The sequence below is a fragment of the Phaseolus vulgaris genome, chromosome 10, assembly GCF_051622355.1.
Source record: "Phaseolus vulgaris cultivar YP4 chromosome 10, ASM5162235v1, whole genome shotgun sequence".
NCBI classification, from domain to species: domain Eukaryota; kingdom Viridiplantae; phylum Streptophyta; class Magnoliopsida; order Fabales; family Fabaceae; genus Phaseolus; species Phaseolus vulgaris.
Window position 1 is genome coordinate 13,943,812 of NC_143507.1, and position 72,089 is coordinate 14,015,900.

Here is a 72,089-nt window from a genome sequence, read left to right on the forward strand (position 1 = left end):
TATAGAAAGTTTGAAAGTGAAGAAGAAAGATAATGAAACAGTGTAGTGGCGCGAGAATTTTTAGAGTTTCGAATGTTACGAGAAGCGCAAACGACACAAGATAATGACCATCGATGAGTCCACGTGTCAGTTGATGGGGGGGAGGGTTGGTGAAGTGTCAAATCAGTTACCAACGTGGGCATTGGCGCGCGAAGCCACGTAGATCGTCGGGGTTTAACTTATCCTTCTCGCCAGAAGAATCGCAGCCCGCATATCAGTCGAGTCATCAAGGGCGATGACATAATCGAGAACTGCGTATAATCGCCGATCGTGCAGGGGGCGGTCTGACGTCGTTACAAGCAGCACATCGCCAACTATACCAATAAGCTCGGGATAAGCTCGGGGCAAAAACGGGGAGAAAGCTCAAACAAGCAGGCATCCCTCACAAAAACGAAGGCCGAGCAGAGCCATGAGTGAAGTAATCAGGAGTAAGGTATTTAAGAAATGAGGAAACAAGCAAATGCTATCTAAGGAATTCACGCCAAGCATAACGAAGGGGATATCGGGAGTAACGCGCGCGGCATTGCAAAAAACGTAAGCATGCAAATATAAGTCGAACAACATTCAACGTAATGAAAAACGTAAAGCCAGCGTTAGGGTTACAGACGGAGTTTATAACAGGTGCAAGATGAAAATATAATCCTACACACATCCTAATGTCTGCACAGGAAGCAAGAACATATCACTCATCAGTGGCCCCTAGAGTTTGAGCAATACGACGAAGAAGCCCTGTCTCCGAACCTCAAAGCCTGAGTCAGCAGTGCTCTCTGATGATCGTTTATCTTCGAACCTACGTAAAAAAAGAAAAAAGGAGTAAAATACAGTAAGAGACAGACATGAAACAAAGTACTTCCGAGCAAAATCGTGCAAAAATCCAGCAACAACAGAAAGAAGGAGGATCATAAGGAAAGCCTCACACGCATATGTATTTCCCCAAAAGCTCGGCGTTATACTCTAAACTTATCAAGGCAGCCGCATCAAGACCTCCAGCACCCGCCAGGATCTTGCAAGCCTCCTGATCCCTTGGGGACAGCTTCTTGAGAGGCTTAGCTTTCAAGGCTCGGGCGTCCTTTGTCCAATACAAAGGAAAGCCGTCTAGAGCAGAAGGCACAAGGCTGGAACAACACACCTTGAAGAATCTACCTTTCCACTCTCTGAAGGTTTGCTGGAAAGGGGTCAAAAGAATCCTGCCAGGAATGTTACTAAGAGTTACCCATAGGTTATTTCTCTGCCTCTTCACCTCGAAGAAGTGAAGGAAAATATCTACGGAGGGTGCACATCCAAGAAAGCCAAACAAGATGTCAAAGGCCTTCACGAAGGCCCAACTGTTAGGATACAGTTGGGCTGGGGCAGTGTTCATCTCTGTTAACAGCTCCCTCTCGAACCTGGAAAAGGGAAGGCGTACACCGACGCACTTAAAGACTACTTGGTAAAAATAGAAAAAGGGGACCCCATTATTGGATCGTTCATCCCCGCACACCGGCTCCCCTAGGGAACAAGGGAGCACGACGATGTCATCATCATGCCTCTTTGCGAAGGCACGACGATTATAGGAACACTCTTCCCCCACATGTTCCCTCAGGGCCCTAGTAGAAAGTAAGCAGGAATACTCGTCGAGGATTTCACTCGAAGCCCAGGGGTAAAGATCTTTATGAGCCGCTCTGGAAGAAGCAGGGTTGGCAGGCATTTTAGTACGTGCTATCTGTGAAGGAGCTAAAGACCAAAGAGGAAGGGCTCAGCAGTAGGGTAGAGGAAGAAGAAGGCAAAGAAAGAACACAGGGGAAGGTCTTGAGAAGAAGGCAAAGAAAGAACACAGGGGAAGTTCTTGAGAAAAAGATGAATAGTGCAAGAAAGATACAAAAGAGGTAAAGACAGTGAGTTAAGGTACGGGGTTTTAAAAGATCCGAGCGCTACAATTAAAGCAATAAAGGGCGTTAAAGCAAACGTCCTACGACTGGGCCACGTGTCACGAAGTTAAGGTGCGAGCTGAAGTGTCACTTTTCTCGCTCAGAGAATATCACATCGTCAGAGTCCTTGAGGGTACGCTGCGCCGGCGACGCAGAGAATGTCACGTCAATCGGTCAGGAGGCGACACATCATCAGAACGCCGCGGGGACAGCAGGGGCGAGGCCTTAGTCTTTTTGCTAAAAACAAGTTATCAGCTCAAGACTTGGGGGCTTGTGTACCGACCAGGTCATCAGGTGTGATGACGTGGACAAAAGAAAGGTAGGTGGTCAAGAAGTCAACATAATCGGTTATCGCCGAGATATGTGACTGCCAAGACGAGTCATCGCCCAAGAGAAGGACATCGCCCGAATAGTCAACCCGCGTGACAGAAGCATTTCGCAGAGAAGAGGACCCACACGATGGAATAACCCTAAGTTGGGTGGCGGCGTTGTGGGACCCTCCACACAAAATAAACGATCAAGTCAAAGGGGCACGTGACAATGCCCACGTGCTCATTAAAGATCTCCAAGGAAGGCTGCATGCATGACACGTGATTAATTAGGGCACTCAAATAGTATGATGGCGCGAGAAATACAGTACCATGTTAGAGCCCAAATGGCAGCAAGGTTATTCACTGCACTCCAGATAAGGGAAGTCCATGGGCCAGATACGCTAAGATCCTAAGTATAGCGGCGCAAGGACCTTCTCCAAGGAACCCTAGATAATAGCAGCAACACAAAGGTAAACCCTAGTTTTCACCTATATAAAGGGCACAGAGAACCCTAGTAAGGTACTCTTTCACAGTTTTACAAGCTTTAACCTAGTTCTCATAAAGTTACTCAGAACACTAGACCCTAGTTGTTCTTGACGGCGCACCCAGCTGTGAGCACAAGGCAATTAGGGCAACACAGTTTAGCCACACAGTTCCAGTCATTGAGATAATCATACAGTTTTCAGTCACTGGTGTTTTTCGCTAGCTGACTTGATCGTCGGAGTGCAAACGGCCGCGAGGGCGCCCCTTTGTTCTTCTTTTTCAGGTACTCATATACAAGACAGAACGAAGGTGCTCTAGCTCGTGAGGACAAGCCACTCATAAAGACGACCCAGGTCAACCGACCGGAACAGTAATGATTATAATAAAAGCTAAACTTAATTAATTAATATATATATATATATATATATATTAGTGGTTAATTAAAATTAGAGTTTTACTCCTTATTGATATTTGGTCTTAACTTTTATTATATAAATTATTAATATAGCAATGGTACCTTGAGATCTCATAAATTTTATACAATTACACTCTCAATATTATTATTTTAATAAATTTTTATATAATTTAATTAAAAATTTACTTTTTATTATATATATTTATTTTTAAATCCATCACACATTTGTATACAATTCCAAAAATTTTAAAAGCATCATTTTCCTAATCTAAAACTATAATTTGAAATAGAAAATATCAAGCATTACTTTTGGATAAGTTTATCCATTACCATTTTTAAGAGAGAAAATAAATAAATAACTTATACATAATATATAATGATGCTCTAATATAGTTTTTCTAAAAATAAATTAGTATGAGCATAAATTAATTTTAACTTATATAAAGAATATTATTTTGTTTTTTCTTCTTAATTTTTTTACGCATGTATTTTAATAAGTTTGTCTAAACATACCTTTATATTGCACCTAAATTTTGTCTTATATCCTAAATCAATTCGGGAAGAAAACATGTCACAAATGAAATATTTGATTTTAAAATATTCCAAAAGAGTTTTTTTGTCTACCGTGATATAACAAAGAACTTATTTATTCTTAAATAAGGTATTATTGATTTTACTTTGGCAATTTGTAAAAATGGTAACAAAATGATATTTGTTTAATTAATATCTTTTTCAGCAGTCATTAGTTATAGTTTGACGTAACTGTTGAAGAATAAATAAAACTAAAAATATTATTATTATTATTATTATTATTATTATTATTATTATTATTATTATTATTTAAGTTATATATATAAACAATTTTAAATTCTTTAACAACGTTCTTTTTAATAAATTTTCTAAAAAAAATTGTCATTTTTAACACTACAATACCTAACTAAGAAGCTGGGAAACAACAATTTTCGCTTCCCCGGTAACTAAAAGTGTAAAAATTCCTTCTTGTTAATTATTTTATTATAACTTGATCAAATTCATATGTCTGATAGTTTTTCTTTATTTTTACTGAAGAAAAAAGCCATTTATGATCAATGTAAACAGCATGTTCACTGAGAAACAATTTGTGTTAATTGGTTTCAACACATATCAAATCCATTTCACAAAGAAATGCCAAATCCGTCTGGCCTAAATAACATGTAATTTGTGTTCCATTATGTTATTGTTAGAGTGCTAATAGTCAAGTCAAAGGAGATGGAGTGATAAAAGTGATGCCTTATACACAGTGCTTTTCTGATTTTCCCATCACAAAGCACATACTTTCTTTACATGTTCATCCATAAAGTGTGATATATAAGTGCTAAATGAGGTACTCATAGCCCCTATTAGTACAAAATTAAGGTACTCCTAGTCCATTGATCCTGGATTAAGAACAATTCCCATGTAAACTGGCCCAATTACTTTTGCATTACAATAGAACTATAAAACCATTTCCACACATTTGTTTTCTTGGGTTGGTTTTTTTGTGTGAACCCTTTTGTGTCTCAAACTTGTTTCAAGTATCACTCTTTCACTCAATTCCTTTATCATTCTTTTAGTTTGGTATGCTAGAAAGTGTGCATAGACATTTTCCTTATGCTTTTTCCTTTCTTGGTTTTTTATTTTTATTTTTATCTGATCGAGTAGTGGATTGAATAGTGTTGCATGATCTGAACTGGTGCTTGATAGTGCTTGTAAACATTTCTCTGGTGTTTGTTGGCATAAGGGTTGGATGGGAGAATGATTGGGATAGGATTATGTTCATTACATTTGTGTCAAGTTTCTATCATGCTCCCTCATATTACTGCTATGGTAATCGTTGAGGACCAGTGTGATGCCAGCACTTTTTAGTCCAATGTTCAATTCCATTGTCTTTACTCTGTTCATCCTTTTTACTGATATTTGTGAAGTTGCCTTCTTGTTAATGAAAATGAAAGAAACTATATTTATTTGAACGTTTAATCGCTTGAAGCTTTTAGTTCATTTGATATTGCCAACATAATAATTATTTACATTTCTTGACGGTCTGAATTTCGCCATTGATTGTTAATGAAATAGGGCTTGTCCTCTTGTTCCAGGATGAACACAGGAGGAAGAACACAAACTTTTAGAATCAGTGGGGCTATGCCTTTTTCTCCCAATTTTGTGGTCAAATCTGTAGGAGGCAGAAATTTGGAGAAGTATCAGCTTGGTGGGGTCATATTCGGTTGCAAGAACAGCACAATGAAAGAATGCCAATCAAAACTACTCTTTGGTTAGTCTTTAACTCTTTTGCATTTGATTGCTTTTATTGTAGCATTAGTAAGATTCTGATGCCGTTAGTGTGAGTCTAAAGAGGAATGAATCAATGAAATTTTATAATAAAAAATTGACTGTGTTTTAAAATGCAACACCGAAATACTTTACTTGATCTATATTTTTCTATATGCTCTAAATTAGCATGAAGAAAAATGTTATAATACACTTTTGAAATTCATTATCTTTTATTGGTTGAGTTTTATCAATATTTACCAAAAATGTTGCAGCTTTGAATAAATTTCAACTAACATAGACCCAGTATCAATTAGGAGTGTTTTAACAGTTGCTTGCATCCTCTTAGGATGAATAGTATGATAAAATTATGAAATAACTAATTTTGAAGGTGGAGTTATGTGATCATTAACTCAGTAGTATGTGTTTGTTTTAACAGGCTTACCAGCTAACCACTTTTCCTTTGTGAAGAACATTGATCCTGGCCTGCCTATTTTTCTATTCAACTATAGTGACAGGAAGCTCCATGGAATTTTTGAGGCATCTAGCAAGGGCAAAATGTACATTGACCCTTACGCATGGATTGATGATAATTCAGAATTGGATAGAACACAATATCCTGCACAGGTATACCACTTGCTCATCTACCTGCCAAACTCTAATTCTCATGGTTCATGATAGTAGTGGTCATGTATTCATGTCATGATTCATCCAAAGGGCCTTACATTTTCTGCTATTAATGATTTAAGGTGAAAGTTCGCGTCCGGCTTCAGTGCCAGCCACTGTCTGAAGATAAATTTGCAGCAGTAATTGCAGGCAACTACTACACTCATAACCATTTCTGGTTTGAATTAGACCATAGACAAGCAAACAAACTTTCCTCATTACTAGCTTCTTTAGCATTTGCCTCTGGTTGTAATTTGAAGACGAAAACTGTGTTTCCATCTTTTCCATTTGGAAAACCTGATTCAGAGACACAACATTTTACAAGCTCATGTAAGAGAACATATTCCACTGAAGTTACTTCCTCTTTAGATGGAGACATCAGGTCATTGGATACTCAAGCAGTAGTGAAGGAGGTGAATGAGAATGACCTGAACCTTGTATATGAGAAACTAAAGGAAATTGCTCTTGGTCATTGTAGTCAAGCCTTCTCTATGTCAGACAATGTGAATGACACTCCTGATGAGAATGATGCATGCACAGTGGAAAATGATGAGAATGAGAATGACACTCCTGATGAGAATGATGTGTGCACTGTGGAAAAAGAATATCTTGGGGTGCCAGAAGATCAAGAGAAGGAAGAAGATTCAAGTACTCCAGTTGAGCATAAATACTCCATTGACAAGGTGATTAAGACTGATGAATGAAAATATGTTTAAGCCTTCAATATTACTTTTCTAATATTTGTTTTAGTTAAATTTTACACATTTATAGTATTTACATTTAACAGTACATGTTCCTTTGTCAAGGACCAAAGACAATTAATTTTCTTAATCATAACATGCATAAGTCATTATTCAATGCTATAAGCTATGCAACTAACCTTCATGCATTTGTAGTTGATACGAGAAGTTGAAGAACTCATGACTTTCAAGCAAATACAAATACAGAGCAACTGTTACCTCGAAGAAAAGCTGGTACTCCTCTATTTATCATCATTAATGTCAGTTAAATTTGATCATATCTTACAGTACTCATCTCTTTCATATTGTGTTGCTTGCATGTATAAAGATGTAAATGGTTGTAAATATTTAACTTCTTAATTTATCAAATTTATTTGAATTCATTTTAAGTAATTATCACCACATAGAACTTAAAACTTCTGCCTTTGTCTGAAATTCTAAAATATGCAGAACTGTGCTGGTTTTGCTTCTTATTAGTTCTTACTAAATATAACTCACTCTATTGATTCCGATCTTTCATTTTCGTTCAGCCACTTTTTCATAAAACTTTGGTTTCAGTTCTTAAATGGGGCACACTTTTTTGTCTCAGAATTAGTTCAGTGGATATTGTATATCCAAACCCCACTTTTTATTCCTGTGAATGTTTGGTCCGATGAAGAATCAAAACTAAGGACAGTATTAAATTGAAATATCTAGACAGCAACTTAAAACCATGAACATAATCATCATTTGGAATAATACTTGGTACCTTTAATTGTACCAATTTTCTTTGTTTTTCTGATATTTAAGTCTTTTATGCTTATTTTGTTTACATCATTCCAGAGGGGGGCAGAATTGAAAATTCAGCATCTAATGGATCGTTGTAAAATCTTAGAATCAGCATCTAATCTTATTCAGACACAAGTTGAGAAGACAGTTATTGAATCACATGATGAGCGACATGTAGACCCTAAAGAGACATTATTTGTAAAAGTGCTTTTTGATGGAGAATCATGCTTATCAAGTATTGATTTGTATTGGTCTTTTCAGCTTGTGAACAAGTCTCTCTATCCTATGAACTCAACTTCAACAAACTGTGAGCTTCATATGTTTTTGGTGGTGAAAATGATCATGCTTTGTATTATTATATTGGAATGACATCTTTCTAAGTTTTTCATTTTATCTTGTTCATGACATAAAACTTCTGTTAATTTGTTTTGTCATAGATGGATCATATAATCCAACTTTCAACAAGTGGACATTGTGTCCCTCTTTAAATCCGAATAAGGGAAGCTTAACAGTAGTTTCTCTAACTAAACAAATACGTTCTGTTGCTGATGGTGTTTATGGCATTAACAGCTTTGTAGTTATTGAAGTGCTTGATTTAGAAATTGGAAGGTGGGTCTCTGCTAGTTCAAAGCTACACAAGGTAAAATATGATAGTATGATAGTTTATAGGTGTTATACCATCATCTGTTTATGAAAAAATAAATAGCAAATGCTCTAGATGTTTCAAACATGATTCATACATAACATCTTTTAACTTTTCAACTGAATCTATATATTCTTTTAGGTGTTCAATGTATAAACAATTACTATTTCAATAATTATTTTTAGTTGATGTACTTAATTAACCTTTTTTTTTCTTAATGCATGTATTTGTCACTTTTAGAACATGTATTTTGTAATTATTATTTAGTTGATGTACTTAATTGACCTTATTTTGTCACTTAACATGTATACAATGTTGAGTTTCTTCCATAATAGTTGATTATATATAACTAAATATTATTTTTAAAAACATATGCTAACTCAAGTTATTGTTTAATTGACAAATAGTACTTTTATACTCACAGATATTTGCTATTGCTGGTGTGGGAGTCAACACTCTTCTTCTTTGTAATAGTGAAATTGAGTATCTCAAGTAAGATTTTATTGCTAAGTTTGGTTTGTTTTACTTTTTATACTATTTATTATTTCTGGAATATAAATGAAATTAATTACTTTGATATTGATTAAAAATAGTATATAATTTTATTTAATGATTTTTAAAAAAAAATACTTAATGATTCTTAATTATATTTATGGAAAATAATATTTAAATTTAAATATAATTTTTTTAAAAAAATAGTATTAAATAAAATTGAAATTTACTTGCATTTAAGCTTTTATTTTTTATATTTGAGTAATATATTAGGGGACTTGGCATGACTAATGTTGTATTTTCTAATCCATTTTTTTTCATATTTATAAATAAGATTCTCTCATGAATTAAAACAAAATGTTAGCTAGTAAGTATTTTCCTTATTGAAAACCATGTTTTCTATTTAGTTAATATTCTATGAAAATAACTAATTATTAATGATAGTTAAAACTACTTGTATAAATAGTTGAAATATACAAAAAGAATTGAAAATTTATATAACCCATATTATACCAACCTCGTGTTTATAAATTATGTGTAGGACGCACCTAGGTTCTTTGTATTTTATTTGAAAACTTATTTTAGGTTTAAGGTGTATTTAACCTGAATTGTTAGAAAATACTTCTCTCTAACAGCATTTTTGTCATACACTTCTTAACTTATATATCATATAAAACTAACTTACATAATCCAAATTAGGTTTGATGTTGATCTGGTTGATGAGAGCAAAATAAGAATGATTTCAAGTATTAGTGTATTTCATCCTTCTCTTTTCCTGACTAGTGGAGGAAGTAACAAGAGATCGGTGATATGGTTAGTAACTATGTATAAAATAAGAACATTTTAGTTTAATTAATTATTCATTTGACCAATCTGTGTCATTACACATATCAAATTAAGCATAACCTAGTATGGAAATAAGTCAATAACTCAATATATTTATTTGATACAGACAAATGGATGCCAAATTAATGTTTGTATATCTATTGTTACTAATATTATGTTATTATATATATTTGTCTAAGCTTTAGTATTTTAAATAAATATTATGGTACTAAAATTAATTAAGTTGTATATAGATTTTTAATACTCATTAATATATCAATCAATATTAATATTTGTATATTATTTGTGTTGATTCATATTATTTTTACTAATTATAAAATAAAACATGGTTATATAATTTAAATATCATTTTTAAACTTAAACCATATAAATAATATTTATTTTAAATAATATTTAATAATTTAAGAAGTGAAGATAATATTTTGAAATCAACATTATATTTTAAAACGTTGTTAACATAAATTTTGTAGTTCATATAGATTTTGTTTAATTTGATTATTTAAGTGTTATTTTGGTTTCTATTTGTTTTTCTTACTAACTTGATTAATTTAGTATATATGAAATATTATGAGAAATGTCAAATCAATTTATACTGTTAAAAAACTCATAATATTAATTTAGTATAATTTATCTAATAATCAAATATTTAAATCTTTAAAGAGTAGTTGGTGGCCTATGTATCACTTTTTACACTTAAAAATCGTTAATTATAAGTAATAGAAGAGAATAATTTTTTTAAATATAATCTTATCTATTGACACAATCAACTTTAATGTGAATTATATGATGGAATAGACTTAGAAAATATAATAAGTGAAACTATAATTAGATAAAAATAAATGAAATTTTTATAATAGAATAAATAATTTGAAACTACTTGGTGAAAAAAAAAAATAGCTAATGAAATTATATACAAATTGTTTGAATACTTAAAAAAAGTCAGCAATTACTAAAAAAAAAAAAAAATTAATGCGAGTTTATTTGTACATTACTAAGGGTTAAAACCTCCATTAAGTCATTTACATAGAATTGCAGTTTCTCCCACTAAATCATCCTTAGTAAACGTGTTCCTCACGGTTTTTTTAAATCTCATAAAAAATCTTTCAAAACTTCTGATAAATATCATAGGATTAAGAACCTCCATAAAATTTCATGAGTTTCAAAACCCCCATAAAATATCATGGGTTTTAGAACCTCCCTAAAAGACCATGGATGATATTGTTCTTCACACCAGCAAATTAATGTGCACACCATTGAATAGCCTTTTGAACCACAACAAATTATATCTTTTTTTAATTATTTATTCATTAAAATTAATTAATCTTATTTCTTTATGGAGGTTTAAAAAAGCCTATACTATTTTGTTGAGGTTCCACAATAAACCTTTGTAATTTAATGAAGGTTATAAACACTTCTATTATTTTGCTAAGGTTTTAGAATGAATCTTTGAAATTTAATGAAGGTTAAAAAAAAATCTTTATTATTTTGTTGAGATTTTAGAATAAATTTTTGAAACTTAACATAGGTTAAAAAAAATATGTTAATTAAATTATTTTTTAGATTACATTAACCTCTTTTAAATAACTTATGTTAAAACCCTTTTTTCTTTTACTCAAATATATTTAAAAATTAAATATAAATTTTATATTGATAAGAAATAAGTAGAAAGTATATTTAAAAAAAATACATTATTTAAAAATTAAATACAAATTTTATATCAACAACCCATTATAGATTTAAAAATAAATTATAAACTTGTATACTTTTATTACTTATGAAAAATCACGTATATAATAGACATCATTAAAAATAAGTCAATTATTATGACGAGCATCATTCCCTACAAGAAAAAAAGGTTTTAATAGAGGTTATTTAGTGGAGGTTAATATAACCTTAGGAATTGATTTAATTAATGGAGGTTTTTTCTAAAACCTCAACAAAATAACGGAGGTTTTTTAACCTTAGCTAAATTCCAAAGGTTTATTCTAAAACCTCAGTAAAATAATGAAGGTTTTTTTAACCTTCGTTAATTTTCAAAGGTTTATTTTAAAACCTCCACAAAATAACGAAGGTTTTTTTAACCTTTGTTAATTTACAAAGGTTTATTTTAAAACCTCCATAAAATAACAAAGATTTTTTTAACCTTCGTTAATTTTCAAAGGTTTATTTTAAAACCTTCGTTAAATTCTAAATATTTATTCTAAAATCTCATCAAAATAATAGAGTTTTTAAATTTTTTTTAAGTGTCAAAAATTTATTGTAAAACATCAATAAAATATATTTTCTCAATTCTTAATAAATAGATATAATTAAATTTTTTAGTGAGTTTAGCCTAAACTGGTATACATATTTAAATATGCTTTGAACTTAGGTCTTAGAGGTTGATTCATTAATTGAAGTTAGAAGGCACTTCATTAATTGAAATTATTATTCAATTCTTAAAGATTGTTTTTATGAATTTCAATAAGTAAAAATAAGTTGTGTGTGAAGTGACATTAACTTATCACATATATACATCATCATAATTTATTTTTTGGTTACATTTGCAGTATCAAATTTTGAAGAATCATACATTGGAAACTATTCATTATAATAATATTAATAATAATATTAATAATAATATTAATAATAATATTTATAATAATATTAATAATAATATTTATAATAATATTAATAATAATATTAATAATAATATTATTAATAATATTAATAATAATATTTATAATAATATTATTAATAATATTATTAATAATATTAATAATAATATTAATAATAATATTTATATTAATATTAATAATAATATTTATAATAATATTAATAATAATATTTATAATAATATTTATAATAATATTAATAATAATATTTATAATAATATTAATAATAATATTTATAATAATATTTATAATAATATTTATACTAATATTAATAATAATATTAATAATAATATTTATAATAATATTAATAATAATAATAGTAATAATATGAATAATATTAATAAATATTAATAATATGAATAATATTAATAATATGAATAATATTAATAATATGAATATAATATTAATTATAATAATAATATTAATAATAATGTTAATATAATATTAATATAATATTAATATAATATTAATATAATATTAATATAATATTAATATAATATTAATATAATATTAATATAATATTAATATAATATTAATATAATATTAATATAATATTAATATAATATTAATATAATATTAATATAATATTAATATAATATTAATATAATATTAATATAATATTAATATAATATTAATATAATATTAATATAATATTAATATAATATTAATATAATATTAATATAATATTAATATAATATTAATATAATATTAATATAATATTAATATAATATTAATATAATATTAATATAATATTAATATAATATTAATATAATATTAATATAATATTAATATAATATTAATATAATATTAATATAATATTAATATAATATTAATATAATATTAATATAATATTAATATAATATTAATATAATATTAATATAATATTAATATAATATTAATATAATATTAATATGTATAAATTATGTTAATAATAATAAGTAAAATAAAAATGATAATATGACCAAAAAACTTCTCTGGTCTAGTGGTTAACTCTTCCTTGGTTATTCGAAGGACTTGGGTTCAAATCTTGGTTGATGTGCTTTCTTTGCAATATTAATTGTGGGGTGCTTGGGTTTTTTTTTTACGGAGGTTGTGAAACCTATGGTATTTAATGGAGGTTATGAAAGCCTTTTCCTGGGGTTTAAAAAAACCCTGGGGAACGAGGGAAACCGCAACCCAGGGTAAACCACTTAATGGAAGTTTTAACCTTTGGTAATGTAAAAATAAACCCTCGTTAAAACCATTTTTTCTTGTACTAATTGTCGTTGATAAGTTACAAATTAATGACTATTGTAAACAAATTATTATAAATTAAGAACAAAAATATCACTTTTAATGACAGTTGTTAGATGGAACCATCATTAAAAGCGGTTAAGGGAGAGTTTTAACGATTATTTAAAACTCTTCATTATTACCTTTTTTAGGGAAGTTTTACGGTGGTTACTGCGATATGTGTATTTAATTTGAAGTTTATATCGACAATTTTTGTTCAACCGTCATCACTTTTTAGGTTTTTTTTTTTACATAGTCAGCTATATATTGCTATTTTCACATCTTATATATGTTCAAAAATTTTAGACAATGTTAGCATGTGTTGTAAGGAATTTTTGTGGTACACACCAGGGAGGGTGTGGGGGACGTTGTTCGCGGTTGGACGGTTGATGGGTCGTAGTTGGGCATTGTTCGTAGTTGGACTTCATTCGCAAAAGGGGAGGGGGTGGGCGGTTTCCTGTCACGGTTGGGCGCCATTCATAGTCACAGTAGGGTAGGAGTCGCGCGTGGTAGGCGATTTGCATCGCATGATCTGTGGCATTTTGATCTTGCGCAAATTGAATTTGTAGTGAGACAGTAAGAAGAAACAAAAAATTGTATTTCATATTTCTTTAGTTCTAAAGATTCTAATGTTTTAAACTTTTTAATCATTTTTCAATATCTTTGTTGTTGTTTTACAATTATCTTATTAGATTTTGTGGATTTGAAAGGGTTGAAATTGGAATATCTTAGTAATACTCATTTTTTAATAGTTAAACTTCTCATTTCCTGGTCACATTTATAGGTCCTAAGAAATAGTCCCTAGACGTGTCACAAACCAATGTAAATGAGAAAATTTTCAAGTGATGTCTAGTGTGAAAAAGGAAAATTTTTCAAATTAAAGGCAACATTTTTAATGACGATTCTTTTGGACTATCGTCGTTATTTCCCTCCCGACTACTTTTAACGACAATACATATTTTAATAGTCTCATTTGGCCAATTTCTAATGAGGCTTTTTTTACCATCGTTGTTATTCAATTACCGGAATGTCACCACATTTTTTTACGACGATTTTGTGTTAAATGTTGTTGTTTATGGTCATCGTTTACTAGTATTACTTTCATTTTTAGTTTTGAAATAACTCTTTAAATTTTTAAATGTCATGAAGAAATATAAATTAAGTTTATATAAGTCACAAGAACTATTTTTTTTAACTAATTAAGTTATTTAGGATTTGAATATTAATGATATGACTTTTGCTATAGAATAAAACCCCTTTAAATATTTTTTATGAAAAAGGGATTAAAAATCATGATTTCAAATTGTGAAAATGGTTAATGTTCTTGTCGATTGACTCTCTCGCAGGTTGACTCTGGTGACAAACTCTAGCTCCGTCTGTCTCTTATGGAATCTGTTTTATCTCTTGTTGCTCTTAAACGTGACTCCATTGAAACAGAGGGAACATTACCTGTTGATTACACTCTGACGATTAAGTCAGTAAGGGCTTACTAGAATTTAAGAAGTATCCAGTTTCAGTCTAAAAAACAACGTACTTTTACTTGGGGTCTCAAGCCCTTTTTATAGCTTATCTCTTGTAACAACTTTCTTTCATGAGAATCTAGTCTCAACTGAAAGCATACTCAACAGGAAATATTTTGTTTATGGGCGCCTTCTCTTTAGGTGTTGCAACATAAAGGAATTTATCTCTAAGGAGAGCATAAAATAATAACACAACAACCACCTGGCAGCAGGGCACCAACTTATGTGCCAACATCAGGGGAATATTCTGCTTACGTGGACACCCTACTCATGGTGCAATGTTATCTTTTGTCACGCATGCAACTTAACCACTATGTGCCTTGGAACACACGTACTTAAGTTAAAAGAAACATTTACTTGACCTAGGCACCACATGTACTATACGTACCCCTAAGTTCAAAATTACCCTTTACTAGTAGCCTTATACTAACGTATAGAAAGGTTATCTTAATTATGCCACAATGGGTTTACCAACCAAACTGATCCCAATCACATGGCCCACTTCGCTGGCCCAACAGCCGAGCTGACCTACCTATACCATGCACCGAGACCCGACCACCGAGCACAGAGCCCTAAGTACTCTGTCAAGTACACAAACCCTTTAGGCTCGATCTGAGTTTTCCTAAGCACACAATACAAACATACAAACCATGAAAACTTCTCCCCCTATTTGTCTTCACAAATAGACTCAAAGGAGAAACAAAAACAACACTTAAAATAGAGTTTGTGAGTCAAGAATTCCTAACTCATTTATGAGAAAGAAGAACATGTCCTTTTGCAAAGGTTTAGTGAAAAAATATGCCAGTTGTCTTTTGATTGCAATGAACTTCACCTCACAGTCTCCATTACTCACATGATCTCTTATGAAATGGTGTTGAATCTCAATATGTTTTGTCCTAAAGTGCTGAACTTGATTTTTTGTGAGATTGATGGCACTTATGTTGTCACACATTAGGGGTACTTTGCTGACTTTTAACCCAAAGTCTTCAAGTTGTTGTTTAATCCACAAAATTTGAGCACAACAACTTCTTGCAGCAATGTATTATGTTTCAATAGTGGACTTGCTTCTTGTTATGCTAAGAGATAAGGTTGGAGTCAAGTAGATGACAAATTCCACTTGTGCTTTTCCTGTCCAGTTTGCATCCTGCAAAATCTGAATCAAAGTATCCAACTAAATGTACGGGAGAATGAGAGGGATACCATAACCCAACAGTGGATGTGCCTTTTAGATACTTCAGAATTCTTTTGGCAGCTTTAAGGTGTGATTCTTTCGGATTGGATTGGAATCTAACACAGAGGCATACTGCAAACATAATATCTGATCTGATGGCTGTAAGGTAGAGCAAAGAGCCAATCAAACCCCTATATTTGGATTGATATACTGCAATTCCAGTTGCATCAACATCCATGTAACAGCTTGTGGGCATTGGTGTAGTTGTCTCTTTACACTGCTCCATTTCAAACTTTTTGAGAATTTCCTTGCAATACTTGGATTGACTTAGAAAGATTCCATCCTTTGATTGTTGAAACTGTAGTCCCAAGAAGAAGGACAACTCTCCCATCATTGAAATTTCAGAGGTTGGGCTCGACTACCTTCCTTGGGCTTAGTTTGCCCTGGATATGTGTTGTTGTGCTTCACAGATACTGCTTCCTTTATGCTGATGTGAGCGACAACTCGACGTCGTATTTCAGCAAACGTCACTGCTGGATTCCTAATTAGTGAGTCACTGAATGGCCCTGCCATGACTCCCTATCCGAAGGCGTTGACCATCAGGGGCTCGTCATAGGTCTGGAGCTTCACTGTGAACGCCCCAAACTTGTTCAAATAATTTTTTAGAGACTCACCTTGCCTCGACTTCACATTGAAGAGATCAAATGACACCGGTGGTTGGGCTTTATTCACAATGAATTGTTCCCTGAAAAACTCGGAAAACTGGTCGAAGGAGGTGATGTGGTCGTCAAAAAGGCCAATAAACCATTGCAGAGTTGTACCTGTTATGTACCCATGAAAATTTTGCAATGGATGGCATATATTCCTCTGATAAGTGCCAATGTGTAGTTTTTATGATTGATAAAATTGAACACTTTGGAACTTAATTATTGCTTAATGTAAGAAAATTACCCTAATCTGAGAATTATTGAATCTGATTATATATTTTAAACCAAGAAACAAATGAAGAAATTTAATCTCAATTTTGGTGTAAATTGCAGATGAATATGAAGCATTGAAAGAATTATTCAAGCTGACATTGAAAGAAAGAAAGTAAAAACTTAATTGGATCACAAGAAGATTTAGCTCAAGCTAAAACTGTCCAGAGTTGATTAAAGGTGCAGTACAATTCTAGCCCAGGCTAGAATTGCTAGCTCAAGCTAAAACTGTCCAGAGTTGATTAAATGTGCAGTACAATTCTAGCCCAGGCTAGAATCGCTAGCTCAAGCTAAAAATGCACCGAAAGATCTAGCTTAAGCTAAAACAGGCTAGCTTGAGCTAAAGTTGATTATATAAATTTTGAAACACAACTCAAAACCAGCGGTGGAAAAAGATTGGGTTTTTATAGAGAGAGAGATTAGTCAGAGAAAGAGAAGAAACCTCTGTTCTTAGGAGAAGAACTTGCTCAGATCAGCCCTTCTTATGTAATCCAGATCAAGAATGAAGATTGAAGGAGTTGTCATGAGTGGCTAAGTGCTTTCTAACTTGGGATTGAATGTAATTTACCTTGATCAAATGTATTCTTGGTGATGTATATATAATATTCTCTTTTCTACTTGTTCTTGGTATTTTCGTTTTATGCTTATTGCTTGATTATGTATGATCAATAAAGTCTTGATTTTGATCCTTAAATTTAACTGGAAAGTACCTTTAAGGATCTGAAATAGACGAAAATACTTGATAACTTGTAATGCTAGGAATAGATTCCAGGTTATTGATTGCATTATAATTCTGTTCCTAAAGCAGGATAATTTGTTAAATATCTGAGGAATCAGTGTTTGAGAAATTATCTTATGAATTTCATCTGTGAGGAATCAAGGTGAATGACTTTAAATTAAGCATCAGGAATAAGTAGTTTTGATTATTATATATTGTATTATTCAAAATACAAATGATTGAGATAGACGCAATTCAATCTCAAGTATCTTTCTCTATATTTGATAAGTTAGTTTTGGTTTTGGTTGAATCAAACCCTAACTCTTCGAGTTATTTGTGAAATCTTTAATTTGGTTATGAACAAAGTCTCAAAATTATTTTCTATACTTAATGAGTTTTATAACAGATTATCTTAATTAGAATTGTTCTCTGTGGGTTCGACATTCGTACTTTAAAGAGTACTATATTACAGTTGATTCGGTACAATTGCCGAGAGAAATATCAACATCCTCCCAAAATAATCATATTGGCATTGAACGCCGTAAGATGGCTTTCAGGGTCCTCTACTCCCGTTAAAATGATCTTAGGTGTTATGTAGCTCACCGGCACGAGAGCATCCATGATCGCCTGTGTGAATGGCTTGGGACGAGCTCTTGGTTGTGCACTCGGGCCTCGCTCCACTATAGAGTGTTGATCCAGTTGTTGTAAATTCTTGCGCAATTCCTCGTTGGCCTTGTGCAGTTCCTCATTGTTTGCTCGTGAAGCATCCATCTCCACCATCAACTGATCTTGTCTGAGTAGTTGCTCAGCTCAAGCTTCCGCAATGAGCTTTTCTTGTTCAACTTTAGCTTCGGCCATGCCTCCGCCACTACTTCTGCCATTAGCCTTTCGTGCTCGGCTCTGGCTTCTCGATGGATCCGCTCCTGCTCTTACTTGTACTGCTCATTGGCCTCTTGGAGAGCTTTCACGGTATTCATAAGTTTTTGTAGGGTTGGGGCATCGTTCCCTTCAGATCCCAATGGACCTTGCATCGTGTTCCTCATTACGTCAGAAAATTCAAACACAAATGTTGATGGGATTAGGTTTTATCGGGACCCATGGTGGGCGCCAAATGTTCTTGCCTGTTGACTCTAGCGAAAAGCTCTAGCTCCGTTTGTCTCTTCTGAAATCTGTTTTATCTCTTGTTGCTCTTGAATGTGGCTCCGTTGAAACAGAGGGGGCCCTACCTGTTGATTACACTTTGACGATCAAGTTAGCAAGGACTTACTAGAATTTAAGAAGTATCCAGTTTCAGTCTTAGAAATAACGTACCTTTACCTAGGGTCTCAAGTTCCTTTTATAGCTTATCTCTTGTAACAACTTTCTCTCATGAGAATCTAGTCTCAACTGAAAGCATACTCAATAGGAAAATATTTTGTTTAGGGGTGCCTTCTCTCAAGGTGATGCAACAGAAAGGAATCTTATCTCTAAGGAGAGAATAAAATAATTACATAACAACAACCTGCCAACAAGGCACCAACTTATGCGCCAACATCAGGGGAATATTCTGCTTACGTGGGCACCCTACTCATGGTGCAACGTTATCTTTTATCACGAATGCAACTTAATCGCTATGTGCCTTAGAACACACATACTTAAGTTAAAAGAAACATTTACTTGACATAGGCACCACATGTACTATACGTACCACTAGGTTAGTAGCCTTAAAATAATGTATAAAAAGGTTATCTTAATTATGCCACAACGAGTTTATCAACCAAACTGAGCCCAATCACATGGCTCACTTCGCTGGCCCAACAACTGAGCTGACCTGCCTATACCATGCACCGAGACCCTACCATCGAGCAATGTGCCCTGAGCGCTCTGTCCAGTACAATTAACTTTATATATACATGTAGATTCTTATTTTTACTATTTCTCTCCCTTTTACTATGTTTGTTTCAAACGTTGCCATAAATGTTCTCTCATAATCATGTATTCTCATAAGTGGAAATTGATTCTAATTTATTAAATATTTATTATTTTAAAAACTTATTGACTTGTTTCCCGCTCAAACATTGGGTTAGTTTTATTTTCTTAGTTTGACACTAGTTACACTTTTCTTAGTCAACATCTATTATTTTCACCAAATAGTATCACAGGGGTTAATCACAACAAGTTCACTATCTCAAGTTCCTTGAGATCAGAACTCTCTCACGGTTTTGTTTTTTAAAGATGTCTCAGAGGATTAAAGAAGAAATATATATTTAAATTATTATCGATCTTAATTCTTAAACGATGTGAGACTATTAAATGTATCGAAATATTTATAATAATTTTTTTATCAAGTGAAAGATGAAAATATGAATGATGTCTAAATGATTCTTCAAAGAATTTTAGTGATATTTTGGTTCCTAAAGTTTTTGGTTTGTTCTAACAAGTTATTCTTCCTGTTAATAACTTTTTTTAAGTCATGTCCATATCATCAATTCAAATATCACGTTGACACATTTTTATCACTCTTAGTTGACATGCGTTTTCATCTAGGTTAAAATCACCCAAAACTTAAAATGGTTGAAGTTATTATTTTCGTCCCTACGCACTCACATTTTCTTTGAATATTTTTTAAATTACATAAACTAATCACTTCATAAATATTTATTATTTAAATTTAATTTATATTTATTTTTAATAAAATACAACAAATATATATTAGTAATTTATTATATAATATAATTATTTTTATATATTTTTAAATTACATCAATCATTTTTATTACTAACTTTTTATTAAATCCACTTAATCTAAACAATTTCACTTTATAGTCTCTTTTTCCTTTCTTTCCTTTTCATTCCTTTTCTAATATAATCAAAGCATTAGTGAATGATTTGTGCATTTGTACTATCCATTTATTAATGGAAATTTGGCTTTATTGACGATTTGTGTAAGTTGAACATTTGAATTTTTATTTATTTATATTTTTTAAGGACAAATAAATTCAATTTTTTTGTCATTTTTAATTAAATAAAATAAAAGTGACTAGCCATTAAGTGAGAAAGTAAATAAGGTTTAACATAATTACTAAGAAAAGAAGTAACTTATTAACGATAAAGGTTTTAAAAAACTAAGCATCATTGCAATCTTCTTAATTACATAACACTCATATCCTTCAAGAAGGTGAATGCTATTTCACTCATTTTACTTTTCTTTATCATGTTTTAGGGCATTAGTTTTTAATATATTTCAAATTAAATTTAAAAACATTTAGTTTATGAATCTTTTATGATTTAATGAAAAAAATATTTTGTAATCAGCTAAGGTAATTAGTTTCTTAGAATTCATTGAAAATTTATAAAAAAAAATTAAGAAATCCAATAAAATTTATATATGCTGGTAATTTTCTTTAAAAAAAAGTTATCATATGATCTTAGTAGTTCTATAACCAGTTTCTTAAGCTATGCATGTTTGAATCTTATAAATATATATATAAGTAAAAAAATCCATAAAATATGATTTACTAAATTTCTGAACCAATATTAATATTCAACACCAGATTTTGTCCGGCTAATTAAAATTTACACTAACCAAAATTTGTGAAAGAAAATAAAAAAAAAATTTAAATAAAAATAAGACAAAAATAAAAAAGTAAAAAAAATTATAAAATGATAAAAACGGTCAAAAAGAAATAAAAAGAGAAGAGAAAGAAAAAAAAATCTTCTTAATTAAAAATATTTTGCTTTTTGGACCACCAAATTTCCTTTCTTCTCACCCCTATTTCTTCACTTTCCCTTTTAACCTCAACCTACCTTCAGTATTTTCCCTCTCATACCCCCATTCTTACTGAGTGCACCTCTTTACCAACCTTCACTGTTTTCCTACCCACTTTAACTTAGGGCATCCAAGCCCATATTAATTTTTCCTCTTCACCCGCATTATCACTTTTCGCACCCCTAACCTTTTGTCTCTCATCCTTTTTTCTTCACACACGCCACTCCCACACAGTATATTCTTTTTGTTTCTTTTCTCATCCTCCCACTACTCTCCTACAAAAGGCTGCGTACACACCGAAGGCACCCACATCTGACACACGGTTTTTCCCTCCTCCCACTCACCCGCGGCATAACTAAACCACTCACTCACTTTTCGCACGTAAATATCACACGTTCACCCACTTTTATTTTTATAGACTATTGCAGTGCACCTTTATAAATTCCATTAGCCTCACACATCAAATCAAATGGTAGGTTTTTCTACACCTAATACTAAAACTATGATTATCATTTTTTTCCCTTTTTCATAATTGATAGTACCTTTAAAAGAGTATAAGTGGATAGTGTAACCTTACAAACTTAAAAGATAAAACATCATATACACTTCTCTTAAATGACGTGTCGGTGTCAGATACTCATATCCGATACCGACACTCGTATGACACTTGTAAGACACGTATCCGTGAAGTGTCCAATTCAAAAAGTATTTGTTGGATTTCTGACAATTCTAGTACGGTTCTAACATAATTTTAAAAAGAAAAAATACATTAATTTTCTAAAAACTCAAACTTATTGTATAAATTTTTATTATGATTATAAAAATAAGAAACAAATCCTTTTAAACCAGTCATGAAAAACATTTTTCTGCTCTAAAAAATAATATGGAACATACTTGTGCCCATAAATTTTATTGACAATTTATATAATTCATAATTATATAATATATATATTCGTGTCCCCGTGTCCTATATTTTAGATATTACACATATCTTTGTGTCCGTGCCCGTGTCGTATCAGTGTCCGTATCAGTATCTGTGCTACATAACATAACAGTAAACATTAATAAAAGGAAAACACAACATGACAGAACAATAAAATGTCTTTGCACCTATCCTACTACAAAGTCCTTCATCCAATTAGGTTGTATGATGGGTCTTGTGCTAATGTTGGGTCAGGGTGTAACAATACTCTCCACTCTGAAAGACACTTTGTCCTCAAAGTGGAATATTGGATTCAATTGTGCCTTTGGGACTTGTTGGGTTGTGGGCATGTTTGGTGTGGTTGAATTCGTGGAAAAAGGGGTTATATAAGGTAATTGAGCTGTAGGTGTGTGAGTGGGTTAGAGTTGGGCGGCTTGAGTATTAGGTTTAGTTGGTGGGGTGACGTTGGAGGAAAATGGGGATGTATTGTTTATTTGGGTTGCATGGATGATATTGGGCTAATTATTAGGTTTAAGTGTAGGAGTGTAACCAGTCATGGGTCATAGGAGTATTATGGTTAATTAGGAGGTGGGGTGACATTTTGGGAAAGGGGGTATATTGTTTACGTGGGCTGCAAAGGTGATAATAGACTGGTTATTAGGTTTAAGGGTGGGAGGAGTCGTTGGAGTATTAAGGTTGGGTGGGGGAGACATCGTTTGAGAGTAAGGTTTTGGTGGGGGATGTGCCATTTTGGAATTAGGGTTAGGTGTGAGTGGAGTTTTCTGAAACACGACTTCGCTGGGCTCGAGGTCTTGGGAGTTGCCACACTCTAAGCGCGGATTACGTGGTGTGGTTGTATTGCATTCAAATAGTTAGGTGTTTGGTGTTGGGTTGAGTTATGTGTTTTGCAAAGAGAGGGAGTGTGTTGTTTTTGAGGATAGGAGTTCAGAGACATTGCGAGACCCTTTGAATGGAGGAAGGAGTGAGACGTGTAAGACAGAGTGAACCAGAACATCGACGATAGTTGGAGCTAGTACGCAACGACACTGATATGGCAGAGGACTTGGTATGGTCCGAAAAAACGCAGACCCAACTTTTGGTTCGAACGATGCTCCATGAAGTGTTGCCAGTAGGGTTGGAGGCACACCCAGACCTAATCGCCAGAGTTGAATTTGCGGTCATCGCGGTGGTGGTTCGCTTGGTCACACATGTGTTAGTGTGTCCATCGTAAGTTTTCCTTGAGTTCGCGAAGGATGATGGTGTGATGTGACAGTATATCGGGGATGGTTGCGTCTACATGTGGGTCCCAGCCGACCATACAAAGTGTGGAACAGGGAGGTCCCTATCGCCGAATGGTGGGTGGTATTGTGCCATAGTTATGCCAATGAAGATATTGATACCACTTACGAGGTTGGATTCTCACAAAACACCTCAGGTAAACTTTGAATCCTCGGTTAAGCACTTCCACTTGGCCATCCGTTTGTAGATGATATGGTGAACTGAATTTTAATGTATTGTCTTATGCTGTGAACAATTGTCTCCAAAAAGTACTGACGAACAAGGGGTCTCTGTCAGATACAATTTTGTGATTTCCATACATTTCGGGAAGGTGACAAATTAATCTTCGAGACTTACAGTGAGAAGGCCCTTACCGATATGAGGGTTTTGTTACTGCTGTGAATAGTTTCTTTTTTGTCAATTTATTTTGGCAAAATGTTTTTTTTTGGGAAACAAGGACAATGGTACTTTTCCTTTTTATTTAATTTAACAATATTGTGCTTAATAGTATCTATTCATCATTCATTCATTATGCATACTCATCATTCTTTTTACAATCTGATTTTTTTCAATATGTTGGCATAATTTTAAATGTGCTAAACGTTTAGTACGAGCCAGTACATAGAACAAAAAATAAAATGTATGTAAAATAATAATTTATAAATTTTATCTCATATATTGTTGTGTTCATTTTACGATTACACATTCCATATGCATGCTTTTTTAAATTTTGTTTACATTCACTTTTTATTTTAGATTCAGTTTTTTTTCCTTAGATGTTGGGTCTTTTATTTTATTTAAGCTTATTGTCAATTATACGTAGTTTTATTTCATTCATTATTTATTTGCATTATAAGAATACACACGGAGTTAAATTTTATTTGCATGATTCCAATATATACTTTTAAATATGTTGTTAACACTTTATCCAATATGTACACAATATTTTGCATTTAGTTATAATTATTACTCATGTGTTACCACAATATGACGTGTTAAACCCTATAATCCTATTTCGGTCAAGAAACGTACATTCATATTATCTATTATGTATACTAAATTGTTATTTTCCATTCTTTTGTTGCACGTTGTTCTTTTATAAGTAAATGCATTCCGAGAACAACAGGAATGTAACTCAACATATTGCACTACAGTCCCTCAATGCAAAGAACTTTATTAATACCTCTCTACATCTAATAATATATTTTTGGCAGAGTTTTACTATGTAATTGTTCTACAACTGTTTGGTTTTGTTTTTGTGTAATTGTTTGTACTTTACTTAATTTTTTTCATTTCATTGTTTATTTATGTATTTCCTTCTATTTTTTTTAATTATAGAGAGACCAATGACCAAAATAGTGTTATTCAAGATTGTTTCATTTAGTAACGAATGAAGTTATAATGGAGGCTAAAAGCATTCTTTCCTACTTTAGAAAAAAGGTAAGCAAAGGTAGCATTTTTTAATTATGTTGCTTACTTTTGATCTTGAATCTTCTTCGTTGTTCAAGTCTCATATTTTGAAGCCAAGATTTGCTTTCAAGATAACTCTAATTGTGTTAAAAAAAGGTTACAAATCTGTAAAGTTACAGACGTCGTGTGTAATCATTGTCAGCTTTGAAACCCTATGTTGTAGGTTCTTCGCTTTCACATTGCTAAAAGCGTGTTAATAAATTGTTGCCAACTTTTCGGCAATCCAAAAACAAGAAACTTACTATATTTGAAGCCACTCACATATGAAACGGTTTTTTTTATTGATAATAGAAAACTTATGAACAACAAAGATTACATATATTGCACTCGAAGTCGAGGAGGGTAAATGTAGGGTATTTTCAATGAAAAAGTTTCAAATTTTTTATCTTCCCAAAATTGTATGTCAAGTTTCCATTGTTGACCTAATTTGGTTTAACATTTTAATTATCCTGTTATGTTATTTTTTCACGTTTTTTCTTGAGAGTAATTGCTTCGATTATTTAGTAACTATTTTGTGTATTTTATGTGAAATTGGAAAATATGTTGTGACTACAAAAGAGTATTAAATTCAACGGAGACGAATACAAAGTTGACTTTGAACGTTGCCCAAAATATGCTAGAACAAAACAAAAAATACTTATGTCAACACTAACACATGGTTCTGATTCCATTAGCATTATTTTCTAGACGCTTATGCCTGTCAAACAATATTTTCTAGGTTTTAAAATTTCAACTTTGTTCAAAATGTGTTAAAATCCTTCAAAAGTGCTTTCATGAATCTCAAAGCGATCAAGTATACCATTTTGGTTAAAACATACTCTGCATACTAATCACCTGCACTGTGAAAAATATTTTAAATTTGAGACTCTGAAATTGTGGATGTTTCTTTATTTATTTTCATTGTCAAAATATTAAATATTAAATATTGTAGTATTTATATGTTGATAGATGTGAGCTAATTCCTTAGTTTTGTGTTTCTGTTTGGTGTTTGTTAGTGTCTGGTATTTGTTACTTTTTGGTATTTTGTGTTCTTTTGTGGTTGTATTCACATTTTGCTTCCCCATACAAACAATATGTCTACATTGCAAGTTCATAAACAAATACATTCTTTTAACAATGTTAGTCCTACAAAAGAGAACTGGAGAATTGTTGTTAGAGTTATACATTTGTGGTTTGTTACTAATCTTGCTAAATCCGAAATTCCGTTTTCAATAGAGTTGACTTTGTAAGACAAATAGGTAATATTATATTCATTGGCACTACTTTGTTCGGTTACATTTTTTTTTTTTTTGTACTTGACTCATCCTTACATGTTTATGTTTTGTACTTTAATCATGGTTTCCTTTGTATTCTCTTCCAGGGAGTCAGAATACATGGATCAATCAGGAGGACCTTGATCTATAAATTTCAAAGTGAGATTGTTGATGGCAGTGTGTATTCTTTCCAATCATTCATTGTTGCATCAAATGGTGGCTCTTACAGAACACACCACCCTTATAAAATCAATTTTCAGTTTGGAACAAAGATAACTTCAGTTGATGCTTAACTGGTACCAAAATGTAGTCCAAAATACATACCTCTTTCTGTCATTTATGCTTCTGGTTTTGAAATTGATTACTTACTAAGTATGTCCAAAATTTAAGTTAACATTCACATTCAACTAACTACATTTATATAATTATTTCATTCATTATTATGATTTTTGCTTTCAAGTAGATATTATAGGAGTGGTCACAGGAGTTAGAACTGAAAAAGAGTTGCAAAAGGATGGAAGGAAGACAAAACTAAATATCATCTGCTTAGAGTGTGATGGGTAATTCTTCTATTTACTTTTAAATTTTAATACTACGAATTGGTTTTAAATACTGTGTAATGAATATGTATTTTGTAAATAGGTTTCGTACTGAATGCACCCTTTTTGGAAACTACGTGGATGAGTTAAATGCATTTCTCTCATCTGGTGGAGTACAAAATGTTGTTGTAAGTATTGAATTTGCAAAAGTGAAAGTTTTTCAAAGTATACAAAGTAAATTATTGATATTTTATATTGATTTCTCAATGTAAACAATGTCATTATTTCGGCTTCATTGTTAATATTATGTTTTTATTCTTTTGTATATTTAGAAAATGTTTATGTCCAGAATTGCATTGATTATACCAAGGTAAAATATAATCTGAATACTGAAGTCGCACTTGCTCTGAAAAAAGGTTGTCTCTTCACCCACATGATATTTATAAATGTAAAACATGGTGTTATTTAATATTTTAGATAAAACTTATACCTATATTCGTATTGTATATGATGTGTTCAAGTAGTGATTCACAATCTCTAGGACTCAGCCAACTTTTTGAATCTTCTAAACACAATTTAAAGGATGACTACCTTCAGGTCACTCCTAGGAACACGTTACAAGGCCTTAAGGACAGCAAAGAGGTAATACTATGAAGAGTATTGTCATATATTTTATATAGACGTAGGGATATCTTTGTTAATAGATAACAATTGTTACAGGTAAACACCTATATAGTTTTGGGTACTATCAAGCACGTTGATGATTATGATGACTGGTGGTACATTGTCTGCGTGTGTAATAAGGTAGTCCACCCAGACTCAAAGATAATGTTTTTGTGAAAAATGTAACACACATGTAATGAAGGTTTCCCTTAGGTAGTACTTATTTTTTTAAAAATTAGCTTTGTTTGTAGTATTGTTGTTGTAAGATATGAATTCTAATGTAAAAATCTAAATTATCTTTATGTATTTCAGGTATAAGATTAAACTTCGTGTCATTGATGAACAAATTCAAACACCTTTATTCTTTTCGACAGGGAAGCAAACTCGCTGCTCAACAAGTCATGTGCTAAAATTTTTGAAAGTCATGATAAGGTCAAGTGTGGAACAAAATAATATTTATAACTACTTTAGAATAGATATTCACAAATTATTTACTTTAATTTAATTATTTATTCAGACCAACAATCTTCCAATCTTTTCAATGATGATACTTGTGTGAAAATTATAGAGGTAAATGACCTTTGACGACAAAGTAGTTTATTCTAACTTATTTAGGATGTAAAATAATTTTTTTTTGTCTAACAGGATTTGTAACAAAGTTTTCCACTTAATGTACCAATTTTGGATCACAAACTAGTGATCTTGGGAATGATAGTTTAACTATGACACCACTTGAAAGAGAATCACTACCCATGTTGCAGCTAGAAGAGGATAATCTTCCTTTGAAAATTTTCAAAAGAAATATTAAGATAAAAAAGGAAGTATTATCTGATTTTGTTTATTCTATTTAGATACTTTGTTTATTTTGTAATATCTAAGGACCAGTGAACTCTATTGCAGGAAGTCATCAGGGTTGTGTAATTTTGATTATAATTATTGATTGTTTATGTTTTTTCGTAGGTCATTTGCCAAATGCGTTCAGTAATGGGTAATAATGAAGTTGTTATTGTAGACCCAGACACGAATAGTTATTTTTTTTTGTGCAGTATAAGGATGACATTTCTACATGTGGAAAATATTTGTTTCATTTTTTTGGTCTTTTCATTATCTGACAACTTTTGTAATGTGTTGGCATAATTCATATGTTATAATACTAAATGTGATGAGAATCAAATAAAGGAGGCTTTTATTAATGGAGGAAGAGGACATCCACCCTCACATTTGAAGTTCTTCCTTCTAGTCTTCTCAAAATTAAAAGAAGACATAAAATAAAGATGAGGCCCAAGCCCAAAGCCCAAGCCCAAGCCCAAGAAGGCCAAAGCCCAAACAGCCCAAGTCCATCCCATGAGGGGCAAGGCCAAGCTTTGAAATACTCTTGTATAGTTTTAGGATGTGTGGTTATTAAATAAAGGTGTGTGAAAATGTAAAATAAAGTCACATTGTCCATGTGACTTAGGAGAGTGGTGTAGGTGTAGTTTTTGGGAGGTGTCATAGTAGAAAAAGGTCACACCTCCCATGTGACTTGTTTTTGGTGGGAATTTCAAATGAGTTTATTTGAAATTTCCCACCTATTTTTCAGCACCTTAGGCTATAAATAGAGGTGCTTCCTTTGTAAAATTCAGATTGGAATTAATCTAAGAAAACTCTTGATGTGATTCCAATAGCCACATAGAACAAGATTCTTGACATTTTTAGGAATCACCTTGAGCTGGAAAATATAGAGGCACTTTTCTTAGAGTTGGATCATGGTTCTAAGTCAAGAACTCACCAATAACAAGTACCAAATCCCAAACTCATTTGGATGAACCAAATATTGTCAAATTGAATCAAAAAAGGAATTTAAAAAGAAAAGACCGAACAGAATTAAACCAAAATCAATTGTACTGAACAGAATTAAGAAACAAAACAGAATATAGGTGCTGGAAATTGGAAGAACCGAAACTAAAAACAACTCAAAACAAAAGGCAACATAAACAATTGAAGAAGAAGAAAGTAAGGAGAAGAGAATGCTCATGAAGATGGAAGAATGGTTGGATGATCACGCCACTAGAAGTATGGATGCTCCTAGATGAGTGTGCAAGCCGCCACTTGAGGAAACCATGGTCCTTCAAGATAAGACTAGAGTAGAAGGCTCAAAAGCTCTCCAAATGCTCACTCCAATTTTGAGTATAGTTTCTTTAGATAAATTCAAATCTGAATTTTACAAGGAAGGCACCTCTATTTATAGCCTAAGGTGCTGAAAAATGAAAGCTAAAACAATTCAAAATTCCCTCCAAATCAAACTAGAACCGGCGCCTATTTGCAAAGCAAGGAAGGTGCGATCCTTTCCTTCACTTTGGCACCCCCTATTCTACTCCTACACCTATCTACTAATACACCCCCCTAAAGCTCCTAACTAAAGCCTAAAAGATGCTATAACAAAAGAGGTTTCTAAAGTTTCCCTCTAAGCACCTTCAACTAAAGAAACTACAAAAAGAGAAAATAAATGTCCTCTAGCTCCCAAAGCTTTGAACATGCTTCTTGTAATCCTTTGAGGTGGACTTTGACCTCCATGGGCGTCCTCCATTTGTACCTCCACCTCTTCTTGAGCTTGATGAGTGGCCTCTATGTTCTCTTGAGCTTGATCTCCATCAACTCTACTCAAATTTTGAGTGACCTTTGGAGAGCTTTTAGAGCCTTCTTCTCTAGTCTTATCTTGATGGATCAATGGAGTCCTCAAGTGGCGGCATCACTCTTATCTAGGAGCATTCCACACTTCTAGTGGCGAGATCATCCAACATTCTTCCATCTTCATGAGCACTCTCTTCTCCTTCCTTTCTTCTCTTTCTATTGTTTTTCTTAGCTTGTGTTCTTGAGTTTTGGTTTGGTGTTCTTGCTGTTTTTTATGAGTTTTGGTTCGGCAGTTTTATATTTCAGTCCATTCATCTTGTTCATTTGCTTTTCTTACTCTTTTGTTCGGTTCAATTTGACTAAAATTGGTTCATCCAAATGAGTTTGGGATTTGGTACTAGTTTTTGGTGAGTTCTTGTCTTAGAACAAATGATCCAACTCTAAGAAAAGTGCCTCTATAATGTCCAACTCAAGGTGATTCCTAAGAATGTCAAGAATCATTCTCCATATGGCTAGTGGAATCACATCAAAATGATTTGCCAGATAATAAAACAATATTCATTGTTATGCACTTGAATAATAATTAAATATTTACTATTATGTTTTTCAAATCACTTTTATTTTACTAATTTTATTTATAGGGAATGTAGGAAATATCTAAACTTAGGCATCAATAGGTACTATCAATGTATTGCACTAATTTGTAGCTTAGAGAATATAAATAATATTAGTAGTTGTATCTTTTCATGCCTTATTTATTCTACATTTAATATAATTTGTGCTATATTTAATGTAATGTAATTAAAGTGTAATGTAATTTAGTCTTTTGTTAGTTTTTTTTTTTCTGAATGTTTTAGTTTTAGATTTTGCAATTTTTTTACGTAAAGTTTTTAATTTATGTAAAATATATGTAGGACCAAATATTTCAATCATGTACAGTGTACCAAATATTATATTGTTATATTGTTGTATTGTTCAAACGTAACTTGGGTAATTAATTTTGGTAATGCTACTTGCAGTTGTAACTTAGGTAATAACCATTAAGAGCACAATCCAATAAACACATACAATTATAAATTCAGAATAAAAAAAAAATTTGAATAGGACATATGTATAGGTTGAAATGATAGAGACTATGATGAGTCTTAGAAATCGTAGAGTGTAAAATAAAGAGATCTATTGGATAAAAAAAGTCACTGAAGTAATGCACCGCCTCCTATGTGAGACAAAAAGGCATCTATTCAGAGAAAACTTTAGGTAGTGTTTTAAAGATGAGCATACAAAAAAAAAATAATGTTTCATTTCGGTGTGTTGCATGTTGTACAATCATACTATGATACAATATAGCAGATTCATTCTTGTACTGGACCAGAGTGCTTAGAGCTCTGCACTCGATGGTCGGACCTCAACACCTGCCATAGACAGGTCAGCTCGGCTCTTGGGCCAAGTTGGCGGGCCATGTGATTGGGCCCCAAATGTATATATTAGTCCCTTTTCATATAACCCTTCATGCATGAGGCCTAGGTGGCTAACGAGGGGTAGTTATGGACCTAGGGGTGCGTTTAATGTACATAGGGTCTAGTTCAAGTAAAACATTTTCTTTTAAACCTAAGCCCATGTGTGTTAGGGCACATAAAGGTTAGGTTGCATGTATGCAGGAGAGAAGTGTAGCGCCACGTGGAGGGTGCCTACGTAAACAGACTGGACCCCTAATACTGGTACATGAGTTGGTAACCTGGTGGTTATTCTGTTATTATTTTATGCACTCCCTAAAGGAAAGATTTCATTCTGTTGCAGCACCGTGAGGGTGTGCCCTTGAATAGAATATTTTCCAGTTGAGTATGCTTTCAGTTGAGATTAGATTCTCGTGATAGAAAGTTGTTGCAAGAGGTAAGCTATAAAAGGGGCTTGAGACCCCATGTAAACATACGTTGTTTCTAAGACTGAAACTTGTTACTTCTTGTTTCTTATAAGCCCTCTACTGACTTGATCGTCGGAGTGCAATCAATAGGTAGGGCCCTCTCTGTCTCAACAGAGCCACGTTCCAACGTAACAAAAGGGAAGAGTAGATTCCAACGGAGTCAGAGCTTGTCTTCAGAGTCAACCGGCGACTAGGTGAACCGACAAAAACATTTGGCGCCCATGGGGCCCGATAAAACCAGGTCCCACCCGCAGTTGTGCTCAAGCTTTTAGGCGTGATGAGAAATACGAGGCAAGGTCTGGCAGGACCAGAAGGAAGTGACAACCCCACCATACAATAGCTCATGGAGACCAATTGCGCCCTTCAAGAGACAGTGACGGCATCCAGGGCTGACAAAGAGAGGCTCATGGCAGAGGTTCGAGCTGAACATGTACTTAGGCAAGACCAATTCAGGGCAGAGCTAGATGTGTCACGAGCAAGCAATGAGGAGCTACGCAAAGCCAACAAGGAATTGCGTAGGGACCTACAACGGCTGAGAGAGTGCTCCATAGGAGAGCGAGGCCCAACCATTCACGCAAGGGCTCGGAGGCAAGGAGAACCTTTGAAGAAGACCCGGAGGCCCATCTCACAGCATCTAACACTCAGATGATGATCTCGGGAGGAACGGATGCCATGCATTGCAAGATGTTCATGGGCACGTTCACAGGCATAACGCTACAGTGGTTCATTGGCCTCCCAGATGGTCACATCACCTCTTCCGATTAGTTTTCTGCATTGTTCAAGGAACAGTTCATTGTCAACCGAGCACAACCGCCTATCCCTTTCGACCTTTTCAGGGTGAAACAGAGGCAAGGAGAACCTTTGAAGGATTTCTTGAATAGGTTTGGGGTGTTCGTGGCAAAACTCCAAACCCAGGACGAGGCTTTGATGGTCCATGCCTTCGGGCATGGGATCATGTCAGGGCCATTCAGTGACTCATTGAACAGGAACCGGGCAAGGACCTTCAGAGAGATCTGGCGACGAGTTGTTGCCCACATCGTCATGGAAGAAGCTATAACAATAAAGCGCGGGAACACGTACACAGGGCAGGCCAAAACCAAAGAAGGCGATCGAGCCCAACCAATGAGAGTGCATGAAGTTGTGACCGAGAAGAGGTCAGACATCGGGCGAGCACCTTATGCGCCAAGAAAAAACCAGTTTAGGTCGAAGGCGAAGAGAGGTGATGACGGTAGAGGCGTGAGAGCTTGATCAACCGACCGAGCCCGACCTTTACCAGGCTAACTTGAGAGACGTAGTCCCACATGAGGACGATCCGGTCGTGATCTCGGTCGTCACTGTGGGAAGAAGAGTACAAAGTGTAAGAATATATGGCCATAAACAAGAGGGGGGTGAATTGTTTATAAGAGATTTTCGAAAACTTTTGAAGGTTTAATGAAATTTTGTGTAGAAATCCAGAAGAGGAATCAAGTTAGCCAAGAACACAAACTATTTTAAAGCAAAACACAGAAAAATAATCAGTTGTTTCTTCGAATCAATCGGTTGTTTATACCAGTTAAAACTTAAACAACTTAAAAACAGAATTTAAAGGAGTTCAGAGAAAGAGAAATGCACACAAACAGTTTATATTGGTTCACTTTTACAACAAGAGCTACATCCAGTTCCTAGAAACTACTAAGTAATCCACTAAGCAATCAAACCTGATTACAAAACACCACACACCAAAGTAGTGACCTTGAACCCCTAAAATAACACACTACCTTTGACAAACCACACCAAGAGTATGGATCTTGAACACCTCAAAAACACACAACACTCCTTGGCAATACAACAACAAAAATACAGAAGATTGAGAAAGGATTACACCTGATCAAAGTACAATCTGAAAAGAATACAATTGCAATCCTATTCCACTCTCACTTGAAAAACCAAAGCTTGATGTGAATCTTGAAAACTTGAGATCAAATATGTCAAACTGAATTTCTCAAAACTATTTCTTACTCTTTAGAAACATATAACAAACTATTTATATTTTCTAAAGATTGGTCAAAACATTTAATGAAGCAGCGTATTCAGTTAGAAATCATTTAAAACAGATTCACCATTTAAAACAAAATCATGTTAGGATTTTCAAAGAAACAACCGGTTGAAACTACAAAACAATCGATTGATTTAGTTTGACAGTTAAGTCAACCAAGTCAAAGAACTTTCAACCTTTTTCAAAACATCTAAGAACAAAACAACTGGTTGATTCGACAAAACAACAGGTTGTTTTTCATTTAGTTTGAAAAACATTTAATTTCAAAAAGGTTTTAATTCACATCAATTTTAGATTCAACAAAAGAGTGGATCACACTTTAATCTACCTAGATCTCACCCACACACAACAACAACACCAATCTTTCATCAAGCACCTTGGATTTGGATTCTTCAAATCTCTTGATCACTCTTGATCAAAATCTCCCCCCATTTGATGAAGACAAATCTCTGGTTGCTTGTGTTAGTCTTGTTTGAATATGAAACAACACCTGCAAAACAGAAACAATGCAATCCAGAGCATCTCTAATAGCATCTTATAGTTACACATCAACTAGTTTTCTACATAATCACAAGAATAGAAAACCAACCACAAACTATGCCAAAACACACCAAATCAAACATCATATGCAACATAAACTTAAATCAGAGTTATAGTAGGTTATAACAGTTTTAAGACAACACATAAACCATAGTCTCCCCCTATTTGTCTTCACAAATAGAATTAGGAAGAGATAAAAACAGAATAGTTAAAAAATAAAGCAATACTAGCATAGAATTTTAACAAAACTTGGCTTCAATCTTCTTTCCCATACTGCAGCTTAAAAAGTTGGTTTTGAACAACTTCAATCTATTCATCAAGGGTTTGAAAACGTGTATCCATGCTTTGAAATCTTTTGTCAAAGTTATGAAATTTTGTAGCACAAAGATCATGAAGATTCATTTGATTTTGAGCAAAGTTGTCCAACCTATGGACCATGAATCTCTCAAAAGGAGACATAAGAGAATTCTATTTCCTTGATTTCCAGCACTTGTTCCAGCACCAATGTCAGCAACAGGTTGATCTTCATTTTGAGTATCAACATCAACACCTTCAGCAACTTCTTCATCTTCTTCATCATGTTCACCATCCTTGCTTACCCATCTTCTAGCAATCTTGGTAAAACCGATCTTGCTTAGTGAACCATTGTTCACTTCATGTGTTGATTTCACCAATTCAGATGTTTCTTCCTCAAGACCTACTTCAAAATAGTTTAAGAATTTAGAAATCAAGATAACATAAGGATAATGATAGTCACTTAACCTCATATATTTCTGCATGTGTTCCTTGATGATATGTATTCAATTGATCTTGACTTTGCTCATAATGCAATATATGTAGACAAGATCTTCCTGAGTGAGAACAGAATGATTGCTCGCTCTTGGTGTTAGAATCCAAGTTACAATGAGAGCCAACAACCTTTCATTCAAGTTCAACCCTCCAACAGAACAAGTTCTTACTTGTGCTTGAGGATTCTTCGAACAACTTCTATAATACTGAATCTTGTTGAAATCTTCCACCACACCAATATTCCCTTTGTTGATTCTCAACCCAGCATACTTTAAACCAGTTACAACAGTTCATACCTCATGAGTAATCTCCATATCACACCTTTGACATGAGAAACAAGGTTGTTGCCAACAAACTTCAAGTTGGTGTAGAAAACCCGAATAAGATCAGGATAAATGTTCCCTTTCATCTCCAAGAACCTCTTTAGTAGTTGTTCTTTGAGAAGACTTTTCAATCAGCTGAAAGAGACAACTTTTGGGTTGTTTATCACTTTTCTACTTGTTTCAAATCGATATTTTTCAATCAACTCATTGTCTCAACGCCCTCATGTTCTTACAGCCCTGGTTTTTTTAATCCTTTTTTATGATGTAGGAGTGGAATCCATGATAACAAAATGAGAGAGAAAGAAAACAGAGAAAAATATGAGATGCAACAAGAGATGTGCCAATGGGTTGTTTTTGTGTAGAAAAATAGCTGCAAAGGGTTTTATAGCAAAATAGAAATCCTCTTTGATCCTTTGGTTGCAGTCGGTTTCAGTCTTCAAGAAGAGGAATTTGGTCCAAGCTTGCACAGTAATCACGTCAGCCCATACCAGAAAAACACATGGTTAGCACATGTGGATTTGATTAGTCATATAGGCACTTGAATTTCTAAGATATGGAACATATTCCTTTTATGGCAAGAAGTAACCTCTTCCTGAACCAAATCACACTCTTATGACTGCTTTATTGACTCATAATTCCTTTAAGATTGAAATTTGTAAAAGATAGAATGCATAAAGAAATTAAATCAATATTATGCAGTGCTATCAGAGAAGAAACAATCGGTTGTTTCGAGAAAACAATCGGTTGTTTTTCTGAAGCAGCAACAAATTGGAATTTTCAATAGCAGGGAAAATGAAAATGTAATTGCTCCACATATATTACAGTTTAGATGAAGATTTAACACATATTAAGAAAAGAAAAACAACAGAAACAAAGAAAGCCTTATCCTTTTGTCATAAAGCCTCTTCAATGAGTCATAGTGCATGATCAAGAGAACTTCTTTTGGCTTTTAAGAAGACTTAAGCTGGTATAGAATCCTTAGTTCAATTATAGACAAGATCTTTTCTTTCCAAAAGCTTGATCTGATGACTCAAGAGTCCATGCTTCTCTTAGTATTCCTACAACACAATAAATTCAAGCAACAAGATTTGGTCCCCTTACAAATGTGGTTCCTTTTACATTTATCACTGGGAACTTCAGAATCTTTTGGAATCCATCTCATAATACCTTTAGGAACAAAATATTTCCTAATTTTACAAAATCTAACAGAGTGGCCTCTCTTCATGCATTAAAAACATGTAACAACCGGTTGTTTCGATTTTTGAATCGGTTGTTTTTCTAGCACTTTTAAAAAAGGCTTTGAAATCCCATTTTTCTTGCTTTGAGGATTAAACCCCAAACCAAATTTTCCAAAAACAAATTTTTGGGATGCCAAGATAGTTTCAAAGTTAGATTTACCCTTTGAAAGTTTATCCACAGTTCTTACAAGATAGTGGACTTTACTCTCACGAGTTTTACAATTTTCACAAGCTTTTGAGTGACACAAGCAAGAAGAATTTTTGTAATGCATTTCAAGATTTTCAAAATCAGTTTTTGAATATTCTAATTCTTCTTCAAGTGTCTTGACTCTATTTTCAAGCCAGTTGTTCAACCCTTTCAACCGGTTGTTCAAGAGAGCCAATCAGTCAGCTTCCTCATGAGTTTCTTTAAAAGCTTGAAGCAATTGACTATAGTTTTCAGCATTTAAAAAGGCACAAGAACTTACACTGCTTGAATCATCTTCTCCCTCTACCATCAAATACAGATTGGCTTTTTCATCTTCACTTGATGAGGAGTTTGATGCGTAACTGGGGATCAGTGTACGCGCATCATGGCAGAGCTCCATGGAGGCATATGTGGAAGTCATGTCAAAGGGCGAGCACTCTCCTTGAAGGTCGTTCGAGCGGGGTACTACTGGCTGACCATGAGGGAAGACTACCTGAAGTATGCACATCGATGCGAGCAATGTCAGAAGCACACCGATTGGCACCATGCACCCCCAGAGGAGTTGTGATCCATACACAACCCTTGGCCTTTCCACACTTGGGGAATAGACATCTTAGGTCTGTTCCCACTAGCGATTCGCAAATGAAATACCTAGTGGTGGCCATAGAGTACTTTACCAAGTGGATAAAAGTTGAACCAGTTGCGCAGATAACTGCCCACAGGGTTCAGCACTTGGTGTGGAAGAACATCGTTTGTCGTTTTGGCATCCCAAAACGTGTAGTGTCTGACAACGACACCTAGTTCGCAAGCCAGCAGCTGTGCACTAAGCTCGACATCAAGCAGGTGTTCGCCTCGGTAGAGCATCCTCAAACAAATGGACAGGTCGAGTTCGCCAACAGAGTCTTGCTCAGAGGCTTGAAAAGGAGGTTGGAGAAAGCTAAAGGGATTTGAGCAGAAGAGGTGCCTTGAATCTTGTGGGCCTACCACACCACTCCATAATCCACCACGAAGGAAACGCCTTTTAGTTTGGTGTATGGATCAAACGCCATGATCCCTGTGGAAATCCAAAAGAGTTCGCCGCGATTCCAGAACTTCGTGATAGAAGAATCTAACGAAGGGAGGAAAGTGAACTTAGACTTACTCAACGAGGTGTGAGAGAAGGTATGCGTCAAAGCTGAAGCTTTGAGGAGAATGGTGGAACAAAAACAAAAGTCTAAGTTGAGACCTCGATAATTCCATATTGCTGACCTGGTGATGCGAAAGGTTCACCCCTACCAGTTGGAGAATAAGCTGTCCCCCAAGTGGACCAACCCATTCTGTGTGGTAGAGGCACTCGGAAATGGAGCTTACTGGCTCAATACTTTGGAGGGTGAGCTATATCCCAAACGTGGAATGGGGCCAACCTCAAGTTTTATTTTAATTAATATATTTTGTCGATCTTTTTGAACAATTTGAATAACTAAAGGGACACTTTTTTTCCCTTACGAGATTTTTTTAATGAGGTCGTCCAATGAAAAAACTATTCTTGGAAGATCTTTTTCCAAGATACTCTGTTAACACACAAGAAGGCGACTTGACCGGTATGTTATCCGAGTAAGCGCAATGTATGCATGATTGACAATTAAACAAGGTCTCATATTCCTCTGGTAAGATTTTGAGGCCTAGGTGACTTGACGACCATGCTATTCAGATGGGTAAACCTTTTCTCAGTAAGATTCTGAGTCTAAACACCCTGAATGGACTTAAGATTCTTTAACCAAGGGAAGGTAAGCCAACCCACCTTGGTGTTTGTGAAACCATCCAAGCTCGAGCACTCTATGGAAATGAAATAAGATTAACCCTGTGCGGTAGCAATGCACCACAAAGGTGTTGAGAGTAGACTTTCTGTGTGAGCCAACACCTAAGTTGTTGAAGATGGTTGCTGCCCCTTCAAGATTGTGTTTGATGAAGACTTATATGTAGTGTTTGATGAAGACTTTTATGTACATTTCATGTGTATTTTTGCTTTGCTTTAAGTATGTCTTAGTTAGTGCTTAGAGGTTGTCTAAGAGTGGGCTTTTTGCTAAGTAACTCACCTCATAACCACTGGCCATGTGATAAGAACAAGCATAAGTTTTCTTAAACTGTTTTTCACATGTTTTACACAAAAACACGTTTACTGCATAAAAATAAATCTGTTCTTTTCTAAATAAACAGATTCATTTTTTTTTCACTGATGCCTTGGCTAAGTCTTGTAAAAATTAGATTTTGTGCATCAGGTATTTTGACTATGTCTTCTTCTTTTCAAAACGACTGAGTTTCAAATAGTTAAACTTTCTCTGTTTTCATTTTGAAAAATAAATCTGTTCATCTGTAAATGAATAGATTCTTTTTATCTCTGGTGCCATGTCAAGCCTAAACGTTTTTCAGTTTTATCTCAGCACCAGAATGGTTGACTAAGTCTCCTCACTTAACAAATTCTCTAACTACTTTTGAAAATAAATCAGTTCATTTTATTTTCAATCAGTTCATTTTATAACAACTTTAACTGTTTTTCAAAATTCTGTTATAAGCTGGCTTTCTATAAAATGCAAACTTGTTTCTGAGTTTAACAACAATTCATACATTTGCAAAAACAAGTTTTGACAGCAGAGAGTTAAGTGTTTTCAAAGGATTAGCATTTGTTCTTCAAAGATTTCAAAAATCACAAAGTGCTTGTTCTTGGTTTGGTTACAAAAGCTTGGTGTGAGGTGCTGCTACTGTTCTAGCAATCTTGCCTACTGGTTTAAGGCAGATCTGTGTATCCTCAATCAGGTGTAGTCGTTTCACATCTCATTTCTTGTAATAGTTTGGTTGAACACTCTTCTTGATAGGTGTTCTTGAAGAGTGGGTGTGTGTGTATGCTGAAATAGGTTTTTTCAGCAAGAGTACCTAAGTTCTTGTAGGTTTCAAGAACAGTGGGAATTGTACTTGGTTGTACTGTGTGTTAGTGATTTCCACCTGTTGTTGGTGAAGACTGGATGTAGCTCAGTTGAGTGAACCAGTATAATTGCTTGTGTTTATTCTCTCTCACTCTCTGCAATTTCGTTTCTGCATAATTGATAAATCAGCAAAGAAATAAATCTGTTCAATTGAAAATAAATTTGTTCTTTCTGGGCACTGTGCATACTGTTCTTGATTTCTGAAAAAGTTGTTTTAATCTGATAAGAACATATAAAAACTGCTAAAAGCCACTGGAACAGATTGGCAGTGATAGGTTGCTCAAGAAATTGTTAAAGTTATCAATTGGACCTTAAACAATTGCTTAAAGTTGAAGCTTGCTGTTCTGTGATTCATTGTTCTTAATTTCTGGAAAACTGTCTGGTTTCAATAAGAACACTGATAATCTGTTAAAGGTTAATAAAACAGGTTGTGTGATAGATTGTCTCACTAATTGTCAAGCCCTTAACTGAACCTAAATCACATGAATTGGAATTGAGGGTTGCTGTTTTTGTGTTACACTATTCTTCAAATCTGATATCTGTGTGTGTGCATCTGAAAATTCTATCTGCATAATCTTGTGATTAACCTTGCTGAATTAAAAGCTTTTCAAACAAAAATAGTGCTGAAATAAATCTGTTCATTTCTACATAAATCGATTTATTTTCTGTAAAACTATGTTAAACACTTTTTCTGCGAGAAAGTTTTAAAAGGTCAATTCACCCCCCCTCTTGAACTTTGGCACTATTAAACCCAACATAAGTTAGATACTCTAAGCCACTAAAATCATTCAAGGGCATACTTGGCATAGAGATTGGCCCCAAGTCAGATGCTCAAGTCAACCCCAGCCTTGGGGAAGCATGTGTAAAGAAAGCGAATATACTTTCCAAGTGCATAAGTCCTGCGCGACCAAGTCGAAAAACCTAATCCCTTGCTCATAGCTAGTCAACGCTCGAGCAAGTGAGACATCCTTTGTGGCTAGAAAGTATGGGTCGTCCATGAGATAGCTCTGCCAAGAGCACTATGATTTACCATGCTGAATCAATGTATTACATTGATAAGGTGGTCAGTTATATTATCATCAGTTGATTAAGTTACGATAGTCATGTTTACTAAAGCATGCATTGTCGATACCCTAGTCGAAGTGTGACAAAGATAAACGAGTTAAATAAATAAAGGTACATATACATACAAAGGTTTAAGAAATTGTTCAAAAAGCTGCAAAAGGCAGTTGAGTACAGGAAGACTCAAGACAGTACTCCTCCTCATCCACCAATCGTCTATCTACCATGGTCTTGTCGAAACCAAGTTGAGAGAAATCCATTTCAGGGTAGATTCCCAAAGCTTGGGTGAGGACATCCTCAAAACCTGTCAGGTATGAGTTGGCAGCATCGTCAGTAAGAGCCTCCTTGACCTTCTCCAACTTCTCATCCTTTTAGACCATCTCTTCGCCCCTCTTGGCCAGCTCTTCTTTAAACCTTTCCACATCGGCCTGAAGCTCAACGTTCTTGTTAGATAATTTCAAGACCTCTTTGGACTTTTCAGTCAGGAGAGCCTTGGCTTCTTGCTGCGACCTCTGGAGCTCCTCACGAAGCTTAACTGTTTCTTGCGGGAGCCCACCAACTTACTGCGAGAGCTCAGCAACCTTGTGGGATTCCTTCTTGGCTGAGCCTTTCCATCCCCTTAGTTTGGAAATGGTCGGGCCTACCTCACTGCTTGCTTCACCAGCTGGTCCTCCTCCAAGCTCTTCAGTTTTTCTTTGGCATTGGTAGTTAGCAGGGTCTTCTCGAGGAAGGAAGAGGCATCCAAGGTAGGATCCCACAGTCCTCCCTCTGGCGCACTCACACCCACACTCTCTTGCACCACTATATCACGAAAAGGAGAAGGATTGGGTGGAGGAGCTTGAGGGGAAAGTGCACAGCCATCTGAAGCAGAGTGTTTAGCAGGCTCAGTGGCAACTTTTCACCTCCTCTTGAAGACAAGCCCATAGTAGCTTTCTTCATCATCGGAGGGGACAACCTCAACAACAGCCTTGAGCTTCAAGTCTTTTGTAGGGGAAGCTTGGACGGTTGCCTTCATATTTTTTGCCCTAGCCGCCAACTCCTTCTTGTTAAGCATACCCAGCATGTTGTCTGCATGAAAAATAGGGGAAATTCAGTAAACAAATATACCAATCAGCACCAACAAGAGTAAAGGAGGAAGAGATACCAATATAGGCTTTAAGTCCCACTGGGAGAACTCTTGGCTTATGAGGGTGGTTGTGTCAAAACCTTCAAGCTGGAGAAGAAGAGGCACACCTCTCGCTCTTGTTGGGGGCATTTCCTCCAAGCATCTGACACCTTAAAATCTCGATTTCTCAGTCCAATACAAGGGGAACCCATCTAGCAGAGTTGGGACCCTCTTATTGCAGCGAATCTTCAAGAATTTTCCCTTGAAACTCTTGTCAGATTGCTAGAAGAGTGACAACAAGGCTCTCCCAGCCACCCTGTTGAAGGACACCCACAGTTGGCGACCTAGGCATTTGTCCTCAAAGAAATGCAAAAAGACCTCTACTGATGGCAGATGGGCGAGGTGGGTGCAAAGAATGGAAAATCCCCGAACAAATGCCTAGCTATTTGGATGTAGCTGGGCAGGGGCAACATTAATTTCGGTGAGGAGTGCTTTCTCGAAGTTATACATAGGTAGATGAAGGAGAACGTTTTTGAAAACAGTGGTGTAGAAATAACAAAAGGGGCCATCTGGGTCCGAGGATTCATTGCAGCAGATCGGCTCATCCTCCTTACAGGGCACTAACTTAAGAATTTTTTGGACGCTCGCTTTTCATATAAAGCAGTATTTGCTCGTAGGAAGTGTACATAGAGGTTTCTCCTAAAAGGTTATTAGAGGCCCAGGGATACAGTTTTCGATAATCCATCACTCAGAGTATTTAAAACAAGAAAAGAAAGCAAGCACACATTCAGGCAATGAAAGCAACACGTGTTCAAGATTCAAGAAAGACAACGAAGCTAAACAAACACAACAATCAGAATCGAATGAACAGTCCAAGAATAGTTGATATGATGATAATGAAAGCATTAAATGATGCTAGTACATAGTTATGGATCAAAGGGGGTACCTTGGGTTGAAGAACGAGTCGAGGCAAGAAGGTTGCCCAGGTTGGGGAAGGAGGTCCAAAGAGTTTGAGTGAAGGCGCGAAGGCTTGGTGAAAGGAAGATGGAGCAGTGAGAAACGACTAAGTTTTTTGAACGTTATAAAACACAGTGTTGGGAAGGGCAAGCGACAATGTTTCCCAACCATTGATGAAAGGCCACATGTGCGCTCATGATAGAGTGTGGTGAAATGTCCACTCAGAAACGCTTCGTGCATCGTGCTGCATGCGCCACTACCCACAAGACACGTAAGTCACCAAGGGCGAGCAAGTAGCCTCTTTGCTGAAGCAAGCTCAGCTCGAGCTTGAAGGGCTTGTGTACTAGGCCAGAGCGCTCAGTGCTCGCTGGTCGGAGCTCAGCATCTGCCTCAGACAGGTCAGCTCGGCTTTTGAGGCAAGTTGATGGGCCATGTGATTGGGCTCAAGATATGTGTGTTAAGTCTTTTTTGTATACTTAACATAACCCTTCGTGCGCAAGGTCTAAGCAGTCAGCAAGGGGTAGTAATGGACCTAGGGGTGCGCTTAGTGCTTATAGGTCTAGTACGAGTAAAATGTTTTAGCTAAACCTAAGAACATGTGTGTTAGGGCACGATAAGTTAGGTTGCATGTATAGCGTAACGCTGAGGGTGGCTGCGTAAAACAAATTGAACCCCTGATGCTGGTACATGAATTGGTATCCTGGTGGTTATTCTGTTATGATTTTGTGCACTCCAAAGAGGAAAAGTTTTGTTCGGTTGTATCCCCAAGAGAGTGGGCCCTTGAACAAAATATTTTCCTATTGAGTACGCTTTCAATTGAGATGATATTCTCGTGATAGAAAATGGTTACAAGAGGTAAACTATAAAAGATACTTGAGATCCCAGGTTAAAGGGGCGTTATTTCTAAGACTGAAACTAGTTACTTCTTGTTTCTTATAAGCCCTGTTCTGACTTGATCGTCGGAATGCAATCAACAAGTAGGGCCTCATGTGTCTCAACGGAGACGCATTCCAACGTAACAAAAGGGAAGAGAAAATTCCAACAGAGATAGACGGAGCCAGAGCTTGTCTTCGGAGTGAATCGACGACCAGGTCAACCGGTAAGAACAAATACAAAAATTAAAAAATATCAACAAACAAATAAATATTTTCTAAAAGAAGCTTAATTCTTACTGGAAGAACTACGTAATCTTTGTGTCAGAACAACCCTCTGACTTTATAGATACACAGATAACATGTATTCAAATTGAAAAACAGTTACAAGAGAATATGAAACAGATTACACCTGATTACAGGAATCATAGTTGCTCTTAATCCACTCTTTAACCAAAGCACAACTCAAGGCAATCTTGCTTTCTTGAATCCAAACTTTTACAAAATCTTTTCTGAATCACTTTTTCTTTTTTTGAAATAGGAAGGGTGATCCCAGATTTTTAGCTCATCAAAGTAGCCGTTTTAATAAGTTAAACATGAGCCAAAACAGTTTGTAAATAACTAAAAACAGATAGAACAGATTTATTAAAAGTTGTTAAGAAATTCAAAAATCAACCGGTTGAAACGTCGATTTAACCGGTTGAATTGATTTAACAGTTTTAGTCAACCAAAACCAAAACAGTTCAAAAACCGTTCACACAAGCTGAGGAAAAACAACTGATCAAAACGATAAATCAACAGGTTGTTTTTTCACTTAACTTTGAAAAAGATTTTTCTTTTTGAAACCATATTGATTCAGTTGTGAGTTTCACTTAGCAACCTTCATGGATTTGGAGGCATCAAACCTTCATTTTCAACAACTATGAGTGTTCACCTAAAAAACTGGGAAAGAGTGCTTAAACCTTGTATACATCAAAAGATGTAATCCCTCCCTAATAGGCAAAACCAATTATATGTTAATCATACCCTCATAACCTTCATATCTTAGCCAATAATGTCGGTTTGGCAAATAATACCCGATTATTAACCACTAGTGATTGTTGTTTATAAAAAACTCATTTAAGCCACAAATGACTTGTGAAAGAATACTAGGTTAAACTTATGAAAAGAATACTCAAGGGATTAACCAAAAGTGGTTACGGGCTAAAAAATATACTCATTAAGTTTGGAGTGGCTTATGTAAAGAATACATAGGGGTAAGCCAAGAATGAGTTGTGAAAAGAATAGTCAAGAGATTAGCAAGGAGTGGCTCCGAGTCCAAATAATACTCGATTGTACTTCAAAATGTTCGTTTGCCTATTGAAACTCAATCTGTTGATTAAGAAATAAATGTAGTCTGTTACGCGACAAACAAACCACTATAAAATATTTTGTGTATTTTATATCTTCCTTATCTCCTTGTTATTACTTGTTATGATTATCTGCACTAATTTAAGAAGGAGAGTAATTCTGAAAGTACTTTAGAAAATGTTTTAAAACAAGTAAATTTTTGAAATTATGAAGTTGTGTGTATGATGGTACATCAGACACAATATATGTTAATAGTTTACTACTAGATCACTTAACAAACAAAATTATCGTTTGAGTAGTTAACATGAGACGATATTAGCAAATTTTTTTGAAGAGTCTTTAAAACACAATTCAATCTCCCTTTTTCTGTTTTTCCTGTTTCTCATAATAATTAAATATTAATAAAATCAGATAACTAATGATCAATTACTATAATAATTAACTAATAATTAGATCGCTCAACAAATTCTCAATTATTTATAATACTTAGCAATTATACCACTTGTTAAATTTAACTAGCAATTACATCAAACAATGAATGATCAATTATCGATAAAAACCTAGGACCACACCAGTTATTCACCATTTTTGTGTAGAATAGGAATTAACCAATTTGTAATGGTCTGAACTTTGGATTGAGTTAAGAATGTGGACCACAAAGCTTCTTTACCATTTTATGTAGATAGGAAGTACATAAATTTGTAATAGTCTAAGATGGCCAAATGATTTAATGATGTAGATCGTGCAACTTATTTGTCATTTTTATGTAAATAAAATATTAACCAATTTTGTAACGGTCTTGAGGTCAAAATTATTTAAAAGTCTAGATCACACTACTTATTCACCATTTTTAAACAGTATAGACCGATTGTGAACCTCGTTAAATAAGAGGAAAATCAACCATTTATAATAAGTGTGCTTTGGATAAGAACTTACAAATCATAGCTTAGTTGTACATAATTTCAGATTACCCATAAACTTTTGAATTTCTTTCACTTCTCCCTTTTGTATAAGATGTTGTTATAATCTATAACATGATGATATTACATCTCCTTTTTGTACTTTTAGCCCAATTGTATTTTGAATTAATGAGCCTAATGAGGGTTTGATCAATTATATTAAGTCAAATTAGGTATTAGTACAAATAAATTACATGCAATTCGAAAGAGAGGATCCAAATTCCTTTTTTAAACCTTTTCATATCCTTAGTTACTTTTTTCTCTCTTTTCTCCCTCATTATTCTAGTTCTAGCATCTCTATGTTAAATCATGATTATGATCTACAATTTTGTGAGTTAGAAATTGAATTGCGTGATCAATTTTGGAATTGAATCTTAAGCTATGATAATTCGTAATGCATGTATATATTTATGGATAGATGTTTTCATAATCTATTACATACATTAACATTTAGTTGATATGATAAAAGTCCTAAATGACAACTTGTGTTTCAAAAAACATAACTAAATTTGAATTAAATTTATTTATGTATCTAATAAATTATATGTGAGTTATATATTGAAAAATTAGACAAAAACGTAGTTATTTTGGTATTGACTCAGTATCACTATGACACGCATAATTTATATAGATATTACAATACTAATCGCAAGGCAACGATGAAAAAAAAAATGTTATCTAAATCTAAATTCACGGCTGCATGTTTTATATTTAAGAAAGTGTTGTCAAGCATATTTTATATTTAAGAAAATGTTGTCAAAATGTTATTTAATGTTAAAGTAACATTTTTTCTAAAGTCGAAAATGATAATTTACAATACTCCATTATAATACCTTGTATCAATACATATCATGCATATATAATATAATACCATGTATCAGTACATATTGTTTTATGCATATTTACATGCTCTAATATCTATTTCTCTTTACTCTAACATATCAATTTTTTTATATAATAAATATGACTAAACATTAAACTGCTTATTTTCTATTATACTATTATTCCGTATGTCTATACATTTACATTTCTTAATCACTGAACAAAATTTTTGTTAATAAACCGTAAGAACCTTATATCAGTAATAAACAACTAGAGGCTTAACGCTTATAATAAACATGTTAAAACAATTCATTAAACAATGTGATTAACCTATTTCTATATATAAAATCATTTTTTAATGGTAATCATATTTCTTGTTTTAACCATTAGTTCAAATGCAGTGTCAATACACAATCTTTTTATATATCATCTAATAATAGTTGAATGATTCTTAGCAACAACTATTTGCATAATATATGAAAAGAATTATATCAATACATAAGAATGCTTGCCTTCAGTAACTAAAAGAAAACACATTATTTTATGATATTATATATTGCAAATTGTTTTAAGTGTGAAAAAGAAAGTGACCTATAAGAAAAGTCTAATAAAAGTCTAATACATACGCTCAAGCTAAATCTAATAATGTTATATATCGAGAGATATTACATTATCATAATTACAACAAAGACATTAACAAAAAGATTGTTTTAAAACGATCAAAATTTAAACACCTGGCATATAATTAAGACAAAGGCACATATAGAAGAAAATAATTACTATAATGATTATCCATGTGTTAAGCTTTGCTATTGCATTCCAGCAATTGAAAATCTAGGAAAAAGAAAAACATGACTCACACGTCAATTAGTAAATTAGGAGAATCTAGACAACCCATTAGGAAGAAATGTATAATGTGGAAAATCACTGGTATGAACCATGAAAAGTGATTGATAATTTTTCCTCAATTATTACATAGACGTACTCTCAAGTAAAACATGTCACATCCATAATTATGCCTCTCGATCATGCCCTTAAACATCTAACACAAGATATTTCCAATGTGTATATAGAGTGGAGTGGAGAATTTTTTTTTATTTCTACCGGTGATATATTAAGAAAGACATAATTATAGTTAAGATTTGTTTTCAACCTCCATACAAAAATAATGTTTACTTTCTCAAGTTTACTTGAAATTTTGCTTATAGTAATAAGTATTGGTCTCTTCTCTTGAAAGTCATAGTTCTTAAATCTAGTACCAACTTAGATTGGCTTATAGCTCCTCTTCTATTTAGCTTGAGGTTAAACAGTTTTATTACACTATTCTTGAATACCTCTTGAACTGTTTGTACAGGTACTGTTATTAATTTTTGGAATGATAAATGTTGTTCTTCTACTTGTTTATCAAACATTGTAGGGGTACCTGATGGTTCTAGAATCTTGATGACTACAACCTAATTCTGAAATGGTCGTGATTGGATTATTCCCTTGCCTTTACAACAGGTGAATCATTTTTTTGAACATATCATGATTAGGCAAGAACGGGATACTCCTAATTGGATTTTGGAAGACTATAGTCATTTCAGTCTCAAATCTACAAGGAATTTTTTCTTGGATCCAGGAGTTCTCTATGGTGGGGTAAAATCAATTGGTCTCCATATATCCCTCCTTCCAAAACTTTAGTACTTTGGAAATCATAAACTTGATTTTCCCACATAGGGTTTATTCATAGAAAACAATTGCATGTGTATAATAGACTTCTATCTAATCTTTCTTGTAATTCTTTATTAATAGCTTTAGATTACCTAAGTTTCGCTTTTGTTAGATTTTTTATATGTGAGTTTTGGTTTAATCCCCTCATATTTACTTGTATTTCCTTTTTTTTAATAATATATTTTTCATGTGGTGACAAATGATTATTGTTACTTAAGGTGAGATGTCAAGTTTCATAATGATCCCTAACATGAGAGCTTTTATAAAAAATATTATTAAATAAAAAATTAATTTTAAAGATAAAAATAATATGTTACTATATGACTAATTAGATACTATTTTAAAAACTAAAAATATTAAAGTCATTTTTTATAATTAATAAGATTTTTAAATTAGTATTTAATTAGCTACCAATTAATTTATATTCTAAAATTGATAGCTAAAATCTGGAGAGCTAATTAGATATTAATATAAAAAGTAATTTATAAATTTTATTAATAAATTTATAAATTTTTAAAATAATATTTAATTTAGTTAACGTAGTAATTAATTATTATTTTTTTAAAATTAATTTATATTTAATTATTTTTAATTATACCCTAAAAATATATGCTTTATCTTGTGTATAAAGTGATCCACTTTCCAATATCTAACGCAAGCTCATCAACGTCTAATAAGCTGTTAATTCTACAGAAGCCATCGACAGAAAAATGTATTGTTTTTAGTTCAATAAACCATGTATTCCTTCCTTTTGATTCAAAGATGGACCACTTGTTAAATATTGGACTATATGATTCATTTCCCTACACATTACACATGGAAGGTGTTTGGTACATCCGAAAGTTTAATATAATTTAGAAATTGAAGTATAGGAATAGTTTGTAAATACTAATTCATCGTGGTAATTTATAAAAGATAAGACTATATACAAATAAAAATAAACTTTCAAAACATAGCGCTTTAATTTTTATTTTTTTTATTAGCGATGAATAAATTAACATAGCGCTTTAAATACCATAATTAATTATAATAATTTTGTATTAATTAACTCTAGATCATAACATTATAAAATAAACATGTTTATTTTATTAATAAGGTAGGGAGTTGAACTGTAACTAATAAACTAATGTTGTGTTTAATCTAATTGAGCTTAGTTGATTGGGAATTCAACCACATGGAAGGAAAGTCAAGAACAACAGTAGTAAATAACAAGTCTTAATAATTGAATGCTCAGTTTGGTCATTAGAGGCAACTATGACCTGTTGAAAGCCATCTATTCCGCCCACGATTTCTGGTTGCTGTTGTTTGATGGAAACTGTACACATGTGGCCTACAATAATGATCATGTGACTACAAAACCTTATTCGGCTTAAAAGCAAAGTATACTTGTCCTTTATTAGTTCAGATACTAAAATTAAATAAGTTCTACCAAATGTTTATTAAATTTCATGTTTATAATAATAAGCTTTTAAGGACAGTTAAGAAGATATTAATAGATACTGCAATTATAATGTTAAGAAGAAAAAAATTATAACTACAATTTTAAAAGCTTGGTTTTAAAGGTAACCATGCTAGTGTTCATTTTTTTTATTACTTAAGTATAATAATATTTAATTATATATATAAACTATTTTAAGTTTTTTAAATAAAATGTTTCGAAATCATTTGAATCAACAAAACATGATAATTGGGAGTAACAGGAACCACTTAAGAGGTGATTCAACCCTTATACATACCTAAACAATATGAGACAATTTTTCTGGTCTCCCAAACCAACAAATAGAAAGACAAACAAATCTACCACTAAAAACCCGTACAACCCGTTCACTTTCAAGACTAACCCGTACTAATTCAAAACTAACCCGTACAAATTCAAATCTAACACGTACAAACTCAAAACCAAACCCAATACAATCTCTTTGCAACCACAACAAGGGGCAAAAAGAACAACAGAAGCTTAGAACAACAAACAATCCAACCGAAGGAGTATCTCTTATAAAAGCTCACTTTATTGAAAACATACAAGCCTTAGGATCAATGCACCACTCAGAGTAAGTAAAACTTGCAGAAACAGTGTTAGAAGTTACCCAAGACCAAGCCTTTAATTGTGCCAAAGTGAACACTTCCGAATGATCGATCACCCCTCCTTGGAAAATATGTTTATTCATGTGCTTCCATAATTCACTAACTACAGCTATCCAAACACAATTCCAAACTACATTAACTTGGACATGAGCATTTAGCAAAATAAAATACAAGAAGTGAGCTGTTGGGACAACATGGTCAAGATTTGAGTTTATCTAAATAATTTTAGCAGGGAGAACAAGATAATCTATTTGAATTTTATTTAGAGTAAGTTTTTTTTTGTCTTTTTTTTCTTGAGATAATTGCTTGTTTACATGCTACGATTAAATGCTTGCATATATAATTTGATGGACACAGAAGATGGATATTTGTTAATCTAAGGTAGTAGTGATAACTTTAGTTTGATGATTAAAGTTTCTGTTAGCCGGTTTGAGTTTCCAGTATTGAAAATAAGACTTGTTGAGTTTTGGATTGGAGAAGCTAGATTTTTAAAGTAAGAAATCTGACTTAGATTATTTTAGTAGAATAATTTTGTGTTGCGTGTTGAGTTTGAAGTTCGATTGCATGTGCATTTGATGTTATTTAATTGGATGTGAATTAAAAGAACTTATGTTTCATGTGCTCTAATGTTCTCAGTTGCATGTAGAATTTCAAGGAATTTATGTTATATGTGTGTCTAATGTTCTTCAATTGCATATAGACTTTGAAAGTTCATGTGCCATGTGTAACTTGGAGACTCTTATACTATATATGGAGTCCAAAGTTTATCAATGGTATATATGGTGCACATTGGGTCTAGAGTCTTTACTTTGCATGTTGGACTAGGTTACATGCCTAGTTGGAGTCTTCATTTTATTTTAAGTATTAAAAGTAAGGTAAACTCAATTGTTTTATTTTGAAAAGAATAATTCGAAAAGAGATGGGAATGTTGTTTGAAGTTCAAGTGAGATAGTCCATCATGCACTTAAGAGGAGGTATCGTTGCTCTAGTGAGGACTTTGTCTAACACCCTTGCTTAACGAATTCTGAACCACTTAAGCAGATATTTCAATTGAGTCGCTTAAGTGAGAGTATTGTTCAATATCCTTGCCGAAGCAAAATTAGAAGCGCTCAAGCGGAGATATCGTCCGATTTATTCTAGTCAGTGCTTCGTCTGATACACTAACTAAGCATAACTTTTTTCGCTCAAGCAGAGATATCGTTTGGTGTTCATATTACAATGGATTTTTCCTAATTTTCTGAATATTTTGGTTATGTATATGTATGTTTATATGCAAAAATTTATTGAATTTTATGCTTCAATGATTTATTTCTATATTTAAAATGAATTTTAAGAAATACATGTAATGTGAATGTGAATGCACCAAAAACACGGTTTAACAACATATATAAACAACGATTTAGAGTTGTTTGTCATTGTACAAAACGCAGTGAAAATTTTGAAAATAAATTCAACATATAGATGATAGTTTACATGAAAATCATTCTCTAAACAAAAATTAAAAAAATTATAACAATTTGGCTAAAAACTATCGTCTAATAATACAAAATAGATGACGGTTTGGGGGAGAACCATTGTCCAAACGTAAAAATTCCAAATAGATGACGGTTATGTCCTATGAACAGTCTATGGACTTATTTATTGGCCCTCGTGTTCCCATCATTCCTCTGCACTTTCTCGTAGTCTCCTCTGCTTTTGTTCTCTTATTCTTTACTTCATTCCCACTGTGGGTCCAGCCTGCATTATTTTTTATTTTTTTTGCGTTTTGAGTTTGTAGAGCCAACACGACCATCAATACGCCTCTAAAGCCAACACTAATGCACTGCATATTGGTTTGCTCCTACACTCCTACAACCACCTACACTGCGCCTCCAGCCATCTACGCTACCTCCACCAGGTTAAGTGATATTTCTTAGGGTATTTTTAGTGATATAATTTTAATTTTAATTTTAATTTTTCCAATTATTATTCGTCATGAATTTTTAGGTATTACTACAACATAATATCAAATACTTATATAATTTTGGGATATTGCAGGATTCCTTTGTTGAGCAAAGGTCTCAATGTGCTTTTATTACTCAGGGTCGTCAAAACATACTTGTTGCTATTATTGGGCGACCTGACCACCTTGATCGTGTGTGTTGCATGATTAGGGGTTGACATTTATCAATTCTTTGGAACTTTTTCACGATAGTATTTCTCTAAGACACCCAACTAAAAAGCCATTCTACAATTGAGGTAGCAGATCACGTAGGAGGTCACAGAAGAGGTTACTCAAAACCTAAGGTAGGAGTTTGAGTAGCACATCGAGACCTTAGTCTATCATAGCAAACATCTCCTGCCAATAGACCTTTGTGGCTCCCACAGTGAGAGTTATCACATAGGGGAGTTGTGCAACTAATAATTCATTAGGGACTGACATTGGCTTGACATGCCAATGTGAGTTATATGTGGACATGCCCCGGTAAGAAAATAAATTGTAATTATTAATTTTTATTTATATATGAATAGATTTGTACATTTAAGTTAATTTTAGTGTTGTTTACTTTGCATCAACAACATCGAAAACCAAGTTCACAAAGAAAGAAGCAACTTGTTTCTATCGACGACCCTATTGTCGCATTATTATAGGTTGTTGTGTCCATAGGTACAAACCCAACAGAGGTTCCATGAGATGTTACTATTTTTGGAAGGAAAAATTCCATTTCGTTATATATATACATGTTTAATGTGTTAGGGGTTGTAACTGACAATCAAGAGCTTAATGTATTAGTCATTTAGCTTTAGATTATCTAAGTCTCTTAAAAATTATTTCAATTTAATTTATATAATTAAATAATTGATTATAATTTAACTAATTATACTTGTAACTATATTCTAGAGTGTGTATTAATGAGGGGAAATAGGATGTATATGGATTTATGAATCCCTAATTAATTAATCTATTGTGAAATAAGAAAGTTGAAACCCATACATACATCATCAACTGCTTGGTTACAAGGGAGAAATAAATTATAAGTGCTCCATCACTTATAGTTATACTAATAGCTTTTTTAATGCAAGCATCACTGGGAGTTACTAGTGATATCCCTAACTGATGACATTATTGTGTGGTTCTACTCATTGCACAAGAAGTCACCTACGTATCTCAACCAAATAATGAATTTTTAATTACATTCTCAATTTGCTACGTAAATTACTTAAGCAACTCCTAATGAGTGTTTTTTTTTATAATTAGCTAATGCACTATGTATTAAATTTTGAGACGTCGACCAAGTGCAAGGTTCAAAAGCTAACATGGTTACACCTTAAGTTTATTTGTACTTTTCATTAATTAATTTTCTATCTTCTTTTGTTTGTAAAATAAATATATATCTTCATTAAGTTTTCATTAATATTGAATTGTAGTGCAGTAAACAAACGGGGGGAATGAGTGTGATTATTATGTAATGCAATAGTTGGTAACCATTGTACAAGTCCATATTGAAAAAGGTAGGGACAAGGTAATCAAGTTTAACTAATTCTTTATATCACAAACTATTTCTACTTTATGGATTAATTTCAACTTACTATGTGTTGCAGGATTTTATGGATGTTCAATCACAAGATTCTACATCAATTGATTATGTGAGAAAAACTTGGGCATCCTATTTTATCAACTTCTACAACATCCTAGGATAGATGATTGATTAAAATAACTTAATTTTATGTTCTTTAATATTAGATTTATTTTATATGCTTTTTGTGTACATAAATTTTGACTTTACATAATTAATTTACAATTTGATTTGATGTGGTTAATTTTTTATTATTTTATGTGCATTTATATTTTTTTCTATCTTATTATGGAATTTTCCTAGGGTTTATACATGTTAATAAAGAAGAGGATATCAGATAAAAAAACTAAACTAAATTCTTTTGCCACATAGACGATGGTTAAAACCGAAATTGTTGTCAATATTACATAACAACGACAGTTTTAGCAAAACTCATCGTCAATATGGTGATTTTTTTTTTCAAATGATGGACAATAAAGATGACAATTTGGACAAAAACGTTGTATGTTAGGAACAAAATAGACAACATGCTTTTTATTAATCGTCATCTATAGGCAAAAATAAAGACGATGGCTTAAATTGTCCTCTAAATTGAATTTTTTTAACGACAGCTGGATAGAACAAGGTTTTAAAATTGGTGTTCTAATGCTTTAAAAACCGTCGTCTAAACACCCTTTTATAGTAGTGATGACATGTTTATTAATAGTGTAATTTTTTGTATGACGAAGGAAGAAAAATAATTTTAGTTGGAATGTATTGAATAATAATATTTGTTGAGTATGTTGTGATATACATGAATGAAATGTATAAAAGAGGATATATGAACCATGGTTGAATACATGTATTAAGCAAAAATACATGTTTTAACATAGATTTATAACTTCATTGATGTAATGTAGACTGAGACATCAGATTGTGAGAAGTTGAATGAAAGTTCGTATTTTCATAATACATGTTCAAGCGTAGATATGGATATACCTTAAACTTAGTATAATCCAGGTAGTTGAAGTTAGATACCTGAGCTACTAAAATTATGAAGTATTAGTTTTCGGTAGATAACGCTTAATATGAGTCTTCTAGAAGATGTTAGTAGATATTTCTTGGTGAATATTCCTGATATGTGAGTTCATGTTTGATTTGTACGTATGTATGTATGTACGCATCTATGATAAGTGTCATAATTTAGTAATATTTCATACAAAAAGATAGGCACTTGTGGAATTTAATTGATAAAATAGTTATAATTCAACCCCTAATTTAAGAATTTGAATCTTTTTACATATTTTTGGATTATAAGATGAATGTGAATGATTTATTCCCAAACTCTTATGTATTGAGGTGATATTTATTTATAATATTTTGTTCTTGATTGATGATTGATATTGTCATTTTATTGTTAAAGTTTGAATCTTTATCTTGATTTTGATTCTTAGATTTGACTGGAAAGTACTTATAAGCATATGACCTAAAGAATAATGCTTAACATATTTGAAAGTTAGGAATAAATTTGAAATGTTAATTGTTTTATAACATTTGTTCGTAATGATAAGAGATTTTTATAAATATGCAATGAATTAATATTTGGGAGACATTCTTAATAATTTTGTATGCAAGGAATCAATACAAATGATTTTTATATGTGCATCAATGTTAATCAAGATGAAATGTTATATGTTTTTATTCATAAAAAATACATACGAATGAGAAGGATGAATCTCAATTGCAATTTTCCCAATCATTTACTTTATTTTTATATAATTTTTTACAAATTCATGGTACAAACAACCTTTCAAACAAAATTTTTACACATTTTCTTATATTCAGTGAATGTTATACTTGAGATTTTAGAACTATTTCTTGTTTCTTGTGGGTTCAATATCCATCCTTAGGGACAATTTAATACTTATAACTCGATACACTTGTCGTAAAATAGTCATCAATCTAACAAAAAGATTATGGATTGAGTTCAAGTATAAATTTCATTATTAAGTTGAATTAATATAGAATTGTAGAATATCATTAGCTTCTTTTAGTACCTTACTCTTTATTTTCACTTATGACTTTTTAAGACTTTGGTAGCTAATTAAATACGAATTTAGAAACTATTTATTAATAATATAAATTATTTTAGATATTAATAATTTTTGTAGTATTTAATTTAGTTAATATAGTAATTATTTTTTATTTCTAAAATTAGTTTTTATTTAATAATATGTTAATCCAAATTATAAGATGAAAGATTTATAAATATATATTCTACAATTTTTTAACTCTTTACATTACTTTTAAACATCAAACAAAGCAAACTTTAGACAGAAAACATCCTTTCACAGTGATTTAAGATTATTACCTTCAAATAAAAATTTATTTAAAATAGTAAATAATATCCATAAATTATAAATTATAAATTATATATGATAAATTATTTTATGTGATAAGAAATGATTGTGAAGTATGAAGTATCAATATATTTGAGTATATTTGAAATGTTAGAGATCTCATAATGATGTTTAACATTATTTTATAATTTTTTTTTATAAAATTATATATTGTTGGTGACGTCTAAATTCATAACTTGATTATATTTTAAATTTTTTACCAATTTAAATAGAAATAAAAAGAACATGTTACTTTATTTAAACTTTTTAAAATTGAAGTATCAACATCCAAAAAAAAAAAACTTATTTATTTTAAAAGAAAAATTAGTTTATCAAAAGCTAAACATGAAGATTTTTTTAGTCTTCTCTCTAAACGAAACTGTTGCAACTCAATTTAATGACTAAAACATTAAAATAGATCTACACGAAGTAAAGACTTATTTCAGGCATACACAAGAAAAATTTATTAAAAATTGTAAATGATATCCAAAAAAATTATGAATTGTAAGTGTATTATATGTAGTTTCGGAATCTACGATTATTTGAAAAACGTTCTTATATGATGATACAATAAAGTTATTAAATTGTGATATTTTACTTGAAAATTTTAGAACAAAAGTATACTATTTTACTTGAAAATTTTAGAACAAAAGTGTTACTCTTTTAAGGTTCATAACTCTTTGTACTACCTGGTACCAAAAACAAGAAAATAATATCTATTTATAACAATGAACATTAATCACTTGCAGTTACCGCATCTCTAGTTAATATTGGAAAATAATTTATCCATGTTTTCATGGAAGTCAGCTATTAGATAATTGAATTAGTTACTAAGATATTACACAAATCCAAAGGCCTATAAATACCATATCAAGGAGTATTCTTCACTCAACCAATACTTTTTACTCACCTTTTACTCAATATACTTAAAGCTCTTATTGAATTGAACATTAGAGAGTCTTTTGCAGGTGGATCACCACTCGGTTTTCAACATAAAGCTTAATAACCCTTCATAGAAGAAGTCGATTCACTCACACAACTCGAACATCCACCTCAAAAGACTCTAACTCATTCTCGGTAAGAATTGATATGAGTTGATTTAGGTGACACACTCATTGAATTATTGGTCTCACTTGTATTAGATCTGGATTAGAAAATATATTGATGGCAATGAGGATTGCCACTAGACACAAACTTAACCAAATGGTTAAGTATGTGTGAAGTTTCTGATCAGAGTCAAGTAAAGGAGGTTTTTATTAATGAAGGAAGAGGCAATTCACCATCACACTTGAAGTTCTTCCTTCTAGTCTTCTCAAAATTAAAAGAAGACATAAAATAAAGAGAGGCCCAAGCCCAAAGCCCAAGCCCAAACCCAAGTCCATCCTATGAAGGGCAAGGCCAAGTATTAAATAATAAAGAACATTGTTGAAGGTGCTTAGAGGGAAACATTAGAAACCTCTATTGTTAAAGCATCTTTTAGTCTTTAGTTAGGAGTCTTAGGGGGGGTGTGTTAGTAGATAGGTGTAGGAGTAGAAAAGGAGGTGCCAAAGTGAAGGAAGAAGTCACACCTTCCTCATGCTTTGTTTTAGGCGCAAATTCTAGAAGCTTTATGGGAGGGAGTTTTTGAATTTGTGTAGCTTATATTTCAGCACCTTAGGCTATAAATAGAGGTGCTCTCTTTGTATTTTTCAGATTTGAATTTATCTAAAGAAACAATACTCAAAATTGGAGTGAGCATTGGAGAGCTTTTGAGCCTTCTTCTCTAGTCTTATCTTGAAGGATCATGGTTTCCTCAAGTGGCGGCTTGCACACTCATCTAGGAGCATCCATACTTCTAGTGGCGTGATCATCCAACCATTCTTCCATCTTCATGAGCATTCTCTTCTCCTTCCTTTCTTCTCTTGTTAATTTCCTTGTCTTAGCTTGTTTCCTAGTTGTTTTGGTTCGGCAATTTCAGCTTGTTATTGTGTAGCTATGGTTCATTTGTGTTCTTGGCTGTTTTTCATCTTTTCTTCTTCAATTCCAGCAATTTGATTCGGTACCTTACTGTTTTGTTTTGTTAATTAGAGTTTTTGCCTTTCCTCCATCTCATTTGGTTCAATTTGACAATATGTGGAACATCCAAATGAGTTTGGGATTTGGTACTAGTTTTTGGTGAGTTCTAGTCTTAGAACAATTATCCAACTCTAAGAAAAGTGCCTCAATAATGTCCAGCTCAAGGTGATTCCTAAGAATGTCAAGAATCATTCTCTATATGGCTAGTGGAATCACATCATGTGGTATCATGAGTCTTAGGTTCTTCTTGTTTAATTGTTGAGTTGTGTGCACTTTAATTTCAAGAGCTCTTTAATTTTCTTGCAATTTAAGTTTCTGTTTTAGGTGTTAATAGAGTTTTCTTGCTGTTTTTCTTTTGTTACACCAAGTGCTTGTGAAAAGGTTTATGGCACTCATTATTCATACGAGTATGGTTGCTCTTTTGGAATGGCATTCTCCTTCCTAGAGTTTACCTTAAGCTTCCTTTCACTTGTTATTTTTGTCATATGTCTTTTAATTTTGTAATCATGTCAAGTTTTGTCTTAGTCATGTTATTCCATAATTGTCATTACTTCTAGTAGTACTTTTATTGTTTTTGATTGTTTCTTGCTTTAGTGTCATATAATTTTCTGAATTGATATTGATCCTTTGTGCATTTTCTTTTTAGAATTGAGTTCATACTTGTATTCTAGACCTATACAAGTTCCAATACATCATTTTCCATTATGTCTTTGCTAGTTCATAATTCTGTTTTTTGTTCCTATTAGGATTCCTCTGTTTCTGAAAAAAAGTGCTTACTGTTTTTCCTTATTGCAATTGATTTACTCACTGGAAAATTCTGAAATTCTGTATTTGTGATATTCAAAGTGTTAGAAAAGAATAGAAAAAAGAATCATTCAAAAATTCAAAGTACACAAAAAATGATAAATAAAATAAAAAAAGTGTACAATTCTGCCGAAAAGAATACGGTAATCTGGCAGCGATTTTAAAATTTTTATCTCAATTAATTGGTTTACTGTTTTTAATTGATTCCAGTGCCATTATTGAGTTAACATCTTGAAGTTTCTGTGGTTTAAATTTCATAATCCAGTTCGCTCTACATCATTCCAGTTAAATCAGTGAATATCAAGCACAGTTTGCATTAAAAAAAAAAAAAAATTCCAGTAGTTAAATTTTTTCTTTTCTTCATCTACTCTAGTGTTTTTCCTTAAGTATTCTTTTGTGTGCCTACTTTTCTCATTGAGTTATTTTCTTGATTGTCTTTCATTCTTACTCTTTGAGTTTGTCTTACATATAGTTTTCCTTTTGCAATTACCTTTCCTTGCTTATACCTTTTCTTGTTTGTCTTTATTGTTTCATTGGTTTTGTGGTGGTTGCTTTTGAGATTGGTGTGCTTGCTTTGACATCTTTCATTTGAGGATTCCAAGGCCTCAAGATCAGATTGGTGCAAGGACATTATTTCTTTGAGAGTGACCTATATTTTTCTGCCTCAATTCACTTCGGCATTTTTGCTTAAAACACTCACTATTTTTGCTAATTTTGACTTGTTTGCTGTTTTGTGTGTTTGCTGTTTTTAATTTCAAATGGCTGGATTTTCAAGTGATGCATCCTACAAGCAGAATTCTCCTTCCAAAGCTTCAATCCTTGGTGAATTACATGAAGCACAAAGAACTATTAGACGTTTGGAAGAGAAAATGCAAAAGATGGAGGTCCAACAAGCTAGACCATCTCCTTCTATCCATGATGGGCATCATTCTCATAGACCATCTTCAAGAGCCTCTTCAAATGATTTTGGCCGTGAAGAAGAGCATTATAGGAGAAGGAGGAATACACCACAATTTCATGGACAAAGACCTCATCATCAAGGAGAAAGACATCACTACGGCAATGGTTACTACCAAGATGCAAAGGCTAGGCTACCTTCGGTCAAGCTTCCTTGTTTTAATGGCTCTAGTGATCCTAATGTATATTTAGATTGGGAGGCTAAGTGTGAACAAATATTTGAGATCCATGAGATCCAAGATGAGCATAAGCTTAAGCTAGCCACCCTAGAGTTTAGTGATTATGCCATGAAATGGTGGCATGGAATTGTAAAGGACATTATCTATCACAAGGGTCCTCCCGTGGACTCTTGGAACTCTTTAAAGGATCAAATGCGCGCTAGATTTGTGCCCCCACATTTTAGGAAAGACCTCATGTTGAGACTCCAACGGTTTCAACAAGACACGCTAAATGTGGATGAATATTATAAAGAGCTAGAAACGCTTGTGCTTAAAATTGAATTAGAGGAAAGTGAGGAAGCTATGATTGCTAGGTTTGTGAGTGGTCTTAGGAAGGATATTCAAGACATTGTTGAGTTACAAGAGTATTCATCATTGGGCTCTTTAGTTCATCTTGCAATGAAGGTGGAAGCCCAACTTGCTAAGAAAAACTCTTTCAAAAATGTTTCCAATGATGGATACTACTCCAAGTCTTGGAGAAATAAAAATTCTTATTTTAAACATCCTTCCAAAGATTCTTCTTTCAAACCCAAGGATCCTACGCCATCTACTTCTAGGCCTAAATCCCCAATTAAATCGTCTAGTCAAAAGTGTTTTAAATGTTTGGGATATGGTCACATTGCTGCTAATTGCCCTTCTAAACGAAGTATGTACATGCATGAAGGCATTGTAGTTAGTGAGCATGATTCCAATTCACCTAGGCATTCTTCACCTTCTAGACCATCAAGTGAAAATGAGAGTGAAAGTCCTTGTGAAAGTGACTTATTGATGGTAAGACGTATGTTGGGCACAATTCCAAAATCTTTGAATGATACTCAAAGAGAAAATATTTTTCACACCCGATGTCTTATCAACAACAAGTTATGTTCCTTGATTATTGATGGGGGAAGTTGCACTAATGTGGCTAGTACAAGAGTTGTGGAGAAGTTAGCCTTACCCACTATCTCTCATACCAAGCCCTACAAATTACAATGGCTTAGTGAAGTAGGTGAAATCATGGTGAATAAACAAGTCCTCATTAACTTTGCAATAGGAAAGTATAAAGATGAAGTTTTATGTGATGTTGTGCCCATGGAAGCATCTCATCTTCTTTTAGGAAGGCCTTGGCAATATGATAGACATGCTTTACATGATGGCCTATCCAATACAATGTCTTTTTCCTTCCTAGGGCGCAAGGTTATATTAAAACCCTTCTCTCCCAAAGAGGTTCATGAGGACCAAATAAAAATGAAAACTAAAAGAGAAAATGAGAAAGAAAAAGAAGTAAGTACTACACCGAGTCACACCATTTTCTCCTCTAAATCCATCATGTTGACTCGTGCTATACCTCAAATGGACCCTCCAAGGTCTTTTTCTTCTTTATCTTTTTCATTACCCAAGGTTCCTATTTCAACACCACCTTGGTTAAAATATGTTAGGGATGATTTTTTCATACCTCCTAATGGGTTTCACCATTTAAGAGGTCTTTTTCCAAAAAACATCATCATTCCCAAACAAATTTTTCCACCTTGGTCGATTTATAGGACATCCTTTTCTGCAATCCCTTTGGTTCCATCTGCTAAGTCATGTCTTCCTTTTTCTTACACTTTTGATTGTAAAAGTAAACTGACTTTGTTATATGCAAGGATTCAGAATTCGTGGACGAATTCTCTCCAACTCGGGGAGTATGATGAGAGTCAAGTAAAGGAGGTTTTTATTAATGAAGGAAGAGGCAATTCACCATCACACTTGAAGTTCTTCCTTCTAGTCTTCTCAAAATTAAAAGAAGACATAAAATAAAAGAGAGGCCCAAGCCCAAAGCCCAAGCCCAAACCCAAGTCCATCCTATGAAGGGAAAGGCCAAGTATTAAATAATAAAGAATACTGTTGAAGGTGCTTAGAGGGAAACATTAGAAACCTCTATTGTTAAAGCATCTTTTAGTCTTTAGTTAGGAGTCTTAGGGGGTGTGTGTTAGTAGATAGGTGTAGGAGTAGAAAAGGAGGTGCCAAAGTGAAGGAAGAAGTCACACCTTCCTCATGCTTTGTTTTAGGCGCAAATTCTAGAAGCTTTTTGGGAGGGAGTTTTTGAATTTGTGTAGCTTATATTTCATCACCTTAGGCTATAAATAGAGGTGCTCTCTTTGTATTTTTCAGATTTGAATTTATCTAAAGAAACTATACTCAAAATTGGAGTGAGCATTGGAGAGCTTTTGAGCCTTCTTCTCTAGTCTTATCTTGAAGGATCATGGTTTCCTCAAGTGGCGGCTTGCACACTCATCTAGGAGCATCCATACTTCTAGTGGTGTGATCATCCAACCATTCTTCCATCTTCATGAGCATTCTCTTCTCCTTCCTTTCTTCCCTTGTTAATTTGCTTGTTTCCTAGTTGTTTTGGTTCGGCAATTTCAGCTTGTTATTGTGTAGCTATGGTTCATTTGTGTTCTTGGTTGTTTTTCATCTTTTCTTCTTCAATTCCAGCAATTTGATTCGGTACCTTACTGTTTTGTTTTGTTAATTAGTGTTTTTGCCTTTCCTCCATCTCTTTTGGTTCAATTTGACAATATGTGGAACATCCAAATGAGTTTGGGATTTGGTACTAGTTTTTGGTGAGTTCTTGTCTTAGAACAATGATCCAACTCTAAGAAAAGTGCCTCAATAATGTCCAGCTCAAGGTGATTCCTAAGAATGTCAAGAATCATTCTCTATATGGCTAGTGGAATCACATCAGTTTCTCTTCAAAGAAAAAAGACTCACACAAAGGAGAAATGCAAGTGGAAATTAAAATTCAAAAGGAATTAGAATTGGCAATTATAGAAGAAGTGGAATTAGATAAGAAGAAGGATAGACTTATATGGTTGAAGACTTACATGGAGGTGGAGGAGTGGAGGAGTTTATGCCACATGGAGGAGAGTTTCAACTTGTAGAACGTGGAACCTTTGATGATCCAAATCTGTGTTGAAGGGTTGATGCTTTGCTGTTTTGGTTGAAGCTTAGTTTTAAGGTATTTAGAATTCTTGTAAAGATCATTCTTAGTCCTATGCACAAGCTAGATCAATCTTTTTTAAAGAGAAAAATGTTTTTCAAAGCAAAGAGAAAAACAACTAGTTGAAATCACGATATAATCGGTTGTTTTACACTTAGCTTATTTGAAGGTTTTCGAAAGTGCTTTTGACTTAGTTGACTAACTGTCATAACCAATTCAACCGGTTAAAACGAAATTTCAACCGGTTGATTGTCACATTTCCTAACAGCTTTTCAAAATCCTGTTAAATTTTGTTTCAGTTGAATTAAAATTGATTTGGCTCGTGATTACCTATGACGACTAGTTTTAAGAGCTATAAATATGGTTTCTCTTTGTATTCAAAAAGACACAACAAGTGAGAATGAAAATGTTTTTTTAGAAGAGATTTAATACAAAAGTTTTGCAAGATTGCTAAGTAGTTGTGCATTGGTTCAAGATCTGATCTTAGGAGCTCTGTGATTCTTGAATTACCAAGTGTAATCTGTTCCTTTCTGATTCTTGTAATAGTTCTTTTCTATACTTGTAAAAGGTGTGTAAACCTATAAGGTTAGAGGGTGTTCTAACTAAGTTTGTGTGAAAGGAAAGGATGGTGAGTGTTCTTGTGGTATCAAGATCACCTCTTTGTGGTGTTGTATTTTGTAATTTGTAATTGATTGCTAGTGGAAAACACAGTGGTTGTTCTGGGGACTGGATGTAACTCAGGGTTGAGTGAACCAGTATAATTTGGTTGTGTAATCCCTCTCTCTCTAACACTCACTCATTATAAACTGTTTGATTTGAATTTGTTTTACTGCTGCTATAAACAACCGATTAAAACGAAGTTTCAACCGATTGATTTACTGCAAACAGATTTAATTGCTTTGATTGTTTGACTTCCTTGATTGTTCTTCTGTGATTTTTGATAAAACTTCATTCCTATCCAATCTTTGCAAAAATCATTTGTCAAATAATTCATCCCCCTCTTTTTTAGGCCATTAATTATAACACCACTTGAAGTATTTAGCCAAGATAAGACTCAGAGGAATTTAGGCACTCAAAAAATCACTCACACAGAGTTTCTTTACTCAAAATAATGTGTGAATTACAAGAGGAAAGGCCACCATTTGTAGAAAGAGGTGTCGTGACTTTAGTGTATGGAGAGAAATTCAAAATTCAAGGTAAACCTACTTAGCTCCCTAGTTACGCACCACTGGTCATGGATCTAGAAGGTCACACTTTTAACATTTGAGCATCTGGGAAGTGTGACTAGGCATGATGTATGTAAGGTTTTGTATTGCCCAGGTAGTCGGAATAGATGACGTGGCAGCAAGCTATAATGTAGGCGTGTTGAACGGGACACCTGGCTGGTAGAAGGGAAGGAAGTCGGGGGATCGTGTAGTCGCCAGTCGTTAAGTTGGCGTGCCCCGATCTCTAGCGTACCTAAACCGGCGGTCACCAGGTCTGTGTCGTAGTCGTCGGATGTGAACCCAGGCGACAAGGTGATCGGAGATCGCCGAGAGGAGGACATCGCCGAAGGATCAGGAAAGCTTCGAAGCAAAGGATGAAGTCGTCAGATGGTCATTCCCTAGCTGGCCAGAGGTTGAGGTCGGGGAGCAGCTTACCCGAGCATGCACAGTGAAGCAAGTAAAGTAGAATATAATGGCGGCCGGCGAGACCACAAGGAAGGTGTGTATGAAGACACTCGTACTCGCCACACAGAAGAGATCGCGCTCCAAGGCAGCTACACGCTGAGTTGCTTCCTGCATAAGTAACTTATTCAAACAGCCTGAAGAGTAAAAGGTGACGCTCAAGTCAAGGATGCTCCAGATGGTGACACGGGTACAGCTGGATACGAGCCACGTGTCCAGATGTGCAACTGTCAGGAGAGAGAAAGCGCACAGGTATATAAGGGATCCTAACGAACTTCTGAGGTACGCGCGTTTTAGAATACTTCTTTTACGCTTGCGAGAACTTGAGTACGCTGAGAGAGAACATTGCACGGTTCCTGAAGTTCTTATTTCTCTTAGTATTTTGGTGGTTCAGCCGCTGACTTGAGCGTCGGAGCGCGATCGGCCGCAGCGGCGCCGTTCTGTCTTTTGCAGGTTCTTGAGGTGAATCAAGGTGAAGGACGGAAGCTAGCACGGTGCAAAGTCGATCCAGATTTGACGAGGCAAGGCTCTTGCGCTCTGGTCAACAGGCAGGATCAGGTTTATAAAAGCTAAGGTTTAATTTGGACCCTGCACAAACCCAATTATTCTATTTAACTCCTACTCTAAAGAAATACAAAGCAAGGAAAATAGTTTATGCTCAGGTCCAATCATTTGTGCTATGCTCCTAGTAATCTTTTGAGGAATAATGGGTCCTGAGTCATTGGCTATGGAATGTGTCTGGCCAAGCCCTGAGTTCTATGTCACCCTCCTGATCATCCTTCTAGAAGGTTGGGTTGGCTCAGTACGTGCTCTATCAATTAGGGTTTCATCAAGAACACTATTATTTCAAAACATTATTTTGGTGATTCCAAATCCTAAATTTAATTTTTTCAAGTTTATTTTCTTAAAAAAAACCTTGTGTTGAATAAGTTTTGTGGAGTAGAATATAAGTTATGAATTTTCTTTTAATTTATGATTTGAGTTGCAAGATTTATTCCTATTTTTTTTTTAAATTACATTTTTGTTTATTTATCTGCAAATGATGAGTGAAGACACAAAATTAAGTTACATGAAATAATGATAGGAGGAAGTAAAAATCTAACAAATTAAATTTTGAACAAAGTGATGAGTCTCTAACTTCAATTAGTATATTAGAGTTAAGAAACTTGATTTGCAATACTTTTTTTTATGAAATTTTAGATCACAAGAAATAAACTTAAAGATGTTCACCACTAAACAGGAATTAATCCATAAGGAGTATCTAAGTGTGAAATTTTATATCTAAGAGTGGAACAAGAATATGAATACAAGAATAAGAACAATACAACACAAGGAAGAAGGTAAAAATAAGAACTCTAAGAAGTTTGTCACTGGACATGTTTCATTCATGACATTATTAAAGTGTGAGGGCTTGCTTTAAAAATAAGAACATGAACATAAAAGAGATTGATTTGTGGAGTGATGGAGGTTGTCATGCCACTTGAAAAAGTTCTAAGATAAGTGTTGATGAAGTTGTGACTTAATCCAATAATTCAAAATACGATTTAAATGAGAAGAGTGAACTATCTCTTTCAAAGTACTTTAAAAGGGCTCTAGAAAATCTCTCAATTCTTGAATATCTCACAAGTTTATTTCTAAAGAAAATGCAAAAACTATTTACAGTCACTTTTCCTAAGTTAGATGAAATATAAATTCACCTAGAATTTCATTCAAATGTGAAATCTAAAATCTAGATCTAATGTTCGTAAATTAATCCTATCTTAGGGATGAAATTTTTAGGTTCAAAATTTAGAAATACAATGATGAAAATCGAAGGAGTTGGCCAAAAATATTGAAACATGTTGGTGAAAAACAGGAAAATCACAAGAAATAAAGGTTAAATTTTAATTTAATTAATTTTTAAAATTTTAAGCAAGCATAGTCTCACTATGAGTCTTTCAACAAAATTTCCAGTTAAGATTTCAAATAGTAAATGTTTCGTTTGATAAAACTTTGAACTAAACTGATTTGCTGAAACAGATTGACTTAACGAAGTGTGTTTACATAAGTAGTTTTGAACACGGTAGGATGCCACTTTAACACTTCATCTTATATTTAATTAGACAAACATATTTGAAATCTTATTTTAAACGAATATATTTTGTTTGAAAGGTCACAACATTTCTAGCTTTTGAAACTCAACTAAATAACTCAACTAACTCACTTGATTGGTGTATTTTCACTTTTAATTTAACGAGTGATCATATCATAGTTCTTACGTCTGACCAACCACTATAGGTGCAAAATAAATATCTCATCTAACTCTCCTTCTTGAGTTAGTGTGGATGATAATAACATATCATATATAGGATATAATGAAGAAAGAAAATATGTACAAAAATTTATACGAGTTCATTTTTTGCAATAGACTACATCCAGTTCTTAGCCAACAAGCAAAGTTCAACTTGGCAAACTATCGCTGCAAAGTACACTTGTGTATTTTTTAGCCTCGTAATCATTATTTGCTAATCCCTGGAATATTATTTACTAAACTCAATCATGGATAACATCCAGTATTCTTTACTCAAGCCATTTCTAGTTGACACCAAGTATTCTTTACTCAAGTCAGTTTTGGCTAACACATAGTTTTCTTTACACCTAACCACTTTTAGATAACCGAGTATTCTTTAATAATGTAGTCACTCCTGACTGTCTATAACTATTCTTTCCTCAAGCCACTCCTAGATAATATAAGAAAGTTGAAAGGTTTAAATGATCATTTGATTATTTGGTTTGATTAATAGAGAATGTTTACATCTCTTGAAGAATACAATAATTTGAGCTTTCTCTCTTAGTTCAGTAGTTTAAAAACTCTAAGGAGGGGTTACGTCCTTCGACGAATACAAGATGTAGGTTCACTCTCCTTGATGATAAATGAACACCTTCAGTGTTCTTCTAATGACATTTTTTGATCCATGGTAAAAGTACACTCTACAGACAGATACCTGGTCCAAAGTTGAAGATAGCTTGTGTCAGGAAGTTGACTAATACAACAACTTTAGCTCGAACTTAACGAGATTTTGATTTTGACTTGTACTTTTTATCTTGAATTGATATATTTGGTAAGATAGAGGCAACAAACATTTTCCTACAACATATTACTAGCACATATTTGTATTTGAGTAGTTCGACGTTATCTTAGTCTATGTCTTCTAATATTATATGTCTGTATCATTTGATCTTATATGCGCCTTATTAGAAGATGTAAGGGAATAATACATAATGTTTTGTGCAAATATCTTCTAATGTTTTCTATTATTTCTAACAATTTACAAACAAAATAAATTCTACCCTACAAATTTTTTTTGCTTAAAACTATTTTAAGATCTTTCTTATCCATCTACTCATCATTAAGTCACCTCCTTTGTATTAAAATATTAAATTTTGACTTAAAATAATTTTTTATTTCAAATAGTAAAACTTGTTGCAGTTGCATATATAAAGTCACAGTATAGCAGTTGAGCAAGCTAAGAAAGCTACTAACAAGCAGTTGAAGATCTAGATATTTGTTCAGAAGTTTAAACCTCGTATACGTTCTACCCCTTAGTCATATCTACCTTAAAGAGACATCACATTTTTGCAATAGTTTTTGAAAGACCAAGTTAAAGTTGCTCAACCGTCTATGCAGATTATGCATAAGACAGTCTACAAAGTTTCTTCGGACTGTATGTGTCCACACCTTTTATAGCGTTGAATTTGAAGAAGCTGAAAGTTATTCGGGAACCCTAAATTACACTCTCTATTCAACCTTCCAAGGTTGATCTCTCTGTAAAGGCTTATAGTTGGGCCAATGCCTTTGCTAAAAAATAAGGCTTCAAGAGAACTCTTACAGAAGGCGAAAATATTCAAACATCAAAAGAGAAGACGTACAAGGATTCCAACTTAGCGTCCTCATCCAGATTATTTCATAAAGAATGTCTAGATCAGCACAAATCTTCTTACGACCTACCCAATGATGTCACCACATTCTTTTTACAAGAACCAGACTTTGAATTTGTTGAATAAACTTTAATGTAATTTGTGGGTTTTAAAGTTAGAAGTTACTAGAAAAGAGTAGAATGGGAGTTTGGATATGTAAAAGGTCAAAAGTTGGGAGTGGGATTTTAATTATGTTGTTAGTGGGGTTTTAAGGCCATAATGAAGATTTTTCTAGAAGAGCTTCCTAAAGCCTATAAAAATGATGCTCTCTCAATTGTAATATGCACCACAGAAAGAAATACAATAGAGAGAAATTCAAAGAAGAGTGTTTTCAATAGAGAGAAAATTCAAGTGTGAGTGATTGCTTGTTTTACAATTTGGTATCAAGAGCCAATGGTGAATGTGATGGGTCAAATACCGCTACCACGATTATCGAAGGCAACCACATATGATAATTGGAGCATTCAAATGAAAGCTCTTTTCGGTTCTCAAGATACATGGGAGGTGGTCGAAGAAGGTTTCGAAGAACCAACAAATACCATGGGTTATACGGCAGCTCAAACCAAGGTGTTGAAAGAGATGCGATCAAAGGATAAGGCAGCACTATACATGTTGTTCCGAGCGGTTGATGAGTCGGGCTTTGAGAAGATTGCCAGTGCAACTACTTCAAAAGAAGCGTGGGACATCTTAAAAAAGGTGTTCAAAGGATTCGACCGAGTTAAGCAAGTGCGTCTACAAACTCTTCGTGGCGAGTTGGAGAGCATGAAGATGGAGTCGGAAAGTGTATCTGACTATATTACGCGTGTACAGACTGTGGTGAATCAACTTAACCGAAATGGTGAAAAGTTGACCGATGCACGAGTTGTGGAGAAGATTTTGAGAACATTAACCGATAATTTTGAGAGTATTGTGTGCGTAATAGAAGAGTCAAAGAACCTAACGACACTCATAATCGACAAGCTTGCCGGTTCTCTCGAGGCACACGAGCAACGAAAGAAGAAGAAGAAGGAGGAAACACTCGAGCAAGCACTTCAAACCAAGGCGTTAATCAAAGACGAAAAGTTACTCTATCATCAAAATTCTCAATATAGAGGGCGTGGTCGTGGAAGTCGTGGAAACAGTCGTGGTGGAAAAGGTAGCAACCATGAAGGGTATTATAAGGAAAAGGAACAGTCGAGCCAACCAAATTGGCGTGGAAGAGGACGTGGTAGAGGAAGAGGCGGCCGATCGAATTATTCCAACATCGAGTGCTACAAATGCCACAAATATGGTCACTATGCGAAGGATTGTAACTCTGACAAATGTTACAATTGTGGTAAAGTGGGGCATTTTGCAAAAGATTGTCGTGTTGATATAAAGATAGAAGAAACAACCAACCTAGCCTTGGAAGTCGAAACGAATGAAGGTGTTCTCTTGATGGCTCAAGATGAAGTCAAAATTAACAGTTACACTCTGTGGTACCTCGACTCAGGAGCAAGCAACCATATGTGCGGTCACGAGTACCTATTCAAAGATATGCAAAAGATTGAAGATGGTCATGTGTCATTTGGAGATGCATCAAAGGTGGAGGTCAAAGGGCGAGGTACAGTTTGCTACTTACAAAAGGATGGCTTAATTGGGTCACTCCAAAATGTTTATTACGTATCAGACCTCAAGACCAACATATTGAGTATGGGGCAACTCACGGAGAAAGGTTACTCGATTTTTCTGAAAGATCGGCTACTACACTTGAAGAACAAGCAAGGGCGTTTGGTTGCTCAAATCGAGATGGCAAGAAATCGGATGTACATGCTGAATTTGAGAAGCATACAAGAAAAATGTTTGCAAGTCAACATAGAAGACAAGGCATCATTGTGGCATCTTCGTTTTGGTCACCTACATCATGGTGGACTAAAAGAGTTAGCGAAGAAGAATATGGTGCACGGGCTACCCAACATGGACTACGAGGGAAAATTTTGTGAAGAATGTGTGCTCAGCAAGCATATGAGAACCTCGTTTCCAAAGAAGGCTCAATATTGGGCTAAGCAACCTCTCGAATTGATTCATACCGACATATGTGGACCAATTACTCCAGAATCCTTCGGCGGTAAAAGGTATTTTGTTACCTTTATCGATGATTTCTCACGAAAGACTTGGGTTTATTTTCTGAAGGAAAAATCCGAGGCATTTGAGGTGTTGAAAAAGTTCAAGGTGATGGTGGAAAGGGCAACTGATAGACAGATCAAAGTT

General features: G+C 33.6%; 2 protein-coding genes across 2 annotated transcripts; both read left to right on the forward strand.

Moving 5' to 3' along the window:
• The first annotated feature begins 5,021 nt into the window (after positions 1-5,021).
• On the forward strand, positions 5,022-8,751 carry LOC137814669 (uncharacterized). Its single transcript, XM_068617532.2, has 7 exons — positions 5,022-5,442; positions 5,878-6,065; positions 6,188-6,787; positions 7,001-7,078; positions 7,667-7,961; positions 8,050-8,252; positions 8,680-8,751. The coding sequence occupies exons 1-7, from the start codon at positions 5,268-5,270 to the stop codon at positions 8,749-8,751; spliced, it is 1,611 nt and encodes a 536-aa protein (XP_068473633.1). The 5' UTR covers positions 5,022-5,267.
• Positions 8,752-18,728: 9,977 nt separating this feature from the next.
• Positions 18,729-28,095, forward strand: LOC150024242 (uncharacterized). Its single transcript, XM_090296072.1, has 8 exons — positions 18,729-18,874; positions 26,886-26,947; positions 27,039-27,135; positions 27,218-27,339; positions 27,447-27,484; positions 27,592-27,756; positions 27,835-27,918; positions 28,090-28,095. The coding sequence occupies exons 1-8, from the start codon at positions 18,729-18,731 to the stop codon at positions 28,093-28,095; spliced, it is 720 nt and encodes a 239-aa protein (XP_090152198.1).
• The last annotated feature ends 43,994 nt before the right edge of the window (positions 28,096-72,089 follow it).

Excerpts from the sequence above, each read along its gene's own strand:
- LOC137814669 (XM_068617532.2), top strand. The coding sequence starts at position 5,268 with ATGAACACAGGAGGAAGAACACAAACTTTTAGAATCAGTGGGGCTATG. Across the intron at positions 5,443-5,877 it reads CCAATCAAAACTACTCTTTG|GCTTACCAGCTAACCACTTT; the intron begins GTTAGTCTTTAA and ends TTGTTTTAACAG. Across the intron at positions 6,066-6,187 it reads GAACACAATATCCTGCACAG|GTGAAAGTTCGCGTCCGGCT; the intron begins GTATACCACTTG and ends TAATGATTTAAG.
- LOC150024242 (XM_090296072.1), top strand. The coding sequence starts at position 18,729 with ATGAGCTTTTCTTGTTCAACTTTAGCTTCGGCCATGCCTCCGCCACTA. Across the intron at positions 26,948-27,038 it reads TGAAATTGATTACTTACTAA|ATATTATAGGAGTGGTCACA; the intron begins GTATGTCCAAAA and ends GCTTTCAAGTAG. Across the intron at positions 27,340-27,446 it reads AAAAGTGAAAGTTTTTCAAA|AAAATGTTTATGTCCAGAAT; the intron begins GTATACAAAGTA and ends TTGTATATTTAG.